The 70917-nt window shown below is 50.5% G+C and overlaps 2 protein-coding genes and 1 pseudogene across 2 annotated transcripts; 1 reads left to right on the top strand and 2 right to left on the bottom strand.

Annotated features, from left to right (window-relative positions):
* Positions 1-19717: 19717 nt before the first annotated feature.
* Positions 19718-25366, top strand: LOC129783454 (olfactory receptor 14C36-like). Its single transcript, XM_055793419.1, has 3 exons — positions 19718-20652; positions 23839-23935; positions 25238-25366. The coding sequence occupies exons 1-3, from the start codon at positions 19733-19735 to the stop codon at positions 25364-25366; spliced, it is 1146 nt and encodes a 381-aa protein (XP_055649394.1). The 5' UTR covers positions 19718-19732.
* Positions 25367-33496: 8130 nt separating this feature from the next.
* LOC129783455 (olfactory receptor 14A16-like) lies at positions 33497-34435 on the bottom strand. Its single transcript, XM_055793420.1, has one exon. It carries the CDS (start codon positions 34433-34435, stop codon positions 33497-33499), a length of 939 nt encoding a protein of 312 aa, XP_055649395.1.
* A 17345-nt stretch (positions 34436-51780) lies between these two features.
* On the bottom strand, positions 51781-52714 carry LOC129783456 (olfactory receptor 14C36-like; annotated as a pseudogene).
* Between the last annotated feature and the right edge of the window lie 18203 nt (positions 52715-70917).

A 70917-nucleotide genomic window follows, 5' to 3' on the forward strand; every position in this document is an offset into this window, starting at 1 on the left:
AGGTATTTTCAGTGTTGCTTCTGACTTACATTCCTTCAGTGGTTGGTTCAGTCTGCTCTCAGTAGCTCAGGTTCATGGCAGGAGCCCCCAAGGCCCTAATGAGGTATTTGCCTTTTCTCATTTCCTTCAAGTCTTGAAGACCTGTGTAACTAATTGAATCTGTTCCATTCATGTAGATAAGAGAGAGGATTTCAAAGTGCACTTCAAAATAATTATTTTTCATTTCATAGGTTGCATTTTGCTACTTTTTAGGCTAGAGGGGAGGTTCTAGCAGCAATCTCCAAGTGATAATGATGCAGAGGGTCTCCTCATCAGGTCTGGACTGGTAGGAAATGCAGTCCCTTGAGGTCTAACACCAGATGGACAACCTTGCTCTGAATGTCCCCAAGACCACCCTTTTTCTCATTGTCCCCTGGGACTCACATCCCTTCTCCTTACGTCAGACTTCTCCCCTCAATTCTGCAGGTGGGTGCTGCAGCTCCTTTGCACCATCCCCACCTGTTTGCCTTAGAGGACTGGCTGCACACTGGTGAAGAAAATTGTTTTCTATCTGCAAGCACTGTGAAGAATGATCAAGTGTCATCAATAGGAAAACACACTCCACAAGCACATGTCAAGTCCAAGCTGTCTCTGATGAGGTGCCTTTCTGCAAGGGACACTCTTATGAGAAATCTTTTAGGTTGGCAGATACGGAAAGATAGATCTAATCACAAGGAAATATCTGGTTATAGGGGACAGATGGGCTGTGGGAAGACATATACTTTTTCTCCTGGAAGCTGAAACGAGCTGCAGAGGTGAGAGGTACCTGTAGGACCAAAGAAAAAAAGGAGGAGAAACCTGAAGGATAATGGAAAAAGACATTGTCGAGACAGTCTGCTGAAAAGACATCCTCTAGAAGTGGTTATTGTCTCCTAGTCAGGTGCAAATATGTAGAAGATGAGAGAAATTAAGGACAGATGGTATAAAGGATTAGTGGTAGTGACATTCTGGAGGAAAATTGGTATTTCTAAGGAATATCCCTTTGGAAACCTCCTTTTATAGGCAGAGGTCTCCTGTGAGAGAGGATGGATGAGCAGGTGTTACAAACATTTATGAAGAGTCCAGAAAAGCCACTCAAATAACCACAGGCTGCACGGACACCCAGTGGTGAGGGGTGTGCCACCAGTTAGAGTCCCCTTGGCTGACATCGCTGGCACCTGAGCGGGTAACTGTCCAGGTGGATTTTCCAAGGGTAACTCCTGCCTCGCCAACCTGACAGCCTGCAGTTGTGCGTGAGGAGCTCCACAGTGGATGTCATTTCCGTCAGCTTTACAAAACTCTTGTCATGGTCTTCATCAGTGTTCTTCTGCCCAAGCGATGCCATGACACTCTGGGTGCAAACAGAAAGAGATGAGTAAAACACCAGCTGGATGGTCAGGCTGAGAGAGCAGTGGGGAAGGGCTCACACCCCACCTGGAGGCCACTGGGACATACTGGGGCAGTGTGGGCACCACAGGGGACTCTCCTGCTTACAGTTTAAGAGCTGGAAAGATAATCCAGTGGAGGCAACTCTCACAGTGTCTGTCGGTGGCACCAAACTGAGAGGACCATCCCTGTGCCCTAGGGATGCCATGGAGGGGAACCCTGGCAGGTGGGGTGGCCGCCCTGTCAGGAGCTGCACAGATGCAGGAAGGACCAAGGGCAGAGCCTGCACCTCCCTCGGGTGGACTAACACCCTGCAGCTGCAGGGCCTGGGACCTGCCTGGCTGGGCAGTGTCTGTGCAGAAAAGGCCCTGGTGGTGCTGGGGGACAGAAGGCAAAACACAATCCCACCCTGTGACCTGGTAGCAGAGGCAGCCAGCCGTGCCCTGGAGCGTATGAAGAGGTGCCTTGACAATACAGTGAGGGAAATTATATTTTTTCCACATTATCATCACTCATAACACCACATGTAGACCGCTGTGTTAATATTTTGGACTTGACTGGGGAGGGAAGGGGGGAGGGAGCGGCTGGGTGGCTGCTGGGCTTTTGGCCAGAGACAAGCCATTACAACAAGGAAGGTGTGCATAATTCGGAGGGAGTTAGAGGAAAGAAGGAAGGCAGCAGAATGTCCCCAGGACTTGGAGGGCCATGGAGTCATTTCATTGGCCACCCCATTCAGAATGAAGCTGGGAAGTGAGCCTGAAATTCAGAACCAACAAGGTCAATAGACAGGCCAGGCTGTTCCTGTGGTTGTGCCTGGAGACCCGCACACCTACAGCACAGGTTGTGCTGGGGCTGAATCTCCTGCCTGGCTTCAATGGCCTCCCGAAGCCATGGACAAAGCTTTGGGTGGAGGCCCCAGGTGAGGCTGGTCAGGGCCAGGAAGGCCTAGGGATGCTCTCAGGGCCCTGCCCCCATGGGATCCCACCTGCCAGTGCCCTCAGCAGGCCAGGTTCTCCTTCCCTCCTGTCCTGGGCTGTGCTCTGCTGCTCTCCTTCCCCATGTGCCTGGGCATCAGGGACACCACAACTGCACACTACTAGAAGCAAGGTGGCCCTGGTCTTCAAATCCCTGAGCAGATTGTCCTCTTTGGGGAGTCCCAGGTGCAGATGAGCATCAGAGTGGGTGGCCTGGTTGGTCTGGGGAACTCTCCCACAAAGACCTGGGCTCCTGGCATCCTTGCTTACCTGTGCAGTGATCACCAAGGAGACTGATTCCCCCAGAAGAGACAGGCTCTGTGATCCACAGGTTTCCTCAGGTCATTTCAAGAAGACGTTGTTCATGCCTCACCCTGACTGTATGACCTGTCGCTCTGTCCTGGCTCGGGCTGGCATGGAGTGCATTTTCTTCACAGCAGCCCTTCTGGTGCTGTGCTTTGCATCTCTTCCTAAGGCAGCGCTGACCACACACCAGTGTTTTGGCCACCGCTGCAGAGTAATCACCAAGGCTTCTCTTTCTCACACTCTGCCTGAGCTACAAGGAGACTGGGGGGATGCAAGGAGCTTGGGCAGCTGACCCCCAGTGACCACAGGGATATTGCATATCCCAGGACGTTGTGCTCATCAATAACAGCTCGGGGAAAGGAGGATGAAAAGAGGACATTTGTGGTCATGGCATTTGTCTTCCCGTGTCACTGACAGATGTGCTGAAGAGCAGCTTTTCTGGGGATGGCTGAACCCCTGCTGCCCATGGCAAGGAGTGAGCGAATTGCTCATGTTGCTCTCCTTGCACACAAAGCTTTTGCTTCTCCTGTTGAACTGTTATTTTCCTGACCTGTGAGTTTTCTTCTGATCCTCTCCCCCATCATGCTGGGCATGTAAGGGGTCAGTGAGCAACAGATGCTGGGCATTTGCGTGCTGGCCAGTGTCAAACCACAACTAATTCCTCCCTCAGTGCCACCCTGGCTGCTCTCCCCTTTGATCCACACTCAAGCTCTCACCCAACCTCATTGCCTGTCCAATACAAGAGCTCCATGTATCTGAGCTGCCCTGAAATCGCACAGAGCATCCCCCTCCCCTCATCTTTCCCGTAGGTCTCCCCCACAGACCTTGTGTCTCCATCCCCTACCAAAGGCGTGGGAGCTGCCCTGCCCCTCCTCAGCGCTTACGCCACTGATGTCACAGCTCTGTAGTGGCACAGGGGGCTCCTGCAGCCCACGCCCCAGGCGGTGGGCTCTGGGGCCCATGTGGGCTGCAGCACCTCAGGGGTGGCACCAGGGCCAAGGGCAGGCTTGTCACACGGACACCGGTACCCAGGGATGGGAGCCCTTGTGTGGGAGGGGTTTGCTGCCCAGCAGAGGATGCTGGAGCGGGTGGCAGGGGGCAGCAGAAGGATGAAGGACGTTCCCACCACGAGAGCAAGGGCTGCAGTCCCCGAGGCCAGAGGGCAACAGGCCTGGGCTGCGCAGCCCTGGCAGGAGAGGGCTTTGCTCTCCCAGGTGACTCTGTAGCACCCTGCGGCCTGTGCCAGAGCTGAAGCTCGTCTCCAAGATGGGCAAGATGCTGCTGCTGGTGCTGAGCGAGCCCCTGGGGGAGGCCAGCCCGTGATCCAGCCCTCCTGGGGCTATCCTGCTGGTGGCAGGCTGGCCAGAGAGCAGCTCTGCAGAGAAGGACCTTTGGGTGCCAGAGGACAAGCAGCTGAGCAGGAGCCATCAATGCACCCTCATGGCAAAGGCCAACAGCCCCCTGGGCTGCATTAGGAAAAGCATCGATGGCCAATGGGGGGAGGTGACCCTTCCCCTCCTCTCAGCACTGCTGAGGCCACATCTGGAGTGCCGTGTCCAGGGCTGGGCTTCCCAGAGCAAGGGAGTTGTTGACCTACTAAAGTTCTGCAAAAGGCCACTAAGCTTCTTGAAGGGACTGGAGCATGTCTCCCAGGAAGACAGGGTGAGAGATCTACAACTGTTCAGTCTGGAGAAGAAAAGGCTCTGAGAGCTCCACGTGAGCCAAGGTAACACTTTTTGAACTGAGGATGTTCAACCACTGCAGGTAGTTGCCAAGAGTGGTTATGGAATGTCCACCCCTTGACATATTCCAAACCTACCGAGCCAAGGCCCTGTACCACCGGCTTGAGCTGGCCGTGCCTCTCCTAGGGGGTTTCACTGGATGATCTCCAGAGGTCCCTTCCAATGTCAACGTTCTCTGTCATTCTCTGAGTTTCAAGGACACAAGCAAGACAGAATGAAACGAACAATGCATACCCTTGACCGCAAAGATAGCAGGGTCTATGGAGAGGACCCACGCTGGAGCAGGGCAGAAGTGTGAGGAGAAAGGAGCAGCAGCGGTTTCCTGTGCCATCAACCCTCTTCAACATCCCCCCTACACCTCTCAGGGTGTGCTTGTGCAGGTGAATTGGGATCAATGGAGTAATTTGGCCCTGGGAGAAACTGGGGAATGGTCTTCAATGTTTTGGTCATTGTTTCTCACAATCAACATCTGTTTTAATTGGCAATGAATGAAATTGATCTTTGGCAAGACAACACATGTTTGGCTATGACAGGGATCGGTAAGTAGTCTCTCTGCCTGTACCTTGACCCAGGAGCATCACTGGTTTATTTTCTCCCTTTGTCCTGTTGAGTCAGGGGAGCAGATGAAGAGCTGAGTGGCTGGCTGGGTGCTGGCCATGGTTAACCCTCCACAGGACCATATCAGGACTGCTGAGCCAACAATGGAGCGCCCCAGCACAAGAAAACCCTGCCAGACTGGAGCAACAGAGATGTTCTGTGCCATCACCCCCTCTTCACTATCGCCCCTGTGTAGGAGGGGCCCTTCGAAATCTGGACCATAAGTAACAATCAGTTAGCTGAAAGGAATGTGCACGAGCTTCTAGGCCACGAACCTTGGGGGGATGGCTACAAACACTGGGAGGATAAGGAGGGTGGATAGATAACAACCAACAGGATGAGTCTGGCCGAGAAAAGGTAAGGAGATGAGGAACAGATGGTGCCAAGTGGAAGTAACAGTTTGCTGTTAATTGATGAGTGTAAAACTTACTTAAAGTGTCCTTTGTTTGTAGTTAACCAAATAGGGATTGCATGGTATGTAATGCTTATCTTAAGGAACTAAACTGTTTAAAGCACGCGACCTCTGATAACATAAATAAACTCGTGCTTCTGTACAATAAGTCGGCATTTGCTAGCATCAAACAGCATTCCGTCTATCCATTGCAGCAACCTGGTGACCCCGACGTGATGGGTTTATGAACCGCCAGGCTGAGTGGCAGGCTGCAAGTCCCACAGAACGTTGAATGAGCTGCTGAAAGGAAGCAGGAACCGGCAACTGAAGTTCCTCTGGAACTGAGAGGTGAGCTGTGGGAAACATGGGAATCAACTGTCTTCCCCTATGAGGGATGTATATGGACTCATAAAGGGTCTTCTAGTCAGATCCGGGAGCCCATGCCTCAGTCTCCTCAAATGGTGACCCCTATGGTGGTGTTCCCAAGCCTTGGAAGAATAAGGACGGAACTGGTCTGTACAAAAAGACAGCTCGTGGAAGAGGGCTGCGGTCCGGAGGAGACGTCTTGGCTGAACGATCGTCTTGCTGGCTGGACCAGGCAGACAACCTAAACCCTGAGGATAACACCTGTATGCATCGAGACAGGTGAGCAGCCAAAAAACTTTAGAGACTTTGAAAGAAATGAAAGTGTTCAGCAGAAAATTGTATGATGCTGCCGCAGAGGGGGACTCTGCATCGGGAATGCATTTAGCACCTTGGTGGCAAATTCCAACTACTCTTTGCCAAGTATGGACTAATTCTACTAATGGAGCCAGACCACAGGAAGCTGTAAATTCCACCGACAGCGAGACTCTTCTCAACACACCGTCAGCGATGGCGATTCTGTCCACACCTCCTCTGCCCCCAAAGCTCCTGTCACTGATTGCAGCGACCCTCACAACACAGGACCAAGCGCAGGAACAGGACAACTCGGACAATGATGCCATTGACACCGATAAACCTTTTGATCCAGGTCCTATAGATCTGGACAAGGAATTAGACCTTCCCCCCTCCACCCCCCCCCCGCCTCTCCCGATTTATTGGCTGTACTTTCGGGGAGGGTGAAAGGGGGTCTGAGGGATTGGTGGCAGGAATGCAAGTGGGAAGTGCTTAAGCGAGGGGTTTTGGAAGTCGCTATGGCATGTTCAGTATTTTGTCAGATAAAGCAACCTCGAGAGTGGCAGCCTGTGCAATACGAGGCTGTTAAAGAGTTAAAGCAGTGGGGGAAGGGAGGATTCATAATACCTTTGCTATGTCCCTTCTTGAAGTGATGGCAGAGCCTTATACGCTCACACTGCATGACTGGAAGTCATTGCTTTGTATGGTACTAACTCTGACACAGTTTATGATGGGGTTATCTGATTTTTGTGAGCTACTTGTAGTGGCCTTGATTGAAAACCTTAATTGGGGAATTGCTGTTAACTGTGAGCAGTTGGCTGGAGAAAATAGTTGTGCTGATTCTGTGACCCAGGCAAGGTATCCCAGGGACAACTATTTGCAGATGAAGGAGATGGCTATTAAGGCAGTCAGGATGGGGGAGTCTGGGCGAGCCTCTAGCGAGTCATTCGCCACAGTCTTGCAGGGTCCTAAAGAGTCATGTACTAACTTTATTGATCGGCTTCAGAATATTTTGCAACAAGTCGAGCATGAGGAAGCTCAAGGGTTGCTTTTTTAAACAACCAGCTATGATAATGCCAATGAAAATTGTAAATGGCAACTTGCACAATCACAACGCCAACATGTGTCAAAATGATTGTAACGCAGAACTCACAGCTGACTGTAACTCTCGGGTTGTGCTCTGCAATGCAGCATAACACATTTTTTTGCTTCTCTAATCTCTTCTGTAGAATAGTACACACTCTTAACTTGCTTAGTAAATTAGGCTGCTAGCTTGCTAAAAAAAGTAATACCACAAATACTATTCTTTTTTTTTCTTTTTTTTTTTTTTTCTGGCTTCTTAACAGATGTTGATTCTGTCCGTCATATCTTGCTACAGAACCGAGTTGCTATTAACTTTTAGTATTAAAACAGGGACACGAGTGTGAAGACTTTGATAGGATGTGCCATGTGAATCTGAGTGACCACTCTGAATCAATCCACAAAAGCATACAAAACTCAAAAGCCTTAAACAAAAATCTGCAGCAGAGCCAGGGGCGGGATGCCATTGGTCTCTTCTCGTGGCTGGGAAACTTTGGGCCATGGATCAAAAGTATTACAGGATTTATTATAATTATCTTTAACCACCTTATTGATGTTTGCCTTATATCTCCCATGCCTTTTTTCCTGTATTCAGTGTTTAATTGATTATAACATAAATCAGGTCATGGTCACCCAGCTACACACAACCTTTGCCTCTTTGGAATTAACAAGCAAAAAAGAGGAGGATAGAGAATGTCTGGAGAGAGATATAGGAGAGGAAAATGAGAATGTTTGACCTAACAAGAGATGAGAGAACAGCTGGGCATTGTGAAGGAGAGTAGGAAAGATAAACACGGTTATCTAGTGATAAATAGGTGTCTGCATGCGTGTAGTGATATACAGCTATGTAACTGCTGAATGATTTCTGCCCTGAGCCTGGTGGTGCATGCAGCTGCGGTTTGTGTCCAGGCTCAGAGATGTAAATAAGGGCTTCTCTGTTATGGGAAAGTCTCTCTGGTTACATAAAAAAAAGAGGGAATGAAGGGAATGACCCCAGAGGCACGTTCAGAGAAAGCATACTACGTTTTGAACGTTTTGACTGAACCAGTCCTTCTTTGGTGTGCCCTTCCTTGAAACTGACTTGCAGACATTGTTGCAAAAAAGTGAATGTATGTGGGGAATGAAGAATCTTACTGAAAGCCTTGATATTTGGGACAATTGATTACCTCTGTGTAATGTTAATCCAAAAGAAGTTGATATTGTTTGCACTTGGAATGTCGATAGTTGTCTTTATGTAGATGCTAGTTCAGTAGGAGGCTATGATGGGAATGTATTGCAGCGGTTCTTCTCTTATCCAGAGTAACAGCAGGGAAAGCATTAAAGAGTTAAATCACCTTGTTTGGTAGGCAGTTAAGAATGTGAGTCAAATTTGCCACTATGACATACAAAACAGAGCAACTATTGGCTTTTGTTGTTGGCTCAAGGACATGGCTGTGAGGATTTTGATGGTACGTGCTGTGTGGATTTTAGGCGCCTCACTGCAGCAACATGTTATCAAAATCTGAGGAAATGTCAGCCTTTTTGGCATCCATTCACTCAATGTGCAGTATTGTTTGTTTGCTGTTGCCTTGGTTACTGTCATGTTTGCAAGGGCCCCGCAGAACACGGCAAACCTGGTACTAGCTGTTCAAAAACAAAAAGGGGGAATTGTAGAATTGTACAGAACAGAGACAGTGGGTTGCTTTAACGTAGATAAAGTGCAGCTTTGGCCTTGCTTTGACAATGTGCAGCTGAAATCCTGCAGCAAAGAGTTAAATAACTTTGAGGGAGTATGAGAAGAAACTAGGATGAGACAGAACAAAGGAGGAATGTGATGTCACCTGTAGAAGATAAGGAATCAGCACGAACAGTAGAGAGTAGCCTGTAGTGAACATCGTTAAGGAATGTGTTGTATGAATTTGTCTGATCACTCAAAAAGCATAGCTCAGAAATTAGCAGCACTACGCAAGAATATGAAGCATGTTACTGAAGGACATGATCCTTTTTCTGACTGGCTTTCAAGCCTTGGGTTAGGGGGCTGGTTACAAACCATAATCAAAGGAGCATTGATGGTATTGACAGTATTGTTGGTTGTAGTATTATGTGTTCCTTGTTTGTTTCAACGCTTACAAGGAGTGATGAGTAACTTGATCGAATGCATGTTTAAAACAAACGGGATTTGGATTGCTCAAAAAAAAGAAGGGGGAGGTGTAGGAGGGGGCCTGGAAACCAGGACCATAAGTAACAATCAGTTAGCTGAAAGGAACGTGCTCCAGCTTGTAGGCTACAAACCCTGGGAGGATAAGGAGGGTGAATAGATGACAACCAACAAGATGAGTCAGGCCGAGAAAAGGTAAGGAGATGAGGAACAGATGGAGCCAGGGAGAAGTAACACTTTGTTGTTAATTGATGAGTGTAAAAACTTACTTAAAGTGTCCTTTGTTTGTAGTTAACCAAACAGGGATTGCCTAGTATGTAATGCTTAGCTTAAGGAACCAATCTGTTTAAAGCACGCGGCCTCCGGTAACATATATAAACTCATGATTGTATACAATAAATCAACATTTGCTTGCATCAAGCAGTGTCCTGTCTTGCGGCGAATGAAGAGACGGGACACAGCTTGATGCAAGGAAGTGTCCATTTATTAGTGATTTTCTTACAATTATATATGTTTCTACCTTCTACATATTACACACTGATTGGTTAAATCTTAAGTGTAAAAAACACTAATTGGTTAATATTTAAGGCACACCGTTAGAACAATAGGTACTTACTAGTTTATCTTGACTTAGCAATAATTTCTATTCCAAGGTTAGGGAGTTTCTTTCTACGCGGCTTTCTTGATTACATATTGGTGCCATCAGTTCCCTTATCTGGCTACTTGTTTCTCTGTCCGTCTGGTTGCCTCCTCAACTGTGACGGCTCAGGGGTCTGCAGTTAGCTTGTTCCTTTGTTCCCAGGGCTTGTGCCCTACAAGTTCTAACAAGTCTCTATTCATCAGGCTATCAGTACCTGGACTCTTGTCCTTGAGGCCTTGTCCTACATCTCCCCTTTCCTGTTGCACAAAAAGAACCCCTGAAATCGAGCAAAAACAAGGCACAAGTAATAGAACAAATAAAAAACCAACTAAGACATATTATCAATGTCAAAATAACCCACTGTCTTTGTTCCGTACAATTTTACACTTTCCCCTTTTTGTTTTTGAACAGCTCGTACCAGGTTTGCCATGTTCTGCAGGGCCCTTGCAAACATGACAGCAACCAAGGTAATAGCAAACAAACAATACTGCCAATTGAGTGAATGGATGCCAAAAAAGGCTGAAATTTTCTCAGATTTTGTTAACATGTTGCTGCAATGGGGCGCCTAAAATCCATGCAGCACATACCATCAAAATCCTCACAGCCATGTCCTTGAACCAACAACAAAAAGCAGTGGCAATTTTGACTCACATTCTGAACTGCCTACCAAACAAGGTGATTTAACTCTTTAATGCTTTCCCTGCTGTTACTCTGGATAAGAGAAGAACCGCTGCGACACGTTCCCATCATAGCCTCCTACTGCATTAGCATCTACAGAAAGACAATTATCGACAAAGTGTAAACAATATCAGCTTCTTTTGGATTAACATTATACATAGGTGGAAGGGCACACCAAGCAAGAACTGGTTCCGTCAAAAAGTTCGAAACATCGCATGCCTTCTCTGAACATAACTCTGGGGTCATTCCCCTCATTCCCTCTCTTTTTTATGCAAAGAGAAACACTTTTACCATAACAGAGAAGCCCCTATTTACATCTCTGAGCCCGGACACAAACCGCAGCTGTATGCGCCACCAGGCTCAGGGCAGGAATCATTCATGCAGTTACATAGCTGTATATCACTACAAGCGTGCAGACACCTATTAAACACTAGATAACAATGTTTATCTTTCCTAGTCACCTTCACAATGCCCAGCTGTTCTCTCACCTCTTGTTAGGTCAAATAATTCTCCAGTTTCCTCTCCTATCTCTCTCTTCAGACATTCTCTGTCCTCCCCTTTTTTGCTTGTTAATTGCGAGGAGGCAAAGGGTGTGTGTAGCTGGGTGACCATGATCTGCTTTAAGTTACAATCAACTAAACACTGAATACAGAAAAAAAAAAGCATGGGAGACATAAGGCAAACATCAATAAGGTGGTTAAAGATAATTATAATAAATCCTGTAATACTTTTGAGTCATGGCCCAAAGTTTCCCAGCCGTGAGAAGAGACCAAAGGCATCCCGCCCCTGGCTCTGCTGCAGATCTTTGTTTTAAGGCTTTTGAGTTTTGTATACTTTTGTAAATTAATTCACAGTGGTCACTCAGATTCATGTAACACATCCTATCAAAGTCTTCACACTTGTGTCCCTTTGCTAATAATAAAAATCAATAGCAACTCGGTTCTGTAGCAACATATGATGGACAGAATCAACATCTGTTAATACGCCAGAAAAAAAAATTAGTATTTTTAGTATTACTTTGTTTAGCAAGCTAGCAGCCTAATTTACTAAGCAAGTTAAGAGCGTGTACTATTCTTACAGAAGAGATTAGAGAAGCAAAAATGTGTTATGCTGCATTCCAGAACTCAGCCTGAGAATTACAGTCTGCTGTGAGTTCTGCGTTACAATCATTTGACACATGTTGGGGTTGCGATTGTGAAAGTTGCCCGTTTACAATTTTCATTGACATTATCACAGCTAGTTGTTTTAAAAGCAACCCTTGAGCTTCCTGAAGTTCGACTTGTTGCAAAATATTCTGAAGCCAATCAATCAAGTTAGTATTAAAGTTAGTGACTCTCTAGGACCCTGCAAGACTGTGGCAAGACTCCCACACCCTGACTGCTTTAATAGCCATCTCATTCATTTGCAAACAGTTGTCCCTGGCATACCTTGCCTGAGTCACAGAATCGGCACAGTTAATTGCTCCAGCCAACTGCTCATAGTTAACAGCAATTCCCCGATTAAGGTTTTCAGTCAAGGCCACTACAGGTAGCTCACAAAAATCAAATAACCACATCATATACGGTATCAGTTAGTACCATACAAAGCAAGAACCTCCAATCATGCAGTGTGAGCGTATAAGGCTCTGCCATCACTTCAAGAAGGGACATAGCAAATGTATTATGAATCCTCCCTTCCCGCACTGCTTTGCTTAACCCTTTAACAGCCTCGTATTGCACAGGCTGCTACTCTGCAGGTTGATTTGTCTGACAAAATACTGAACATGCCATAGCGACTCCCAAAACCATCACTGAACTGATTCCCACTTGCATTCCTGCCACCAATCCCTCACACTCCCTTTCACCCTCCCCAAAAATACAATCAATGCATCAGGAGAGACAAGGGGGTGGGGAAAAGGTCTAGCTCCTTGTCCAGATCTATAGGACCTGGATCAAAAGGTTTATCAGTGCCAATGGAATCATTCTCCGAGTTGTCCTGTTCCCGTGCTTGGTCCTGTGTTGTGAGGGTCGCTGCAATCAGTGACAGGAGCTTTGGGGGCAGAGGAGGTGTGGACAGAATCGCCATCGCTGACGGTGTCTTGAGAAGAGTCACGCTGTCGGTGGAATTTACAGCTTCCTCTGGTTTAGCACCGCTAGTAGAATTAGTCCACACTTGGCAAAGAGTAGTCAGAATTTGCCACCAAGATGTTAAATGCATTCCCGACACGGAGTTCCCCTCTGCGGCAGCATCATACAATTGTCTGCTGACCGCTTTAATTTCTTTCAAATTCTCTAAAGTTTCTTGGCTGCTCACCTGTCTCGATGAATACAGGTGTTATCCTCGGGGTTTAGGTTGTCTGCCTGGTCCAGCCAGCAAGACGATCGTTCAGCCAAGCCTTTTCCTCCGGACCGCAGCCCTCTTCCACGAGCTGTCTTTTTTATCGACCAGTACCGTCCTTATTCTTCCAAGGCTTGGGAACACCGCCATAGGGGTCACCATTTGAGGAGACTGAGGCACGGACTGCCAGATCTGACTAGAAGACCCTTTATGAGTCCATATACGTCTCTTTCTGGGGACGAAGCCTGATTCCCCGTTACGGATTTCCCACAGCTCACCTCTCAACTCCGGAGGGATTTCAGGCCGGCTCCTGCTTCCTTTCAGCAGATCATTCAGAGGTCTGTGGGATTCGCTGCATGTCGCTCAGATAGGCGATTCGAGAGCCCTTCACGTCAGAGCCTTAAACGCATCACGTCGGGGTCACCAATTTGCGGTGAATGAAGAGACAGGACGCAGCTTGATGCAAGCAAATGTCAATTTATTCTACAGAAGCACGAGTTTTATACACTTTCAGAAGCTGCGCGTTTTAAACTAATTGGTTCTTGAAGCTAAGCCTTGCATACTAGGCAATCCCTGACTGGTGGTTAACTACCAGCAATTAACCGCAAGGTGTTACCTTTCCTTGGCGCCATCCTTGGCGCCATCCGTCTCCCACTCCCCTGTGCTCTGCAAACATGCCTCATCATGTTAATTGTTGTCTAGACAAGCTCGAGCACATTCCCCTCAGCTAACTGATTGCCGCGCATGGTCCTAGTTTCCAGACCGCTCCTGCAACTCTGAAAGAGATGAAAGCAGAATGACAAACTACCACATCTGCTTTTGCTGCCCTGTCGGCAGAAGTTGAAGGCGCTAGAGCAAAAGACTCTGCTACTGCTATGACATTCTCGGGAGCCTCGTTCCCAAAAGCCAAAAGAAAGGACAGGGATGCATGGTGTGTAGCAGCAGTGCGGCTAAAGCGCCAAGAGCCAAAGGAAATGAATCTGCCACCGCTTGAATCTCCCGGTCCATGTTGGAGAGAGAAATACCCGGAACGCGTGCATAACGTCTCGACAGAGGACAGCTTCTATCCACCTCTGCCTCTGTCCACGCCTCCATCACCCCAATCGGCATCTGCAGAACGTCACTGTGGTTTGGAGAATGTACAGCTGCAAGATCTCATGAAAAAATTGGAGCAACTTGAGACATGGATGCTAGAATTGGCACAGCCTGCTCCTATAGCACTGCCACTATCTCCCTTCTCTATTAATCCTTTTTCACAGGGTGGAGGAGGGGAGAGTGGCTCTGGGGAGACATTAGCAGCGGGACCGTTACCACCGCTGGTTCCAATGGGAGGCATGGGGGGTAATTGTAATCCAACACGTCGATGGTGGGGAGTCATTTGGGATGCAATTATAGAGGGGCAATTTGGGCCGATGGCCTTTCCTGTGATAGTAACACCACAGGGTAACGAGTGGGAACCTTTAGACTGGAAAGTAATCAAAGAAGCGGAATTAGCAGTAACACAATATGGGTTTAAATCTCCATATACTAACTCAATAATTCAGCATATTTTCACAGCAAATTTATTAACTCCATATGATGTGCGTATGGTTGCACAAGCTTTGTTAACGGCTTGTCAGCAGATACAGTTTTTTCAACGCTGGCAGGCAGCGAGTCATGCTGCTGCGGCCACGCCACGTCAGCAGGGGGATCCGCTGTTTGGAGTGAATGCCCAAATGCTTTACAGGTGCCAGCCCCTTCGCTAACCCTGCGTGGCAAGTGGGATTCCAACCCAAGGTGTTACGATTAATGCAGGAACTAGCTCTGAAAACGATTTTTGCCCTCCATGATGACAAAATAGCACCAGCATTTACGGGGATAGAACAGGGACCTATAGAATCTTACCCAAAATTTATAGACAGACTGCATGCCGCTCTCATGATTAATCCTGATCTGAATGAGGATATGAAAGCAAAGTTTCTTGATATGCTTGCTTATGATAATGCTAATGAGAAAACTAAGAAAGCTTTAAGCCTCCTGCCGTGTGGGTCATCAGCTGTCCAGCTGTTGGAGGTGGCAGAAAGAATGATTGATCAGGAAAAAACTGCCTTTATGGCTGCCGCGGTAGGAGCTGCAGTGAAGCCGCTTGTGCAAGGTAAAAATAATAACGGGAGGCAAGCTAGGAGATGTTTTAATTGTGGCAGGATGGGACATATTAAATCTTTTGGAATCTGTATCTCACAGAGTGTGTGCTGGCTCTATCCCAGAGAGGGACCAAAGTCTGTTTGGGGAAAGCCCTGAGTCACTTGGTCTGGCCTTGCTCTGTGCAGGAGGTTGATCAAGAAACCTGCCCAGTTCCCCACCAGCCTGAATGGTGCTGTCCTTCCTTCCCATTCCTGTTTTTCAGTTAGGCAAAGCCCTCGCATGTTCCCTGAGCACTGAAGGAACTCACACCAGGTGCAGGGCTGCCTCATAGGTGCCCACAATCAGCCCTGAGCCCATCCTTTCCCTGATACAAGTTCTTCTCTGGTACTCTCCTAATATCCTGCAAAAAAACCTCAAAAACACCCTAGCCTGTCAGTCCTTTCCCCCTTGGCCATGCTTTTCTTGTTTTATATCCTGTCCTGGTACTTCGGAGATGTTTACTGTGGGAATTGTCAACCTGAGGTAGAAACTCCATGTAGTGCATCGTGGTCTCCCGTTCCTCTTGTTCTGATGGTGTTTGAAGCACTTGCCCACAGACTAGAAGTGCTGATGTGTTGGGGTTTCAGTCCAGAAGATGGATCACAACTGTGGTCATAACAACGAACTGGAAAACAATACAAGAACATGTCTCCTGGTCTGAAGCTACCCGCCACTGGAGCAAGATAACCTGGCTCGAGAGGGCGGAGACTGGCGGCAGTCCATGGACCAGAGGAGGAGCAAGGTGTGTTGCTTGGCTTAAAAAGATGCCTTCTTAGCAACTGAACTTTGGAGATCTTCCCCACCAAGGATCACGACGACTGGAAGGACCAGCGGGATGCTGCCTGGACCTGGGACCATAGGGACACCTTGGACCCGTGGTGGTAGCTGTAATCCTCTTTCCTTTTCTTTTTACTTTTTCTTTTATTCACTTTCTGTCTTTCTACCTATCGCACGCCGCTTTACGGGCAAGCAATAAAATTGTGCTGTTGGATTGAAGCATAACCCCTTGGCGTGGTCACCTTGATTTTTTGTGCTTTGAGATCATAGTTAGCGAACCATCACGAGTCCACTGAGTGGACCGTGACATTAAACTGGTGTCACGGACAGGATCCTGAGAGACAGAGGGGTGCAGGTTGTGTGTGGTTTGTAACAGGGGAAGGACGTTTCATTCTAGCTGCACCTGGCCCTACACCCACCTGGGTGAGAGGTCTCCAGAAAGCAAGGGGGGTGACTCGAATTTCCCACACACCACACATACCTAGGCCTTAGCACTCCAAACTCCGATTGAGGGCTCTGTCTGTTGGGATCAAGCTAAAAGAACTCGAAGTGCAAAAGGGGGAAAGTGCTATAGAGGGGGGTTGCCCTCGTGTTAAGAGTATTTGTCTGCTCTGCTCGGGAAAGTGAAGGGACAACCTTGTAGTAACTATAAGCTGCTTTCCTGAAGCAGATTTTTGGTCCCTTCAACCATTTGGGAAAGAGAAGGGCGACACAGCAGTGGCTGTGTGTTTGCAACTAAGTCTAGCCTCCCCTAAGTGGGTTTGGTCCCTTCGTAGTAACAATGGCCGAAAAAGCTGATAAACAAAATCCTTTGTTAATGAAAGATCGGGACATGTTTTACACATTTCTGGCAAAGTATGGGGCTCGACCCTCTGTACCCGGAGGAGATTGGGCTCGAGATAATTGGGCAAACTTGCAGAATGTAGTGGACCAAGTGACATCCTTACAGGCTGAAGCTAAGGTTAGATCAGCTAAGGGCAAATCTATAGTCTGTGCCATTTTAGGAGCTAGCCTGGTCACAGCAATTGAAGATCGCCTTAGAAAATGTAGCAATGAAAACAAAATTATAGAATCCCTTGAAAATTTGGTGAAAGTTCTGCAAAAAATGAATTATGACTTAGAACAACAATTAGAGAAAGAAAGGGAAGAAAATTATGACTTAGAACAACAATTAGAGAAAGAAAGGGAAGAAAACCACTTGTTAAAAACCACCCTGAAGGCAGCATGCTCTAAATACACTGAAGTCCTGAGTGAAATGGAGCCGGAAGTAGAGGAAAAGGGTATTCGACTAATTAACCCATTATACTCTCAGAAGGAGTTGGTGGGGGCGAGAAAACGTTTTGTGGACAACCCTCAAGTGAGACCCTTAATTAAAGCAAAATACACTTATCTGAATGAGGATGAGGATGATCCCCACATTACAACCAAAGAGATACCATATACTGCCACGGAGCTAGCCAAACTGAGCAGAGAGTATGGACGTCTTCCTAAAGAGTCCGAAACAGAGTATGTGTGGCACATATCCCTAACTGGGGGAGATGAAATAGAGGATGTGGGAGCAACCCAACAGAACATAATTTCACATTTGGAAAATTTGGGTTTGCAGATCCCTTCAGAAAAGGTCCAAAAGCCCTCGCAGGAAGCGAATTTCTTAGGAATCTGGTGGAAAGGGGGAATGACATGCATCCCACCAGATACCCTTGCTTCCTTAGAACAGATCAAAATGCCTGAGTCGAAAAAGGATCGGCAACATGTCTTCGGATTATTGGTGTTCTGGAGAAAACACATCCCGGACTTTTCTATCATTGCCAGACCTCTTTATGATTTGCTAAGAAAAGGGGTCAAATGGGAATGGACTGCTTCTCAGGAAGAGGCTATGCAATTGTTAATTTTTGAAGCAGCAGCACACCAAGCTCTTGGCCCTATCCACCCTACAGACCCCTTCCAGGTGGAGTGGGGGTTTGCTTTATCAGGACTGTCAGTTCACATATGGCAGCGGGGCCCTGAGGGTCCAACCCGGCCTGTGGGATTTTACTCCCGTGGCTTTAGGGATGCTGAGAAAAGATACACTGTTTGGGAGAAAGGTTTGTTTGTGGTTAGCTTGGCTCTCATAGAAGTAGGAAAAATCGTATGACAGCAACGCATTATATTGAGAGGCCCATTTAAAGTTATAAAAGCAGTCACTACTGGGACCCCTCCCCCTGACGGGGTGGCCCAGAAAGCCTCAGTACGAAAGTGGTATGCTGAGATTGAGCACTACTGTAACACTTTCTCTGTATCTGAAGGAGTTTTTAAAAACCTAGCTACACAAGAAGTAGCGAGCCTGGACGAGGGCCAAGATAAACCTGCCTCAGTCATGCAGGTGGCCCCTCCTTTTCCCTGTGAACAGTCAGTTAGTGCTTGGTTTACTGATGCTTCTGCCAAACGAGAAGGAAAAGTGTGGAAATTCCGAGCAGTAGCGCTCCATACCTCTTCTGATGAGCAAATTATAGCGGAGGGAGAGGGTAGTGCACAAGTTGGTGAATTAATTGCAGTATGGAGCGTTTTTCAACATGAAGCACAAACTGCTTCTCCTGTTTACATTTATACTGATCCTTATGCTGTGTTTAAGGGATGTACCGAATGGCTTCCTTTCTGGGAGCAAAACGAATGGCAGGTTAATAAGATTCCAGTGTGGCAAAAGGAAAAATGGCAAGACATCTCAAGTATTGCTAGCCAAGGGAACTTTGCTGTAGGTTGGGTAGCTTCCCATCAGATAGATGGGGGGTCAGCAGGAGAATGGAATAACCGGGCTGATGAGTTAGCAAGGCTAGCTCCTGTACAGAAGGACCAGACTGTAGAAGACTGGGAACGCCTGTTAGAATGGTTGCATGTAAAACGCAAACACACAGGAGCTAAAGATCTGTATCATGAAGCCCCTTGCCTGAGGCTGGCCCGTCACCAGAGATATGTGTAAAACCTGTATATCAGCCTGCAAACAATGTCGAAGACGACTTGAAAAGCACCCTTTAGAGGATGACCCTCTGCATTTGAGGGAGGGTAAAGGCTTGTGGGATGCCTGGCAGGTGGATTTTATTGGCCCCTTTAAGAGATCGGGAGGAAAACATTTTGTGCTGGTGGGAGTGGAAATAACATCAGGACTAGTCCAAGTAGAAGCCTTTAACAGGGCTACGGGGGAGAACACGGTGAAAGCGCTGCATGAATGGTTTGGAACTTTTCCAGAGCCACAAGAAATACAATCTGATAACGGTTCTCACTTTACTGCCGGAATTGTACAGGATTGGGCACGAAGCAAAGGGATTAAATGGGTATTTCATACCCCGTATTATCCGCAAGCTAATGGAACTGTAGAAAGGACCAATGGTCTCTTAAAACGACTTTTGAAACCTCATGAGGGAAATTGGGATGTCCGCTTGTGGGAAGCTGTTAAAGCTGTAAATGATAGAAGGGGGGTAAACGGATGCCCCAAAATAACCGCTTTTTGCCCAACGGCTCCTTCCTTGATTCCTTCATTAAAGGGACCAAATGATTTAAAGAACCCAGCTCACTTCTCAGGACAACCCATTCTGGTGGCACTTCCTACTGTGGGAAACGTACCACTGGTACTGAAAACCCCACTGCATGCATGTGCTTGGGAAGCCTTTGATGCCCTGGGAAAGGCACATAAGAGAAACACGCGCTGGATAATCCCATCATCTTAACTCTTTTTTGCCTCAGGGAAGGGAGCTCTCCTAGGAAACGGCAGAGGGGGGGACATGGGGCACCGGGGGCGCATCTAGGAGAAACAGCTTTCAATTGGCTCACAGAATTATCCTCTGACATCTTGCTATCTTTCCTCCTTGAGCAGCTCCCCATGCCCAGAGGCAGCAGATGTCCAACAGCAGCTCCATCACCCAGTTCCTCCTCCTGGCATTGGCAGACACGCGGGAGCTGCAGCTCTTGCACTTCTGGCTCTCCCTGGGCATCTACCTGGCTGCCCTCATGGCCAACGGACTCATCATCACTGCCATAGTGTGCGACCACCACCTGCACACCCCCATGTACTTCTTCCTCCTCAGCCTCTCCCTCCTCGACCTGGGCTCCATCTCCACCACTCTCCCCAAAGCCATGGCCAACTCCCTCTGGGACACCAGGGACATCTCCTACTCAGGATGTGCGGCACAGCTCTTCCTGATTGTCTTTTTCCTTTCAGCGGAGTGTTCTCTCCTCACCGTCATGGCCTATGACCGCTACGTGGCCATCTGCCAGCCCCTGCACTACGGGACCCTGCTGGGCAGCAGAGCTTGTGTCCACATGGCAGCAGCTGCCTGGGACAGTGGGTTTCTCTATGCTGCGCTGCACACGGCCAATACACTGTCACTGCCGCTCTGCCAAGGCAATGCCCTGGGACAGGTCTTCTGTGAAATCCCACAGATCCTCAAGCTCTCCTGCTCACACACCTACCTCAGGGAAGTGGGGCTTATTGTGGCTAGTTCCTGTTTAGTCTGTGGATGTTTCGTTTTCATTGTTCCGTCCTACGTTCAGATCTTCAGGGCTGTGCTGAGGATCCCCTCTGAGCAGGGACGGCACAAAGCCTTTTCCACGTGCCTCCCTCACCTGGCCGTGGTCTCCCTCTTTCTCAGCACTGCCATATTTGCCCACCTGAAGCCCCCCTCCATCTCCTCCCCATCCCTGGACCTGGTGGTGGCAGTCCTGTACTCGGTGGTGCCTCCAGCAGTGAACCCCCTCATCTACAGCATGAGGAACCAGGAGCTGAAGGACGCACTGAAGAAGCTGATGCAGTCAGGTGTATCTCAGAAGCAACAAATTATCCATGTCCCTTCACAAGGCATTTCCACTTCATTTCTGGAAACTCCAGTGCGTTTAGCATTCTATTTGTGACAATCCTGTTTTTCTAGAAATGTCTGAATCTGTTGCACGTGGGAACCCAGCCTGTCTGACCTGGTGTTCTTTGTACATGTGCGTGGGTGGACAATTAACCTTGACTCCTGGCTCACATCTCTGTAATAAAAGGAGGATTTCTCAGTTCCAGTGTTTGGACTTTTGGCACTAATTCCAAACCAAGCTGAGGAACAAGCTGCAGGAATTGTTTCCTGAACAACGTCTCTGATCTTGGGTTCTCCATGGCTCAGGGGAGGAGGGCATGGGGCAAGGCGTTAGGGCATGGGCCTGTGTTGAGCCTTGGCGTGTGGGGGCCCAGTGCCCATGGGAATGGTGGGTGACCAAGAGGGATGTGCCTGGGACCATCTCCCTGGGCTTTCAGGCACCGCTGCCCTGCACAGCAGCACCGCCTGCTCAGGGCCATGCCTGAGACCACATCCCTGGGCAAGAGCAGGTGTCTCTGTGGATGCCCCAGCTGGGGCAGGCTGCTGTGTCCCTGGTGCAGCAGGAGGTGCCTGGGGAGCCCCCAGGCCAGCAGCCTGGTGCTGGGGACAGGGACTGGCCCCGAGGGGCTGCCAGGAGTGGGCAATCAGGGTCCCTGTGAGAGAGGAGCAGCAGACAGAGGGAGGCAATGGCCTCTGTGTCCTCATGCCATGGCTGGTGCCAGCCCTGGGGCTGACTGGCAGGAGGAGACCCCTCTCTGCCCACCAGCATCTCCTGTGCCCTTGTGATGGTCTATGGCCATGGGGTGAGTGCCCAGAGCTCTGCAGCCCCCTTTGGGTGGGCAATTGCATGGGGCCAGCCCCGCGTGGGCTGCTGTGTCTGCCTGGGCTGGGGAGAGGGCAGGGGAGGTGGGCAGAGCTGGGGAGGGGCTGGGCTGGGAAGGGCCAGGGAGAGGGAAACACCAGTGAGAGCTCAGCTGTGTGGGTGTGCAGGGTGGGGGCACACAGCAGGGTGGTCCTGGTGCAGACCCAGGGGTCATGGTGAAGCAAGCAAGGCACCAAAGGAGCGGGACTGAGGGGCCAGATCTGTGCCGTGTTCCCTGCACACCCTCAGAAAGCTGCAGAAGGGAAATTTTCCCCACAAATTCCCAAACACTGCTCATTTCCAAGCCTGGTCATATACCCCAGCCCTCATTAGGGACCACTGCTGCATGGTCACCTCTGTCCTCCTCCGTTGCCCAGTGATACCCAACTCCATCACCATTTCTAAATATAAAGGGAGCCACCTTCCTACTGACACTTGTTACACACAAGTCCCATAGCTCTTGCCACAGTTGGTCTCTCAGGGAAGGCCATTGTCAGACACCTCCAACAAGATCATGTTCTCATGGCATGGTGTTCTAACAAATATTGATTGAGATCCCACCAGCTGGCCTGGGTCCAGCGCTCCAGTCTTTCATTCAGAACAATTTCTCAAATAATACTCTTGCTCTCTCAGCCTCCAATTGCCCATAATATGCTCCAGGTCCTAACCATCCTTCTGGCCTCTGCAGGACTTGCTGTGATGTGTCAGGGTCTCTCTTGTGCTGGGGAGCCTTGTTGTGGGCTCAGCAGTCCTGATGTGGTCCTGTGGTGGGTTAACCTTGGCCAGTGGTGAGACAAACATTCAGCTGCTCATTCGCTGCACTGACTCAACAGGACAAAGGAAAAAAATAAACCAGCAATGCTCATGGCAAAGATAAAGAAAAAGAGATCTCTTAATGATTCTTTTCATGTCCAGAGATGTGAGGTCTTGGCAAAGATTAATTTATTGCCAATTAAAAAAATGTTTGGTTTGTGAGATACTATGGCAGGAGAAACAATGGGTGAGATAATCTGGTTTATTCTGGGGGAATCAGTCTCCTTGGTGTTGACAGGACAGGTAAGCAAGGATGCCAAGAGTCCAGGGGCTTGTGGGCAAGTTCCTCAGACCAAACAGGTTGCCCACTCTGATGCTCACCTGCACCTGGGTCTCCCCAAAGACAACAATCTGCTCAGGGATTTGAAGACCAGTGCCACCTTGGTTGTAGTCACTGTGAAGTTGTGGAGTCCCCGATGCCCAGGTAAGTGGGGAAGGAGAGCAGCAGAGCACAGCCCAGGACAGGAGGGAAGGAGAACCTGGCCTGCTGAGGGCACTGGCAGGTGGGATCCCATGGGGGCAGGGCCCTGAGAGCATCCCTAGGCCTTCCTGGCCCTGACCAGCCTCACCTGGGGCCTCCACCCAAAGCTTTGTCCATGGCTTCGGGAGGCCATTGAAGCCAGGCAGGAGATTCAGCCCCAGCACAACCTGTGCTGTAGGTGTGCGGGTCTCCAGGCACAACCACAGGAACAGCCTGGCCTGTCTATGGACCTTGTTGGTTCTGAATTTCAGGCTCACTTCCCAGCTTCATTCTGAATGGGGTGGCCAATGAAATGACTCCATGGCCCTCCAAGTCCTGGGGACATTCTGTTGCCTCCCTTCCTTCCTCAACTCCCTCCCACATACACACCTTCCTTGCTGTAATGGGCTGTCTCTGGCCAAAAGCCCAGCAGCCACCCAGCCGCTCCCTCCCTCCTTCCCTCCCCAGTCAGGGCCCAAAAATGAACACAGTCATGGACAGGGGGTCTAATGAGGGATGAGCACGGAGACACAATCACTTCCCGCACTCCCTTGTCAAGGCACCTCTTCATACGCTCCAGGGCACGGCTGGCTGCCTCTGCTACCAGGTCACGGGCTGGGATTGTGTTTTGCCTTCTGTCCCCCAGCACCACCAGGGCCTTTTCTGCACAGACACTGCCCAGCCAGGCAGGTCCCAGGCCCTGCAGCTGCAGGGTGTTAGTCCACCCGAGGGAGGTGCAGGCTCTGCCCTTGGTCCTTCCTGCATCTGTGCAGCTCCTGACAGGGCGGCCACCCCACCTGCCAGGGTTCCCCTCCATGGCATCCCTAGGGCACAGGGATGGTCCTCTCAGTTTGGTGCCACCGACAGACACTGTGAGAGTTGCCTCCACTGGATTATCTTTACAGCTCTTAAACTGTAAGCAGGAGAGTCCCCTGTGGTGCCCACACTGCCCCAGTATGTCCCAGTGGCCTCCAGGTGGGGTGTGAGCCCTTCCCCACTGCTCTCTCAGCCTGACCATCCAGCTGGTATCTTACCCATCTCTTTCTGTTCACACCCAGAGGTTCATGGCCTCGCTTGGGCAGAACACTGATGAAGACCATGGGAAGACATTTGTAAAGCTGAGGGAAATGACATCCACTGTGGAGCTCCTCACGCACAACTGCAGGCTGTCAGGTTGACGAGGCAGGATTTACCCTTGGAAAATCCACCTGGATAGTTACCCGCTCAGGTGCCAGAAATGTCACCCAAGAGGACTCGAACTGATGGCACACCCCTCACCACTGGGGGTCTGTGCAGCCTGTGGTTCCCCGAGCTAAAGGCTGAAGGTGAAGAAGGAGGACAGCGCTCTTGCTTCAGTCCATTGCTTCCTGTGCTCCTGCCTTGTACCACAGTGAGTTCTTGGAAACCTTGCCATAGGCAACGCAAGGCTCTTACATCCTCCCACAAAAGCCCTCCATTCTCCAGGGTGGACCAGCCCAGCTCCCTCAGCCTGATCTAACAGGGCACGTGCTCCAGCCTTGACCATCTCTGTGATTCTTTACTGAAATGGCTCCAGCGTGCCAATGTCTCTCTGCTATTGTGGAGCACCAAAGCTAGACAAGTACTCTAGATGTGGGGAAACAAGTGGGAAGCAGAGGGGGGGAATGACTTGCCGTGGCTGTGCTCCTGGTCATACAGCCCAGGAGGCTGTTGGTCACCTTTCCTGATGGCTCCTAGTTTGCCGAATGCAAACCAAGGACCCAGCCAGGCAGTCCCTGCCCTGTGTCATCGCAGGGCCTCGGTCCACTTTAGGGGCAGGACTTTCAATTTGTCCTTCTTGGGTATCACGAGATTCATGGGTGCTTCCAGTCAAGAGGAAGTTCCTCCAGTCTCTATGACCTTCCAGTGGGGATGGAGAATGGCCTCACTGGGACATCGGCCTGCTCACACAGCTCCCTGGGATGCCGCCCCTCCACCTCCCTGGAGTGGGAAGCATTGAATTTGGTCAAATGACTCCTGACATGATCCCCATCCACACTTGGCTGGTTCCCTCCAGAGTCCTGCCTTCAGGCACAAAGCTTTGGGACACGATGCTGGGGAAGACTAAGGCAAAGAGGACCTGGAGGATGTTCAGTTTTATCTAGACCTGCTCTTACTAAGCTCAGCAGTGGCCACACAGGGGCTTCGTTTATTTCTTAAACTGTTCTGCAAGTAGTGACAGATCCTCTTGATGCCCTTGAACATCTTGCAAGACCCCATACTAAGCAGGCTTTGGCTTCCCTGAAGACATCCCTATTTCTAAATTCCTCTTTGAGCCCTTGTATCCACCTCCAGGATGCTTCCTTTTCTCTCTGGAGATTCTTGAGGAATTCCTTCTTTAGCCAAGGATCTCTCTAGGCATGTCTGCTTGATTTCCTGCTCCTCGGTATGGACAGTTCCGCTTGGAAAATGCTTTCCTGAATGACCAGCCGTACACAGCTCTGCTGTCCTTGAGTGCTGCTGCCCATGGGACTACCACTACAAGTCCCCTGAAGAGGCTAAAGTCTTCTCCCCCTATTTCATGAGCACTACAGCCGGGGCTGACACTGGTTTTCACATCCCTCAGCAGCACTGCCTGTTTGGCAAGGACCAGATTCAGGTGAGCGTCACCTTTGTTGGCCTGACACCTGTGCAAAGAATTTGTCTCAAGAGACCCCCGACACCAGCTGGACAGGGTGTATCCTGCTGTGCTCCCCTTCCAGAAGGCGTCAGGGTCATGAAGTCCCCAATAAGAGCTGGGATCATGGACCTGCAGACTTCCTTGGCTTGCTTAGATAAGCCTTTCTCCGCTGCCGTACCCTGAGTGCGGGTGCTGTGTCTCCCACCAGGATGGCACACTAACCGGCCTCTCGCTGACACTCTCCTGCAAGGGCTCACCCAACCTGCTGCACACCCCGGAGAGGAGATCCGCACGTGCAACAAGTGCCTGCACACGGAGGGCATCCCCTCCTCAGCTTCCTGGCCTGTCCCTCGTGAAAAGCTCACACCTTTCCCTGCCGCACCACTGTGACCCGTCCCACCACCCGTCATGATTTATTTCATCAATATCATGATTTACTCCGTCAATATCCAGCACAATGACAGCATGTGGAAGTCCAGCTCCTCCTGCCTGAGCCCCAGTCCCAAGCCATCGGTGCGCTTCTGGGCTGCAGCACCTCAGCCGTAGCGCTGGGGCCAAGCTCAGGCTTCTCTCGGGCAAAGCTGGTACCAAGCGCCCCCGAGCCAGCGTGTGCCCGTGCTGTGCTGGAGACCAGAGACCCGCTGGAGTGGGTGGCGGTGGCAATCTAAGTGCACCAGCAGAGGAAGCCCTGCCCTCTGCAAGGCCAGAAAAGCAGTGCTGGGCTCTGCAGCCCTGGCAGAAGAAGGCTTGGCTAGCTGCAGTGCTGCTGAGGCCCCAGAAGGCCTGTGGGGGAGGGCAGGCTGACCTCCAGGAGGACATGGTGCTGCTGAAAATGTGCTTCAGTTTGCATATGCTGTGATCCAGGAACACTGTGAGAACCATGCACTGGTTCTTTGATGGTATCTTCACGGGGCTGAGCAAAGGATTGTTGGAATAAGTACCAGTGGAGTGTGGGAGTAGCCAGGTGATTGGAACCCCCACTGTGATGGGCTTCCTGTTCATGGACCAGCTGGATGAACTTGGGTCAGACCGTGACGCACTGCAGGGCTGGCATTCAGTTGCTGGTTGACAGAAACCAAATCTACCTGAGGTGCCACCTGGGCTTCCTCAAAGGAACCATATTCCTGACTATAAAGATTTGGATGCCCACGTTTTTATGTTGCAGAAGGAAGCCGAGCTACAGCAGATACCAGAAGCAGTTACAAATGCTGCAATACCTCTTGTATGGGCTTCAGGAACACCAGGGCAACCCCAAGCAGGGGAACCAGTAATCGTCCAGTGGAAGCCAAATGGCAGACCAGCAAGTCAAAAGCTGTACCCAGTTAAACTACAAGTCAGGACAGGGTTGCAGTCCTTAATTGAACAAATCACAGATTTGGGGTTACTAAGAGAATGCCAATCAGAACATAACACTCCAGTATTACCTGTCAGGAAGCCAAATTCAGAAGAATACAAACTGGTGCAAGATTCAAGAGCTATAAATCCAACTGTGCAAGATGTCCATGAGGCAGTAGCACACCCGTATGCCCTCCTGACCACCCTGAAGGAGAATGAGGAATGGTTTACTGTATGAGATGGAAGATGCGTTCTTCTGCCTTGTGCTGGCTGCTGCCAGTCACCAGTCGGTTGGTTTCAAATGGGAAAGCCCTGAAACTGGTCGAGAAACCCAGCTGTGCAGGGCTGTATGACTGCAAGGAGTTAAAAATAGTCCTACAGTCTTTGGAAATCAATTAGCCAGTGAGTTGGAAAGCTGGCAAAAGAGGTAGGAAAATGTCGCCTTGCTGCAATAGGTAGGTGACATACTGCTAGCAACCAGTAGTAAAGAAGATTCTATAACAAGGACCTCCTAAACTTTGGGGGCTAGCAGGGTACAAAGTACCCTGGGAAAAGGCAGAGACCACCCCAGAAGAAGCAACCAATTGGGGATTTACAATTTGCCTGGGCCAGCAGAGTCTTGGAGCTGGAGGAAAAGGGCCATTTGTCAAATCCCAGAAGCCAAATGAAAACAAGAGCTCAGAGCATCCCTGGGAATGGCCGGGTGGTGTCACTTACGGATAACGAATTTGGGACTCATTGCCAAGCTTTTATATGAAGGTGTCGGAGGAAAGGGAAACCTCCTTGTCTGGACTCAGGAGTGCAGAGATGCCTTTACGGAATGGAAACGGACTGGAATGAGTGCTCCAGCTCTAGGCCTCCCAAATCTAGAAAACCCATTGGAACTCTTTGTGCATGAAAGGTGACACGTTGCCTTAGGAGTGTTGGCCCAGAGCCTGGAACCATGGAGCAGAGCCGTGGGGAGCTTTTCCAAACAGCTGGACAGTGTCAGTAAAGGACGGCCAACCTGTCCGCGCACGGTGGCAGCTACAGTATTACCGATGCAAGAGGCCCAGGAACTGACACCTGGGCAAAAATGACATGATCTCAGTGGAAAAGAAGAACCAACTCATGATTGTTTAAAGACAATGGCAGAGGTATATTCTAGCCGAGTGGAATTAAAAGGCACGCCAACAGAAAATGGAGACTGGGACTTATTTGTAGGTGGTAGTAGTTTTGTGCGAAATGGGACCCAAAGAGCAGGACATGTGGTGGTAACTATCAGAGAGAGAAGAGAAGCCAAAGCCCTCTCATCTGACACGTGGGCCCAAGAGGCAGAACTCACAGCCTTACTAAGGGCACTGGGATTATTATGAACAGACAAGGCTTTTTTAAGGTATGGACATATTTGAAATTTGCCTTTGGAATAGACCGTGCCGATGGGGCTGTTGGAAAGAAAGAAAGAAAGAGGACTCTGAACCTCTCAAGGATCCCCCGTCAAATTATGAGGCAAAGACCCAACAATCATTTCAGGTGACCAGTTGACCCAGGGTGCTGGCAATTATGCATTGTAAAGTGCAGCACCTTGGAGATAGCGCGGTGCATATAGGACAGCAAGTGGCAGATCAAGCAAGGAAAGAAGCAGCTGAAAGTCAAATATTGCTAGTCCTGCCAGAGAAACGGCAGAAATTAGGACCTAAGAGCCCACAGGATCCACCAGAAAACAATCAGTTGGCTAATATACTGAAGGCAACCCAAATCACGGATGATGGGTGACTCCTTCGCATCAACTAACATTTACAGAGGAAATTATGTGTGAATTGGTTAAAAGGAAGCACCACGAAACTCTCTGGGGAATTGAGAGTTTGGTAGAAGCCTTGAAAGGGCAAGTTCTAAATGTACCATGACTGGGAAAACAAAAAGCAGAGAGAAGAAGCCTGAGTTGTACCTGAAGAATAACCTCACCTAGCCCAATGATTTTCCCAGGGCTGACAAAGCCCAGGGGATTACTGGCAATTAGACTTTTTCCAAGTTACTGCAGCAAAATGGGTATCCGTACCTTTTAGTAATGGCAGATGCTTTTTCAGGCTGGCTGGAAGCTTTCCCTTGTCGCACCAATAAGAAATATCGTAAGTGTAAGTTCAGAGATTATACTGAGATTGGGGTACCCATAGGACTTTCTTTGGGTAGGGGTCGACACTTGGTAGTAGAAGCCCTTCACCTTTTAGCTAAACTAGGAGGGGTAAAATGGGATCTCCACACTCCATGGAGACCTCAATCAAGCGGGAAAGTAGAAAGAATGAAGCAAAGCCTGAAAGGACAGATGAGTAAAATCTGACAAGAACCTCAGAGAGAGCAGTCAGATGCTTTTCCCTCAGCATTGCTACAGATACAGGATCCAGCGTAAACGGAAGGAGAGACTTAGTCCTTTGGAAAGGATACATGGTAAACCTTGCCAGGTGACAGAAATGGGAGTGAATCCCAAAATAATAGAAGGGAAACATGGCTTAAAAGAGTATGTTCAGTCTCTATGAAAGGTCCTGTCCTCTCTCCAGAGGTACGTCACTGTGAGCGCAGATCTGTCCCTGGACGTGCCTGTACATCACTACCGACCCAGAGATTGTGTGTATCTTAGAACGTGGTTGGATGAACCGTTGAAGAGAAGTGAAAGGACCTTTCCAGATTTTGCTCAGCTCCTACGCTGCTGTCAAGCCTGAAGGAGTCACTCCATGGACGTGCCATAGCAGGGTTTAAGCAGCCACATCACCAGAATGGACTGTCAAGCAAGAAAAACCTTTATGCTTGAAACTACCTCCAGAATCATGAAGTTCTAGGTTCGGTATCTTGCATTATTGCCAGACAGCGTATAAGTGAATGACTGAAATGCGACCCCAGATAAGACTGGGCTGTCTACAGGGAAGCTGGAGCCTGCTACTTGTCTCTCCTTTGTAGATATATGTTGAAACATGTTTTACAGATGTATAGAATTTGGCCTGTGATGTGGTATGCTAAATCCTCAGCTTGGGTGGGATCAGGAGGAGTCATGGACATGGAATACTCATTTGAAAATTGTTGAAGAATCGATAAATGCTGTTAGGAGGAGTGATTGTTGGGTAGGTACCCATTTCCCTAAATGTCCTCATGCAGGAATGCCTGTAGCTGGTATCCCCATCCCATTGGGGACTCGTGGGAGTAACTGTGGCTAAGACCAAAATACACTCATTGGAACGAGACTGACCTCCAGACCTGGGCAATACTGAATCCACACTCAGTGTGAAGTGTGTCACTAAAATGAAGCCGAGACACACCAAAATGGAACTCTGGTCTTTGTGGGGCCCTACCCACATTGTGATTGCTCAATGCATTTCATGAAGCTGTCAGAACTACCTAGCAGTAGGTACTGGAACGTTCCACTGGGCACTGGGTGGTGCTGGATATGTGCCCTGTAGCACAAAAAGCATTACCACCAAGGTGGTCGGGTAGATGTACACGGGGAGGGATTTTTCCTGATATGACTGACTGAGACACTGGAGAACAGTCGGTGGGGAACAACTTACCTGCGGAGATACAGGCAGAATCAACCACCCCTTACAGAGAGACCCACTGGGTTTCACTCTTCTGCTGGGTGGTTTATTCCTTGGCGAGGGGCTGCTGAACTGGGGAAGGCAGTGACAAAGAGATCCACAGGAAAGGAAGAGATGGCCAAGGACACTGCAGGTGCCATAAACTGCACTCTGTACGGCACAGGCAATGGCCGTACGCAAGGGGACAACCCTTGGGTTCTCTTGGTGACTTCCAGCCTTGCCCGTGCCCTTTGCCTTCTGTCTCACGTTGTCCTACGCTGTCCCACGGCTGCTGCTTTTCCCCGGCAGGCCACAGGCACCCATCTGGCTTCCCCACCTTGCTCTCACCCTGCCCTTGCCACACATGCACTGATGTCTGCCCACCCTCACACGCTGTTCCTGCAAACACACAGACATGGACTGATCTCATACTCCTTCTGGACGACGTCTCCCCCCACAGCACAAGCCCCTGAGAGACATTTCCTCCTCCTGACCTCCAGTCTCCACTTTCCCAGCTGCACTGGGTGGCAGTGCTTCTCCCTCCTGCTCTTCCCTACCTCCAAGGAAAGCTCCACCACCTGGGAAACCACCCTTCAGGCGGGCATCCCGACCCGTCACCCTCCTTGTGGCCTTTCCCCTGACCATGCCACGGCCTCATCACGCTCTTCCAAGGCTGCGAGCCTTTCAGCTTCTCGCATAGACATGAGCAAGCGGTGTGCCTGCTGCGGTGCTGTCATGTTCTCAGGCAGCAGCGACGTGACAAGCAAGAAAGAAGCCCCTTGGTTCTGCTGGCCTGCCCGAGACACGGGCAGATGGAGCTTAACAGCACGTGTCCCAGCCATGAGTCAGGGGCTGCCCTACGCGCTGTGTCAGGCAGAGGTGACCTCACCGCCCCTTTCCCAGGCACATTGCTGCTGGTGGCCTGTCCCCTCCGCAGGCAGAACTGGCCTCACTGCCCCCGTCACAGCCATTGGCTTCCTGCTGGAATGTGAGTCCCTGGGACACAACTCACCACGAGATACCGTCCTCAGCCGTCACCCTCCCCGTGGCCCAGCACCCAGCAGATAAAGGGAAGCTTCTGTCAGCCAATTTATCTCATGGATTTCCTACCTACCATTTGGCTGAGAGAACATTCCCCAGAGGAACTGCTTTGTTTCTACTGGACCATGTTTTGTCTCTGCTTCTGCGCCTCTGTTTTCCCTTCTTCCCCCTGCTATCCCATCCCAACTGAGCTCTCCAGGGAAGTGAGTCAATGAGTCCTAGAATATCTCAGGTTGGGAGAGGCCCCTGTAAATGCCCTTGTCCAGCCTTCCTGCTCAAGGCAGGGTGAACTGGTTAGCATCGCTCAAGGGCTCTGCCCACTTTGGCATCATCCACAGAAGGGTCTGAAAAGCCACTGTGTCAACTTGTACTGGGAGACAATAAAGACATTCAACACAGTTGGCCCAACTGCTTGCACTGGAAGATGCCACTAGTCAGTGGCCACCAGGAGGACTTGACCACTGGTGACATTTGGTCTTGAGCCCCTGTGGCGTATGATGCACCGACTCTGGGAGAGGATCGAAGGCACAAAGACACCTGAAGACACCTCGAAGACACTTTATTAATCAATAATCAAGCAAGCCTTTTATACCTTTGCAGGGGGCTGACGTGTCAGCCTGTAATTGTGCTCAGCAATTTTCCACTCTGGGCTCTTTTTCTATTACAGACACAGCAGCTCAGCAACTCCCTTTATCTACAAGGCCACAAGCTCTGCAGACCACTCTCTATCTTCAAGTTTCTCCTCTTGCTCCCATGGCTTCCTTCCAACAAGCATAACTGTGTCTCTCTCCCAAGGTCGGGTTTCGCTCCCTGACGCTGTTGAGCTAGCTCGAGACATAGCCACAAGCCCCCAGCCAACTTCCACCCACAGTATCCTCCATTTCTTCACTCCCGAAGTCACCCATCTGCCTATACAGAAAGTGCAGGAGAAAAAGTCAAAACCCTTGCAAAGGTCCAGGTACAAACCATCCCCTTCTTGCCTCAATACGTATGGGTGCAGCAATCCCTTTGATGTCCCACAATTACCTGGAAATGGCTGCAGGAGTATTTCCACCATCATTTCCCCAGACACTAAGGTGAGGATGACCAGCCTGTATTTCTCCCAATTGTCCTTCTTGCTTTTCCTGAACAAAGGCTGGATGTCTGCCGTTTCCCAGGACCCCAGAACCTCCCTGATTGCTCGGACACATTTGAGGGCACCATCCAGAAAGGGTGCCGTGATCAGACCGAGGCACTTGCAATGAGCCTGCCCAAGGCGGGTGAGATGAATCTCCCTGGGACAGTGGCCTTTGTTCCTGCAGTCACACACAGGAACGGCCGGGCCCTGGGAGGTGTCCCCACCTCAGCTGGCCTCATGCACTGCTGGCGTGGTTGTACCCCAGCCTCACGCACACAGGGGTGCTCAGAGGCACGAGCCCGTCCCTGGCACGTGCGGAGGCAGAGCACTGCAGCAGGCACAGTGACTGCCTGGCCTCCTGCTGCCCCTGCCAGAGGCTGGCAGCACCTCAGCCCGGGGGTGTCGCGCCCTGCTCGGCACCTCTCGGAGATGGCCCTCGTCATGAGCAACGGGCACGGGGACCTCGGTTCAAGGAAGCACGTTGCAGTGCTGCATTCAGGTGGTCTCCACAAATCCATAGCATTTTATGGAGGTCAGCACCGTCACAGAGTGCCGGTTGCCTGCCCCTGCCTGCGCTCACAGGACTGCCACGCAGCACGGCGGTGACCAAGCTGCCAGAGCCCTCAGGCCTTACACCAAGGCATGGGGTCAGAAGGAGAGTGTGGAAGTGGAAGAAGGACAGCACTTGAGAGCCAAGGGCTGGTGTTCCCTGGTACTGCTGCCATGCCAGGAACCTTTTCCCCTCCGTCTGTGGACAGAGGAACTGTCCCTGCAGCTCCAGAAAGGCCTTGGAAGGAAGAATCCCAGCCAAAATAAAGTTGCCTAATGGCCCTTTGGCTTTGTTAGATGAGGAGAGAGCAGGGCACCTTCAGAAAAGAAAATCACAGAAGGAATTAGAATGGGGATGACAACTTTATCAGAACTGAAATACCACAAGTAACTACAAAAAATTCAGAAGAGAGTCAGGGTCTGTGATGAACTACATTATAAATGCTATTCATCATTTTAATGCTTTAGAAGAACATCCAGCTATCAGTTTGCACATTGCACCCTTCAGCTCCTGGTTCCTCATGCTGTAGATGAGGGGGTTCACTGCTGGAGGCACCACCGAGTACAGAACTGCCACCACCAGGTCCAGGGATGGGGAGGAGATGGAGCGGGGTTTCAGGTAGGCAAACGTGGCAGTGCTGACAAAGAGGGAGACCACGGCCAGGTGAGGGAGGCACGTGGAAAAGGCTTTGTGCCATCCCTGCTCAGAGGGGATCCTCAGCACAGCCCTGAAGATCTGCATGTAAGACAGAACAATAAAAACAAAACAGCCAAATAATAAAGAAGCACCAGCCACAATTAGCCCCACTTCCCTGAGGTAGGTGTGTGAGCAGGAGAGCTTGAGGATCTGTGGGATTTCACAGAAGACCTGTCCCAGGGCATTGCCTTGGCAGAGCGGCAGTGACAGTGTATTGGCCGTGTGCAGCGCAGCATAGAGAAACCCACTGGCCCAGGCAGCTGCTGCCATGTGGACACAAGCTCTGCTGCCCAGCAGGGTCCCGTAGTGCAGGGGCTGGCAGATGGCCACGTAGCGGTCATAGGCCATGACGGTGAGGAGAGAACACTCCGCTGAAAGGAAAAAGACAATCAGGAAGAGCTGTGCAGCACATCCTGGGTAGGAGATGTCCCTGGTGTCCCAGAAGGAGTTGGCCATGGCTTTGGGGAGAGTGGTGGAGATGGAGCCTAGGTCGAGGAGGGAGAGGTTGAGGAGGAAGAAGTACATGGGGGTTTGCAGGTGGTGGTCGCACACTACTGTGATGATGATGAGGCCATTGGCCATGAGGGCAGCCAGGTAGATGCCCAGGGAGAGCCAGAAGTGCAAGAGCTGCAGCTCCCGCGTGTCTGCCAATGCCAGGAGGAGGAACTGGGTGATGGAGCTGCTGTTGGACATGTGCTGCCTCTGGGCATATGGTCCTGTCACAGGAGAAAAAGACAGTGATAATTTAGGGGAGACTTCTGCAAGCAAAATCAAAGCCATTTCCCACAGACCATCCCCCCGTCACACACAGACATCCCTCTCTTTTCTCGGAGACCTTCCTGCAGCTGTGTGGCTGCAGCCCTGCTTGGTGCTGGCCGTGTGGGTGATGAAGAGCAGGGCATCTGCCCACGGGCTCTTGACCAGCCAGCCCCACTCTGCAGCAGTGGGTGGGGGCAGGGACCAGTCCTGGTGTTTAACTTTGTCCTCTGAAACCAGTGCCAACGCAGAAGGGCTGGTCAGCGTCTGCAGCGCCAGTGCTAAGGAACGGGAAGGGTGAAGGCATTGTAAGAGAGCTTGAGTTTTTTTCACAGCTCCCCCCCATCTCTCCTGTTGCCTATTCTCGGATGACAGAAAAGCAGAGCATTTTTGCTGCCCTCCGGGGGAACACAGTGAGGTCTGTGAGGCAAGAGGATTGCCTGTGGGTGAGTGCACAGTGAGGGGAGGCGGTCTGTCCATCAGGTTCCCAGTTTCTATGGGCTTGCACCTTCCTGAGATGAATGGTGGCCACACTCCCATGTTACCCTGAAATACCACAAGGCACTGCTGAGAACGGACTGACCCACCACAGACCAGTAAAGGTTGTAGACTTTCATCAGAACTCAGCATCCCACCCACAGCAAAGGATACACAGCTCATTTCACCCACCCCAACAGTGTTTTCTCCATCACAGAAACTCTACGCTTCTATGTGGGGCTTTCAGATCACTAATGGGTGCGAGGGGACAGGTTTCCACTCTGGAGGGCAACTCGCTGCTTGGAAGGGAACTTCAAGGAGGTAGCCAAGTGCCCTAACAAGAGCATCAGGTTCAGGGAGAACCAGCCCCTTGCCCAGCCCCACATAGGGCATTGCCCACAGCCCCACAGCTGAGAGGAAAGCTGGGACACTTGTTCCCATGGACACACCTGCAGGAGAGGACCCACAAGGTCAGAGTGTGACTCTGCAGCTGAAACACCCATCCCCAGAGAGCCTGACAGCAAGAGCTAGAGAATAAAACTAACCCAAAACGGCAGAGAAAGAAGTAAAATTGCACTGATGGTCTAGGTAAGAGTGTCCAGGGCGAGCGAGCCAGGCACTGAGGGCAGCGTTGCCCTTGCCCAGCTCTGCTCGCCGCCTCCCACACACCAACACTGCCGGGCAGCTGCTCTCAGCCCCTGTGCTCTGCAGAGGGACCGGGGCACGTGGCTGCAGAGCTGCACCGCGGCTCTGCTGGAGCTCTGGCTGCAGAGGGGGTGGCTCACGCCTCGGGACCCCCAGCCCTGAGGGCAGAGGCTTTGCTGGGGGGAGAGCAGGCCAGGGGGATGCCTCAGAGAAAGGGGTCTGCACTGCACATGGTCAGAGAGAGCTTTCTGATTCTCCCTTCCACAACAATTCTGTCTGAAGTTTCCTATCAGTCCTTGCAATATCCTGGATGTCAGGAGACTTTCCTTGTGGGACGTATCTCCCTGTGCCAGGTCTTTCCCTGTCAGTGCTCACAGACCACATCTCTGCCTCTGTGCACTGGCCCCGCACAAACGTGCCTCTCTGAAGGGCACTGGCTGGGCACAGGGTCCTGTCCGCAGGGGGAGAAGGGCAGCTCAGAACGACCCTGATGGCTCCAGCAAAGGTGCTGCTGCTGCTGTTCATAGGCGGAGGAGTGGCTGAGGGCACTTCAGGAGGCTCCTGGCAGACCTCCTCATCACTCAGAGTTACAGCTGGCAGTCTCAGGGACATCTTCAAACTCGAGATCTCCATTAACATTTCTGCCTCCCCTCTCCTGCCCCCAACAACAGAAAACTGAAAACACAGATTGAGGAGAGCCCTGGATTTATCATAGCAATCCCTGCGCTGACCTTCGATACGAAAAGTCTCATCCAGACATATTCTGAGGGTAACCTATACTTGTAAGCAGCGCTCACCCTTGCGGCACACTCTCAACAGCAGAGAGATCCTTCCCTATCAGGGGTCGGTCCATACGCCCCCAGAGCTGTCGGGAGCCCCCAGCAGGCTGAGAGCTGCCCCTGGCAGGCGGCAGAGCCCCTGCCCCAGCACACAGGCCCCTGGGCTGCAGGGACCCTGCTGGCAAGGACAGCCCTGGGCACCCCTGCCTGCACAGCCACCTTCACAGCCCTGCAGCCGGCCCTGGCACAAGGCAGCCCACATGCCCTGGCCCTCCCACGCTGCAGCAGGGAAGCCCTGCTCTGCAGCACACTCGCCTCCTCCACAGCAAAAGGCTCCCACACGGTCCCACAGGCTGGGGGGGCCCCAGCTGCTGCAGACCCGGCTAGGAACTGCAGAGGCATTGCCCTGCAGCCACACACTTACCGGCTCCAGGGCTCTGCAGATTTCTCCAGCAGGGAGCTCTCAGCAGCCCCCCACCAAGGGCTGCTTTTGAGCTCTCCCTGCCTCCCTCCTCTGCCCCTCTGGGCTCCCTCCAGGTGTCCCTGGGGCTGCAGGGGAACCTGCTGGGCAGCAGGATGAGGCAATCCCTCACGGGCCTTGCCTCTCCTGGGGGGACACACTTATTTCCAGCAGTGGCAATTCCCTTACTAGAAAAAGTTTTCTGCAGGAGTATCAACTTTTGTTAACCCATTACTAGAGAGGACACCAGGAAAACTGCAGCAAAGGATCCAAGTACTCCTAAAAGAGCGTGTGTGCATGTGTGTGTCTGGTGGTTCTGCAGGCAGGGGCAGGGAGGATGTCTTCAGTGCTTCAGTAAGCCCTGCAGAGCCCATTTCAGCACTTCATTGCACAGTCCGAGGGCGCAAGACTCAGCTCTCCTTTGCCCAGGCCATGTCTCTGCTCTGAAGCAAAGCCTTTGCACCCCCGGGCTCGGGGACACTTGGTACCAGGTTGCCTTATGGCCAGGCAGAGCTGGGCTGGTGCCACAGCTGGGGGGCTTCAGCCCAGATGTGCAGCAGTGCTTTCATGTTACGACAAGGGGTTTCCTCAGACTCTTGGTTTTTAATGAGCCTGGCAGTTTCCAAAGACAGACGAGACCCTTGTGTCTGACCAAGCTGCCCACGACCTGTGCTTTGGCAGCCCACTGTATCCGAGGGTGACTCTACCAACCTATCCAGGAACCCCGCTGACAGCATCATTGAGTCAGAGCCCTTAAAACACCTACTCACATCTCCAGAGACTTATAGGAAATGAGCTTCAGCTGAAGATTTTTATTATGCAAGTTTGTGACAGAGCAAGGTTCAAAGAATGCCAGTAATGGTAGGCTGACTGCAAAACACGCTTAAAGCAACACACTGAGCAACAGCTACCGTGAGTTAGTGCTAGCATAAAGTTCTTACCCTATAGGCGTCCCTAGGGGGAACGACAGGTTCAGCCCATCCACTGATCCCAGAAGTTCCCATGGAGTCTCCACTCACTTATCCCCTCATTGTCCACTTTGACACTTCATAGCGCGTTGCTTATTCATTTACCTACATGGGATAGGTTACAAGTTTCTCACTCGTGAGGTACGTTAGTGCTCACCCTCAGGCAGCACCACGGAAGGCTTTCACTGACTGCACACGCTCCCCAAGCGGGGTTTTGCCCGCGTTTGAGGGCTGTTTGACATGGAGGTTGCAATCTGTCACTACCACAGTTACCTTTGTCTTACTATTGGCTGGGGGTTTTTTGGTTTGTGTTTTTAGGTGTTTTTGGTTTTGTTTTTTTTTTTTTTTTTTATATGTATGAGGGTTGAAAGACCTTACCAGCTTGTCTTCGGCTGTGGCCAGAACTTCCTTGCTTGAATGCTCCTTCCTTTGGCAATGGTGTTCTTTCCACCCCTTGTTCTATGTCACTCATCCTTCCCAAGGTGACTCCCTTGGTCAAGAAGTCCCTTCATTCCCAGAGAGTGGGTCCTCACTTGACCTCACTTTGTTCACAGAGGTGTTTATCAGATAGTGAACCACTGAATCACTGTGGTAATTGAGTGGTTTAGAACACCCGCCACCTCCGGACTTATTTCAGTCCTGGCCCAGTTCATTGTATTGACATTTTGGTGGAGCTTGAGTGACTCCAGTCATTCATATTGTTGTTACTGTTTGGTATCCTGTGCCCAGGGAGGTGTAGTAGGACCTTGGAGGTGGGTAACTTTGGCATGGAGGTGTGCATTGGTATTACAGGGAGATTATTTCATCTGAGGAAAGTCCTATCACCTCAATGGTTGGCTCAGCAGTGGACAGCCTCTCGTAGCTTCTTATGTGACATCAGCTGTGTGGTACCATCAAGTTTCCCTTCCTGCAGGGAGCACAGCAGAGCTTGACTGTGGGGTCTCCACTTGCTCCACCCTCCACTACTCCCATCAGCAGGTGCTGAGATGGCAGGGTGTGTCGCTTAGGGAGCTGTGGTAGAGTAGATTCCGTCCATGACAACCATCCTAAAAGCGATGCAGTTACTTTAGCCTAGAAATCTTTCTATACTGCTAGGCTTCTGTTGGGTCCCAGTTTTCCCTAATTCCAAAGTAAAGAGTAAATTTCCCAGGGACAATTGAAACAGGAGACACAGAAAAAAGTCCCCTCAACCCCACTCTGTAGTGGGGTGAACTGGGAGTGACAATGCTGGAAAGCCCTTTGATGCCATGAGAACGTTTAATCTTTGATCACCCCAAGTTCCTCTTTCCCCCTTGCCATAAGGCAGGACAGACACCTGCAGAGCCCACAGCATAGTCCCTTGCTCCTTGGAACAGCCTCAGCCAGACCAACCACAGCTCATGAGAGGGACATCCAAAGGTCTTCCAAAAATCAGAAAGGCCTTTTCAGTGTGGTTTTGATGAGGAAAGCTTGAGGGTTTGTTCAGAGAAATCTCCCCTAACTTGTCACAGTCTTTTCCCTATTGGATAGGTCCCCATTCCCAGAGGCAGCAAATGCCCAGTGGCACCTTCATCGCCCAGTTCCTCCTCCTGGCATATGGAGACCCATGGGAGCTGCAGCTCTTGCACTTCTGGCTCTTCCTGAGCACCTGTCCTGGTTTCAACCGGGACAGAGTTAATTTTCTTCTTCAGTATATGATCTGTTTGGGCTATGATGTGAGAACAATGCTGAGAGCACACTCATGTTTTTAGTTGTTGCTGGGCGATGTTTATACTAAGTCAAGGACTTTTTGGTTCCTTGGGCACTGCCAGCGAGAGGGCTGGAGGGGCACGGGATATTGGGAGGGGACACAGCCAGGACAGGTGACCCAGGGTAGCCAAAGAGGTATTCCATACCATATGACGTCATGCTGAGTATATAAACTGGGGGAAGAGAAGGAAGTTGGGAACATCTGGCATTATGGCGTTTGTCTTCCCGAGTAACCATGGCACGTGATGGAGCCCTGCTGCCCTGGGGATGGCCGAACACCTGCCTGCCCATGGGAAGTGGGGAATGAATTCCTTGCTTTGTTTGCTTGTGCCCGCGGCTTTTTGCTTTGCCTATTAAGTTGTACTTGTCTCAATCCTTGCGTTTTACATTCCTTCCCGATTTTCATCCCGATCCCTCTGGGTGAGGGAGGGGTGAGCAAGTGACTGCGTGGTGCTTGGTTGCCGGCAAGGGTTAAACCACGACAGCACCGACCTGGCTGCCCTCATAACCAACGGCCTCGTCATCACTGCCGTCATCAGCTCAACACCCGGATGTATTTCTTCCTCCTCAACCTCTCCCTTCTCGACCCGTGTTCCATCTCCACCACTCTCCCCAAAGCCCCAGAGGACCTTTGGTGCAGCTGAACCTCATGTCCAGGAAGGACAAAGTGCTTTGGAATGTGTCCTTGGCAATGCTACCTGTGATCCAGGAACACTGTGAAAATCATTGGTCTGTTCCTCAACTGCCTCAGCACAGGGATGATAATCAACGGTGCTGGCTAACTGGGGAGGCCCCAGAAGACTGGGGGTTAGTCAAAGTGGTGCCCACCTGCAAGATGGGCAGGAAGGAGGATCTGGAGAACTACAAGCCTGTAAACCCAATCCTTGTGTCAGAGAAGGTCATGGACGACAACTAGGTTGCTCAGGCAAGACTTGCCCTTGTTGAAGCCATGCTGGCTGTGCTGAATTACCTCCCTGCTCACCGTCGGCCTTAGCACAGCTTCTAGGAGGATCTTTTCCATGATCTTCCCAGGCACGGAGCTGATGCTGACAGGTGGCCAGTTCCCAGGGTTCCTCTTTCTACCCTTTTGGAGGATGCGTGCAATGTCTCTCTTTTTCCAGTCACCAAGAACTTCACCTGAGTGACTTGACATTTCCAATAGCATGGAGGGTGGCTTGGCGACTCCATCAGCCAGCTCCCTCAGGACTCAGGCATTCATCTAGTCAGGTCCCACAGACTTACTCATGTTCAGGTTCCCCATGTCTGTTGTTACTGGTTTGCCAGTTGTGTTTGTTGGGGGTGCACATTTAATTTGTCCTTCATTCTCTAAGTGACATGCCTAGACCAGTCCTTCTTCTCCTTCTTCTTTGAGTCCCGTGCCATGTTCAGATCCAGCCACACTTTGTCCCTCCTGACACATCCCTACGTAACTGGGCAGCATCCCTATACCCTTTGCAGGATCCATGGCCCTCCTTCCACATCCTCTGCAATTCCTGGATGGACCTCTTCAATCGGGTACATCTGACAGTTGACGGGATGTGTCAGGAAGACTCTCAGAGTTTCTGTAATGCAGAGGAGAAGGAGATGCTCCAGAGGAGGGCTTCCTTGCCACACCATCAGGGGAGAAGGCATGGCGGCTCTCTGCTCCCAGGCACAGCTGCAGGGGTGTGAAGTTGCTGTGTGTGGAACAAGGGGTGCCCAAGGCCGGCTGGGCTGAGTGGGTGGTGGGAGACTAGAATTCATGTTGCTGGTTTGGAGCAGGCACTGAGAACCCAGCTCTCGTTAGCACTTTTCTGAGCTGCTCCTTTGGCCCTGCACACACCAGGATGGCCCTGGGCAGTGCCGTGCTGCCAGGAGGGTGCAGAAGGGCAGAGCTGAGCACAGAGCGGGTGGGATGGCTATGTGAGCCCTGAGTAGCTCGGAGGCATGGGGCCAGAGAAGCAGCTCCAGGCAGGGACAGCTCCAGGCAGCAGAGACCTGGGCAGGCAGCAAGAGGGAGCTGCTCCCAGAAACACTGTGGGAGGGGGGATTCAGGCATCTCCCTGCCATCCCCTGCAGGGCAGGCACCTTCCCTGGAGAAAGCCCCTGCTCTTCTTTACCATCAGCATAGCCTCTGCACTTAGAGCCAGGGGCTCGGTCGCCTTCTCCGTGGCCTCACCCCAGAAGGGGAGAAATCACCAAATACCCTCCCAGCTGCCCCATCCTGCCTCCACTGGTAGCAGCGCTGCAGCGTTTGTCCATCTTCCCCCCTTCTGTCTCTGCTCCTCGTGCTCTTATCACTCAACTTGGATGCGGCGTGGGACTCAGAAGCACTTGAGAGACCAGCCTGAGGGGTCTTGCCATACAGGTTAGCCTATGGCAGTAAGGTCTCCCAATCGCCTCCTGATACCTAAGCTCCCAGAAGTCCAAAAGAGACACCTCTCACTTCAGGACACCCCACCTTCAGGAGCTGGGTGGCTGCAGGCTGCGCTCCGGAAGGGCACAACTCTCCGGTGGCATCGCTGTGTGATCAGGGAGCCCCATGGAGAAGACACCCCAGGAATGCTGCTGGGTAGCTGTGCACAGGCAGCTGCAATGTGCCCTCTGTGTCCCTGGCTGCAGGGGCAGAGCGGAGATCCTTCTCAGGTATGATGAGGCAGCATGAGGAGTTTGCAGATCGGTACTTGGAAACTGGCTGCCTCTGCTCTCAGCAGCGTCCAGTTCCTTCTCTGGGAAGCACTGGGGGTGATAGTCCTGCAGGTCAAGGAGCTGCCAGCACAGGGCAGCTGAAACCAGGGCGGGTGGACAGACTGGCTGTCCTCAGTCCGCACAAAGGGACTGTCTCTTTGCCTCTCAGGGCCCACCTGATGGCACCTGCAGTGCAGCAGGAATGGCAGTGCCAAAACCACTCCTCAGCTGTGGTGGGGCAACCGGAACAAAATACACAGAGAAAAATCCCCTCAACTCCGCTCCATAGTTGGGTGAACACGGGGTGGCAATGCTGTGAAGCCCTTTGATGCCCTGAGTGTATTTAATCCTAGATCACGCCACGTTCCTATTTTGCTACTGCTGTAGGGAAGGACTGACTCCTGCAGAGCCCACAGCAGAGTATCCTACTCCCTGGAGCACCCTCAGCAAAAACCAACTCATGAGAGATCTAGTAAAGGTCTTCGGGAAAGCAGAGAGGCCTTTTCAGTGGAGTTCCTCTGAGAAATATGTTAGGTTTTGCTCAGCAAAGTCTTGCCTAACCCTTTTCCCTCTCAGACAATCTCTATGCCAGGAAGCACCAGATGCCAAGTGGCAACTCCTTAACCCAGTTCCTCCTCCTGGCATTGGCAGACACGCGGGAGCTGCAGGTCTTGCACTTCTGGCTCTCCTGGGCATCTCCCTGGCTGCCCGCATGGCCAACAGCCTCATCGTCACCACTGTACTGTGCAATCACCTCCTCCACACCCCCATGTCTTTCATCCTCATAACCTCTACCTCCTCGACCTGGGCTCCATCCCCACCATTCTCCCCAAAGCCATGCTCAGATTCCTGTACGACCAGAGCCATCTCTTACTGAGGATTTGCTGCCCAGCACTTACTGATTCTCTTTTTCATTTCAGCAGAGTATTTTCTTCTCACTGTGATGGCTTATGACTGCTTATGAGATTTGCCAACTACCTCGCAAACCTGACAGCCTGCAGTTGTGCGTGAGGAGCTCCACAGTGGATGTCATTTCCCTCAGCTTTACAAAACTCTTGTCATGGTCTTCATCAGTGTTCTTCTGCCCAAGCGATGCCATGACACTCTGGGTGCAAACAGAAAGAGATGAGTAAAACACCAGCTGGATGGTCAGGCTGAGAGAGCAGTGGGGAAGGGCTCACACCCCACCTGGAGGCCACTGGGACATACTGGGGCAGTGTGGGCAGCACAGGGGACTCTCCTGCTTACAGTTTAAGAGCTGTAAAGATAATCCAGTGGAGGCAACTCTCACAGTGTCTGTCGGTGGCACCAAACTGAGAGGACCATCCCTGTGCCCTAGGGATGCCATGGAGGGGAACCCTGGCAGGTGGGGTGGCCGCCCTGTCAGGAGCTGCACAGATGCAGGAAGGACCAAGGGCAGAGCCTGCACCTCCCTCGGGTGGACTAACACCCTGCAGCTGCAGGGCCTGGGACCTGCCTGGCTGGGCAGTGTCTGTGCAGAAAAGGCCCTGGTGGTGCTGGGGGACAGAAGGCAAAACACAATCCCAGCCCGTGACCTGGTAGCAGAGGCAGCCAGCCGTGCCCTGGAGCGTATGAAGAGGTGCCTTGACAAGGGAGTGCGGGAAGTGATTGTGTCTCCGTGCTCATCCCTCGTTAGACCCCCTGTCCATGACTGTGTTCATTTTTGGGCCCTGACTGGGGAGGGAAGGAGGGAGGGAGCGGCTGGGTGGCTGCTGGGCATTTGGCCAGTGACAAGCCGTTACAGCAAGGAAGGTGTGTATGTGGGAGGGAGTTCAGGAAGGAAGGGAGGCAGCAGAATGTCCCCAGGACTTGGAGGGCCATGGAGTCATTTCATTGGCCACCCCATTCAGAATGAAGCTGGGAAGTGAGCCTGAAATTCAGAACCAACAAGGTCAATAGACAGGCCAGGCTGTTCCTGTGGTTGTGCCTGGAGACCCGCACACCTACAGCACAGGTTGTGCTGGGGCTGAATCTCCTGCCTGGCTTCAATGGCCTCCCGAAGCCATGGACAAAGCTTTGGGTGGAGGCCCCAGGTGAGGCTGGTCAGGGCCAGGAAGGCCTAGGGATGCTCTCAGGGCCCTGCCCCCATGGGATCCCACCTGCCAGTGCCCTCAGCAGGCCAGGTTCTCCTTCCCTCCTGTCCTGGGCTGTGCTCTGCTGCTCTCCTTCCCCATGTGCCTGGGCATCAGGGACACCACAACTGCACACTACTAGAAGCAAGGTGGCCCTGGTCTTCAAATCCCTGAGCAGATTGTCCTCTTTGGGGAGTCCCAGGTGCAGATGAGCATCAGAGTGGGTGGCCTGGTTGGTCTGGGGAACTCTCCCACAAAGACCTGGGCTCCTGGCATCCTTGCTTACCTGTGCAGTGATCACCAAGGAGACTGATTCCCCCAGAAGAGACAGGCTCTGTGATCCACAGGTTTCCTCAGGTCATTTCAAGAAGACGTTGTTCATGCCTCACCCTGACTGTATGACCTGTCGCTCTGTCCTGGCTCGGGCTGGCATGGAGTGCATTTTCTTCACAGCAGCCCTTCTGGTGCTGTGCTTTGCATCTCTTCCTAAGGCAGCGCTGACCACACACCAGTGTTTTGGCCACCGCTGCAGAGTAATCACCAAGGCTTCTCTTTCTCACACTCTGCCTGCGCTACAAGGAGACTGGGGGGATGCAAGGAGCTTGGGCAGCTGACCCCCAGTGACCACAGGGATATTGCATATCCCAGGACGTTGTGCTCATCAATAACAGCTCGGGGAAAGGAGGATGAAAAGAGGACATTTGTGGTCATGGCATTTGTCTTCCCGTGTCACTGACAGATTGCTGAAGAGCAGCTTTTCTGGAGATGGCTGAACCCCTGCTGCCCATGGCAAGGAGTGAGCGAATTGCTCATGTTGCTCTCCTTGCACACAAAGCTTTTGCTTCTCCTGTTGAACTGTTATTTTCCTGACCTGTGAGTTTTCTTCTGATCCTCTCCCCCATCACGCTGGGCATGTAAGGGGTCAGTGAGCAACAGATGCTGGGCATTTGCGTGCTGGCCAGTGTCAAACCACAACTAATTCCTCCCTCAGTGCCACCCTGGCTGCTCTCCCCTTTGATCCACACTCAAGCTCTCACCCAACCTCATTGCCTGTCCAATACAAGAGCTCCATGTATCTGAGCTGCCCTGAAATCGCACAGAGCGTCCCCCTCCCCTCATCTTTCCCGTAGGTCTCCCCCACAGACCTTGTGTCTCCATCCCCTACCAAAGGCGTGGGAGCTGCCCTGCCCCTCCTCAGCGCTTACGGCACTGATGTCACAGCTCTGTGGTGGCACAGGGGGCTCCTGCTGCCCGCGCCCCAGGCAGTGGGCTCTGGGGCCCATGTGGGCTGCAGCACCTCAGGGGTGGCACCAGGGCCAAGGGCAGGCTTGTCACACGGACACCGGTACCCAGGGATGGGAGCCCTTGTGTGGGAGGGGTTTGCTGCCCAGCAGAGGATGCTGGAGCGGGTGGCAGGGGGCAGCAGAAGGATGAAGGACGTTCCCACCACGAGAGCAAGGGCTGCAGTCCCCGAGGCCAGAGGGCAACAGGCCTGGGCTGCGCAGCCCTGGCAGGAGAGGGCTTTGCTCTCCCAGGTGACTCTGTAGCACCCTGCGGCCTGTGCCAGAGCTGAAGCTCGTCTCCAAGATGGGCAAGATGCTGCTGCTGGTGCAGAGAGAGCCCCTGGAGGAGGCCAGCCCGTGATCCAGCCCTCCTGGGGCTATCCTGCTGGTGGCAGGCCGGCCAGAGAGCAGCTCTGCAGAGAAGGACCTTTGGGTGCCGGAGGACAAGCAGCTGAGCAGGAGCCATCGATGCACCCTCATGGCAAAGGCCAATGGCCCCCTGGGCTGCATTAGGAAAAGCATCGCTGGCTGATGGGGGGAGGTGACCCTTCCCCTCCTCTCAGCACTGCTGAGGCCACATCTGGAGTGCCGTGTCCAGGGCTGGGCTTCCCAGAGCAAGGGAGTTGTTGACCTACTAAAGTCCTGCAAAAGGCCACCAAGCTTCTTGAAGGGACTGGAACATGTCTCCCAGGAAGACAGGGTGAGAGATCTACAACTGTTCAGTCTGGAGAAGAAAAGGCTCTGAGAGTCTTATTAATGTATGCAGCATTCCATGCGAGCCAAGGTTACACTTTTTGAACTGAGGATGTTCAACCACTGCAGGTAGTTGCCAAGAGTGGTTATGGAAAGTCCACCCCTTGACATATTCCAAACCTACCGAGCCAAGGCCTTGTACAACCGGCTTGAGCTGGCTGCACGTTTTAAACTAATTGGTTCTTGAAGCTAAGCCTTGCATACTAGGCAATCCCTGATTGGTGGTTAACTACCATCAATTAACCGCAAGGTGTTACCTTTCCTTGGCGCCAAGCTTGGTGCCATCCGTCTCCCACTCCCCTGTGCTCTGTAAACATGCCTCATCATGTTAATTGTTGTCTAGATAAGCTCGAGCACATTCCCCTCAGCTAACTGATTGCCGCGCATGGTCCTAGTTTCCAGACCGCTCCTGCATCTCCCCCTTCCTGTTGCACAAAAGAACCCCTGAAACGGAGCAAAAACATGGCACAAGTAATAGAACAAATAAAAAACCAACTAAGACATATTATCAATGTCAAAATAACCCACTGTCTTTGTTCCATACAGTTTTACACTTTCCCCTTTTTGTTTTTGAACAGCTAGTACCAGGTTTGCCATGTTCTGCAGGGCCCTTGCAAACATGACAGCAACCAAGGCAATAGCAAACAAACAATACTGCCAATTGAGTGAATGGATGCCAAAAAAGGCTGAAATTTTCTCAGATTTTGTTAACATGTTGCTGCAATGGGGCGCCTAAAATCCACACAGCGCATACCATCAAAATCCTCACAGCCATGTCCCTGAACAAACAACAAAAAGCAGCGGCAATTTTGACTCACATTCTTAACTGACTACCAAACAAGGTGATTTAACTCTTTAATGCTTTCCCTGCTGTTACTCTGGATAAGAGAAGAACCGCTGCGACACGTTCCCATCATAGCCTCCTACTGCATTAGCATCTACAGAAAGACAATTATCGACATTCAAAGTGTAAACAATATCAGCTTCTTTTGGATTAACATTATACATAGATGGACGGGCACACCATACAAGAACTGGTTCAGTCAAAAAGTTCGAAACATCGCATGCCTTCTCTGAACATACCTCTGGGGTCATTCCCCTCATTCCCTCTCTTTTTTTATGCAAAGAGAAACACTTTTACCATAACAGAGAAGCCCCTATTTACATCTCTGAGCCCGGACACAAACCACAGCTGTATGCTCCACCAGGCTCAGGGCAGAAATTGTTCATGTAGTTACTTAGCTCTATATCACTACAAGTATGCAGACACCTATTAAACACTAAATAACCATGTTTATCTTTCCTATTCTCCTTCACAATACCCAGCTGTTCTCTCATCTCTTGTTAGGTCAAATATTCTCATTTTCCTCTCCTACATCTCTCTTCAGACATTCTCTATCCTCCTTTTTTTTGCTTGTTAATTGCGACAAGGCAAAGGTTGTGTGTAGCTGGGTGACCATGACCTGATTTATGTTAGAATCAACTAAACACTGAATACAGGAAAAAAAGGTATGGGAGACGTAAGGCAAACATCAATAAGGTGGTTAAAGATAATTATAATAAATCCTGTAATACTTTTGATCCATGGCCCAAAGTTTCCCAGCCGTGAGAAGAGACCAACGGCATCCCGCCCCTGGCTCTGCTGCAGATCCTTGTTTTAAGGCTTTTGAGTTTTGTATACTTTTGTAAATTAATTCACAGTGGTCACTCAGATTCACGTAACACATCCTACCAAAGTCTTCACACTTGTGTCCCTGTGCTAATAATAAAAATCAATAGCAACTCGGTTCTGTAGCAACATATGATGGACAGAATCAACATCTGTTAATACGCCAGAAAAAAAAAATTAGTATTTTTAGTATTACTTTGTTTAGCAAGCTAGCAGCCTAATTTACTAAGCAAGTTAAGAGCGTGTACTATTCTTACAGAAGAGATTAGAGAAGCAAAAATGTGTTATGCCGCATTCCAGAACTCAGCCTGAGAATTACAGTCTGCTGTGAGTTCTGCGTTACAATCATTTGACACATGTTGGGGTTGCGATTGTGAAAGTTGCCCGTTTACAATTTTCATTGACATTATCACAGCTAGTTGTTTTAAAAGCAACCCTTGAGCTTCCTGAAGTTCGACTTGTTGCAAAATATTCTGAAGCCAATCAATCAAGTTAGTATTAAAGTTAGTGACTCTCTAGGACCCTGCAAGACTGTGGCAAGACTCCCGCACCCTGACTGCTTTAATAGCCATCTCATTCATTTGCAAACAGTTGTCCCTGGCATACCTTGCCTGAGTCACAGAATCGGCACAGTTAATTGCTCCAGCTATCTGCTCATAGTTAACAGCAATTCCCCGATTAAGGTTTTCAGTCAAGGCCACTACAGGTAGCTCACAAAAATCAAATAACCACATCATATACTGTATCAGTTAGTACCATACAAAGCAGTAACTTCCAATCATGCAGTGTGAGTGTATAAGGCTCTGCCATCACTTCAAGAAGGGACATAGCAAATGCATTATAAATCCTCCCTTCCCCCACTGCTTTGCTTAACCCTTTAACAGCCTCGTATTGCACAGGCTGCCACTCTGCAGGTTGATTTGTCTGACAAAATACTGAACATCACTGAACTGATTCCCACTTGCATTCCTGCCACCAATCCCTCACACTCCCTTTCACCCTCCCCAAAAATACAATCAATGCATCAGGAGAGACAAGGGGATGGGGGAAAGGTCTAGCTCTTTTCCAGATCTATAGGACCTGGATCAAAAGGTTTATCAGTGTCAATGGAATCATTCTCCGAGTTGTCCTGTTCCCGTGCTTGGTCCTGTGTTGTGAGGGTCGCTGCAGTCAGTGACAGAAGCTTTGGGGGCAGAGGAGGTGTGGACAGAATCGCCATCGCTGACGGTGTCTTGAGAAGAGTCGCGCTGTCGGTGGAATTTACAGCTTCCTCTGGTTTAGCACCGCTAGTAGAATTAGTCCACACTTGGCAAAGAGTAGTCAGAATTTGCCACCAAGATGTTAAATGCATTCCCGACACGGAGTTCCCCTCCGCGGCAGCATCATACAATTGGCTGCTGTATGTACACACTTTCATTCTTTCAAAGTCTCTAAAGTTTCTTGGCTGCTCACCTGTCTCGATGAATACAGGTGTTATCCTCGGGGTTTAGGTTGTCCGCCTGGTCCAGCCAGCAAGACGATCGTTCAGCCAAGCCTTTTCCTCCGGAACGCAGCCCTCTTCCACGAGCTGTCTTTTTGTACAGACCAGTTCCGTCCTTATTCTTCCAAGGCTTGGGAACACCGCCATAGGGGTCACCATTTGAGGAGACTGAGGCACGGGCTCCCGGATCTGACTAGAAGACCCTTTATGAGTCCATATACGTCTCTTTCTGGGGACGAAGCCTGATTCCCCGTTACGGATTTCCCACAGCTCACCTCTCAACTCCGGAGGGATTTCAGGCCGGCTCCTGCTTCCTTTCAGCAGATCATTCAGAGGTCTGTGGGATTCGCTGCATGTCGCTCAGATAGGCGATTCGAGAGCCCTTCACGTTAGATCCTTAAACGCATCACGTCGGGGTCACCAATTTGCGGCGAATGAAGAGACGGGACGCAGCTTGATGCAAGCAAATGTCAATTTATTGTACAGAAGCACGCGTTTTTATACACTTTCAGAAGCTGCGCGTTTTAAACTAATTGGTTCTTGAAGCTAAGCCTTGCATACTAGGCAATCCCTGATTGGTGGTTAACTACCATCAATTAACCGCAAGGTGTTACCTTTCCTTGGCACCAAGCTTGGCGCCATCCGTCTCCCACTCCCCTGTGCTCTGCAAACATGCCTCATCATGTTAATTGTTGTCTAGACAAGCTCGAGCACATCCCCCTCAGCTAACTGATTGCCGCGCATGGTCCTAGTTTCCAGACCACTCCTGCAGCTGGCCGTGCCTCTCCTAGCGGGTTTCCCTGGGTAATCTCCAGAGGTCCCTTCCAATGTCAACGTTCTCTGTCATTCTCTGAGTTTCAAGGACACAAGCAAGACAGAATGAAATGAACAATGCATACCCTTGACCGCAAAGATAGCAGGGTCTATGGAGAGGACCCACGCTGGAGCAGGGCAGAAGTGTGACGAGGAAGGAGCAGCAGCGGTTTCCTGTGCCATCAACCCTCTTCAACATCCCCCCTACACCTCTCAGGGTGTGCTTGTGTAGGTGAATTGGGATCAATGGAGTAATTTGGCCCTGGGAGAAACTGGGGAATGGTCTTCAATGTTTTGGTCATTGTTTCTCACAATCAACATCTTGTTTTAATTGGCAATGAATGAAATTGATCTTTGGCAAGACAACACATCTTTGGCTATGACAGGGATCGGTAAGTAGTCTCTCTGCCTGTACCTTGACCCAGGAGCATCACTGGTTTATTTTCTCCCTTTGTCCTGTTGAGTCAGGGGAGCAGATGAAGAGCTGGGTGGCTGGCTGGGTGCTGGCCATGGTTAACCCTCCACAGGACCACATCAGGACTGCTGAGCCCACAGTGGGGCTCCCCCGCACAAGAAAGACCCTGCCAGACTGGAGCAAGTCCTGCAGAAGCCAGAAGGATGGTTGGGACCTGGAGCATGTTATGGACAAGGAGAGGCTGAGAAACTGGGGTTTATTTGAGATAACATCGAGAGTGAAAGACTGGACCCAGGCCAGTTGGTGGGATCTCCGTCAGTGGTTTACTTCACTATTTCTCAAAGCAAAGCCGTGAGGACATGATCTATTTGGAGATGTCTGACCACAGCCTTGGCTGAGTGGCCAACTGTGGCAAGAGCTATGGGACTTGTGTGTAACCAGTGACAGTAGGAAAGTGGCTCCATTTACATTTAGAGTTGCAATGGAGTTGGGTATCACTGAGCCACTAAGGATGACAGAGCTGACCATGCAGCAAATGTTCCTCGTAGCGACTGGGGTGTACAACAAGCAAAGGAAACGACTGATGCTTAGGACATCTTGGGGCACCTGGGGCAGCTTCCCCTGGGTATCCAGGGAACATGGCACTGAGCAGAGCCCTGTGTCCCACCCGATCACTGCCTTGCTTCCTTCACCATGACCCAAGGATTTGCACCAGGACACCCTGCCGTGTGCCCCCACCCTGTTATTTGCCCCAACTTTGCACACTCACACAGCTGAGCTCTACACTGGTGCTTTACTCTCTGGGGAACTTGATAGATATCTTCACTACACAAGCCCCTTAAATTACAGAGATGTGACACAGGAGTCCAGCTGCACCATCCTGGATGCAAACGTACAAAAGCCTCTGGGTCAGGCAGGCTGGGTTCATTCCTTTGAGGAAGTGGAGTGCATGCAAACACTCTAGGAGAAACACAATCGTGACATTAAAAGTGCTAAATGCACAGGATGTTCCAGAGATGACCAGGAGACAACTTGTGAAGAGATTCAGGCAGTCAGTTCTGCTGAGAGACACCTGACTGCATCAGCTTCTTCAGTGCGTCCTTCAGCTCCTGGTTCCTCATGCTGTAGATGAGGGGGTTCACTGCTGGAGGCACCACCGAGTAGAGAACTGCCACCACCAGGTCCAGGGATGGGGAGGAGATGGAGGGGGGTTTCAGGTGGGCAAACATGCCAGTGCTGAGAAAGGGAGATCACGGCCAGGTGAGGGAGGCACGTGGAAAAGGCTTTGTGCCGTCCCTGCTCAGAGGGGATCCTCAGCACAGCCCTGAAGATCTGCACATAGGACAGAACAATAAAAACAAAACAGCCAAAGAATAAAGAGGCACCAGACACAATAAGCCCCACTTCCCTGAGGTAGGTGTGTGAGCAGGAGAGCTTGAGGATCTGTGGGATTTCACAGAAGACCTGTCCCAGGGCATTGCCTTGGCAGAGCGGCAGTGACAGTGTATTGGCCGTGTGCAGCGCAGCATAGAGAAACCCACTGGCCCAGGCAGCTGCTGCCATGTGGACACAAGCTCTGCTGCCCAGCAGGGTCCCGTAGTGCAGGGGCTGGCAGATGGCCACGTAGCGGTCATAGGCCATGACGGTGAGGAGAGAACACTCCGCTGAAAGGAAAAAGACAATCAGGAAGAGCTGTGCAGCACATCCTGAGTAGGAGATGTCCCTGGTGTCCCAGAGGGAGTTGGCCATGGCTTTGGGGAGAGTGGTGGAGATGGAGCCCAGGTCGATGAGAGAGAGGTTGAGTAGGAAGAAGTACATGGGGGTGTGCAGGTGGTGGTCGCACACTATGGCAGTGATGATGAGGCCATTGGCCATGAGGGCAGCCAGGTAGATGCCCAGGGAGAGCCAGAAGTGCAAGAGCTGCAGCTCCCGCGTGTCTGCAAATGCCAGGAGGAGGAACTGGGAGATGGAGCTGCTGTTGGACATCTGCTGCCTCTGGGCATGGGAACCTGCTCAAGGAGGAAAAGTAGTGACAAGTCAGGCAATTCTTCTGTTAAGGCAAGTGAAAGCCGTTTCTCCTAGATGCACCCCCCGTGCCCCATGCCCCCCCTCTGCCGTTCCTAGGAGAGCTCCCTTCCGAGCCGTGGCTGGAGCTGTGCTGAGTGCTGGCCGAGTGTGCTGTGAGGAGCAGGGGCTGTGCCCGCTGGCTGCCCAGCAGTGAGCCCTGCTCTGCAGCAGGGGCTTCATGGGAACCGTGGGGGCAGGGGCCAGTCCTGGCCTTGCACTGGCTCAGCCCAAACTGCTCCCAGCGCAGAAGGGCCTGTCAGCATCGGCTCTGCCCGTGCTGAGCAACGGCCATGGCCAGAGTCAGGTCAGGAGGGGTTTGTGCTGTGCTCAGGGAGAGCAGGGTGAGTGCTGAGAGGCAAGGGGACTGTCTGTGCCGTAGGGCAGAGGCAGGGACTCTGCTCTCTCCATCCCTCTCCTTCCCAGCTGCCCGGAAATTGCTCCTTTCTTAGATGGAGAGTGATCACACTGCCATGTTACCCTGACAAGCAGCCAGGCACTGCTGAGAGCAGAGGGATCCACTGCAGAGAACAGAATGCCTCATCCCTTACCGAAGGCTCAGCACCACACTGCTATCCAAGGACACCCAGGGCTCACTGTGTGCCCTGGCAGGCACATACATCTTGGGTGGACACCCGAAGTAGGTGGTCAAGTGTCTTGACCATGGCAAGTTCTTGCAGGAGAGTCAGCTCCTTCCCTGGCCTCACAGACTGCATTGCCCACAGCATCATCGGTTAGGGGAAAGCTGGGACACCTCCTTGCCGAGGACATGTCTGCACAGGAGGACCCACAAGGTCTGCGCCTGAGCCGGCAGCTGAAACCCCTATTGCCAGAGAGCCTGTCTGCAATGCCAATAGCATCTGAGCAAGGCCAGGAGAGAGACAAAGGGACACTCGGGAACTCCTTCCCCTTCCCCAGCCCGGCACACCACCTCCCACACAGCAGCAGTGCAGGGCAGTCACCCTCAGGCTGTGCTCAGCGAGAAATGGCACCGTGGCAGCAGGAGAGATGCACTTCATCCCTCCTGCTGCTCTGCTGGACCAGGAGCTGTTGAAACACATGAAACCCACGGTCTAAAGGCTGTGCTGGGTGGGAGAGGAGAGCAGAGGTGTGTTGCTCAGGGAAGGCACCTGCACGGCAGACCATGGCCAGGAGGTGCCCCCATCTGCCCTGCATCAGGGTCCCCCTCAGCATCTCCCCCCCTCCCTGCCCAGGGCTCTGCTGCCTGCAGCTGTCCCTGCCAGCAGCTCTTTCTCTGGCCCCAGGGCTCTTCCCTGCCAGCGCTCACAGAGCCCAGCTCAGCCCCTCTGTGCTTTTGATTGTGTCCTTGACAATGGACATCCCGTGATGCAGGGACACTTTGAAAATCATTGGTCTGTTTCTCTATTGCCTCACCACAGGGGTGACTTTCAACAGTGCTGGCTAACTGGGGAGGTCCAAGAAGGCTGAATGTTAGTCAAGTGCTGCCCACCTACAAGAAGGGTAGGAGGGAGGTTCGGGATAACCAGGAGGTCAGGACCAGCCAGCATGGATGTATGAAAGGCAGGTCCTGCCTGAGGAATCTGATCTCCTGCTGGGACAAAATGACCTGCCTAGTGGATGAGGGAAAGGCTGTGGATGCTGTCTACCTGGACCTTAGGAAAGCCTTTTGGCTGCATCTCCCACTGCATTCTCCTGGAGAAACTGGCTGCTCATGGCTTTGGTGGGTGTTCTCCACGCTGGTTTTGAGCTGGCTGGACAGCCAGGCCCCAAGAGGGGGAGTAAATGGAGTGAATTCAGGTGACAACAGCCCATAAGGAGTGGTGTTCCCCAGGGCTCAGTGTTGGGGCCAGTCCTGCTTCAGAACTTTATTAATGATCTGGCTTGAGTGCACCCTCAGTGAGTTTGCATACAACACCAAATTGAGTGGCAGTGTTGATCTCCATGAGGGCAGTAAACCTCTGCAGAGGGATCTGCACTGGTTGGATCATTTGGATGAGTCCACTTGTATGAAGTTTAACCAGGAGAAGTGCCAGTTCTGTACGTGGGTCACAACAGCCCCCCACAACGCTACAGGCTTGGGCCAGAGTAGCTGGAAGGCAGCCTGGTGGGGAAGTACCCTGAGGGTGCAGGTTGGCAGATGGTTGAGCAAGAGCCAGCAGTGTGCCCGGGTGGCCAAGAAGGCCCATATCATCGTGTCTGCTATCAGAAACAGTGTGGCCAGCAGGACCAGGGCAGTGATGGACCCCCCTGTACTCGGCACTGCTGAAGCCACACCTTGAACACTGTGTTTCCATTTTGGGCCGCTCACTTCAACAGTAATGTTGAGGTGGTTTAGTATGTCCAGAGAAGGGCAACAAAGGTGGTGAAGGGTCTGGAGCCCTGCACTGTTGAAGAGCACCTGAGGGGACTTAGGTTGTACAGTGTGGAGAAGAGGAACCACAGGGGGGATCTTTCTGCCTGAAAGGATGTTGTAGACTTGAAAGGTTGGGTTGTAGACCTGAAAGGTGGGGTAGGTCTCTTCTCCCAGGTAAGAAGTGACAGAACAAGAGGAATATGCCTCAATTTACACCAAGAGAGCTTTAGATTGGATATGAGGAAAAACATCTTCACTGCAAGGATGGTCAGGCATTGGAACAGGCTGCCCAGGGAGCTGGTGGAATCACCAGCCCTGGAGGTGTTTCAAAAGTACATAGATGCAGTGCTTCGGGACATGATTTAGTGATGGGATTGGCCGTCCTGTGGTAACGGTTGGATTTGATTCTCTTTAAGGTCTTTTTCAACCTAAATGATTCTCTGTTCCTATGCCTCTATGATATTGCAAGCCTAGCTAGACCAGTTACTGAGCAAGTTGCTCTAGCTGACCCTGCCTCAGTTGGAGGGCTGGATTCGATGATCTCCAGTGGTCAGTCCAACCTGGAAAAAAAAGCCATATATATGAAAGATCATATATCATGTGTATGTCAACAGAACTATGGAAGTTCATGTGAAGAATATTTCTCCATAGAAATGGCCTGTGGGAAATGCATTTGAGAAATCTGAACGAAACAAGGCTGCTTTTCTGTGGCCAGGTCATGGGTTAGAATGAGGGTGACAGAGGGGTGTGTTATGAGGAGGACAGCTGATTCTCAGGAACTCCTCATGCAGGAGGACATGCCTGGCTGTGAAGGGGCCTGTGAGGTCAGTTCTGTCTCTGGAGGTGACAGGCCGGCAACAGGAACATGGCTGGGAAAGTCCTTCTGCCAAGCTACAGCATAGGACCTCTCCAGGAAAAGGGCTGGGGTACAGGCTGTCATGTCCATTTTGCCTGTGGACATGAGAGGACAGCAGCAGGCATGTGGCTTGGTCACGTCTCTGGGAGAAGCTGAAAGGCCAGCAGCAGCCATGTGGTTTAGAAGACCATGTGGAGGTGACTTCACTTTTTTGAGGGGAAAGACCACCAAAAATAGCTATTGAGTTAGGTTCCCTACTTGGAGGGCAGTTCCTGAGGTGGTAAAGCTTTTCTGGATAGTGGGAAAAAAGAGGAGAGGGGAAAAGATTTCACAAAGTGTAATGTTGCAAATGGAGAGTGGCTATCGGGAGGAAGAACTTTCACTCTAGGGGTCCTGCTGCGGTGCAAGAGCTCAGCCAGAGGGAGCCTGGATCAGCCCATGGCTTTGTGTTTCACGGAACAGCCGGTGAGAGTGGAGGTACCTCAGTGAAGGTATGGCAATGTTGGGGTGAGAGCAAGGCAGGGCAGCGAGATGGTGCCTACAGCCTGCAGGGCAACAGGGGCAGGGCTCCAACCATGTAGGACAGCCTGTGGTGAAGAGGGCAGAGGGCACTGTCAAGGCTGGAAGGCACCAGTAGAACCCAGGTCTGTGTCCCCTTGGCTGTGGCAGCTGTCTCTGCCTCTGAGGGTCATGTCAAGACATGATGTCCTCACGGCACGGGGGCATCGTTGCCTCCTTGCGGCCCCATGGGGAAGCTGGAAGTTGCTGTGCCATTGCTGTCCTTCACTGGGCATTGGATGCCCACCTTCCATGGTCCCCAGGAAGAGCCCTGAGCCCTCTGTGAGGGACAGCACCCACCTCCCCACAGGCTGCAGGTCACGCCTTGGCCTTTCTGCTTCATCAAGCAAGCCAAGGCTTTGCTCAGCAGCAGAGCTGCCTGCACAGCGCCTTTGCCTTCCTGCACTCACAGCCTCCAAGGATGGGCTCTAACAAGGCCATGGGGAGGCTTTCTCGGGCATGGCCCTCAGTGGGGCCCATTAACGCTTCCAGGGACTGTGGGCTTTGCTCCGGACTTGGTGTTCTTGAGAGGTTTCTTCAGGCTCCTCTGAACACCTGAAGTCCACAGCACCACAGACACCCTGGGCTCATGACGAGGGAGAACGCCCTGACGAGCCCTGTCTCCTCCATCAGGGACATCTGGTCTTCAAGTTTGGCTCCTACGCTTAATGAGATAAGTTTCAGCCGTACAGTGAAAGAGAAAGGCAGGTAATGAGCACTTTGGGGAAATGATAGAAGGCTTTTCCAATTACTATTGATGCACAGTGTCTCCTGAGGAGGTGCGGACAAGTAGGAAAAGCAGTCCCTGGAGCTAATAACTGCGTGGACAGCCTTGCTCCCCAGCTCTCCAGCCTCAATATTTTTGTCTTCAGCCCCATGAGACTTACATCACTTTACATCAGATCTTCAACCAACTCTGCAGCTGAATATAGCAAATTCTTGGCTATAATTATTGCCTGCTTTCCTTAGAGAACAGGGTGTAAGCAGGAATAAAAGAGGGATTAATTATCATGTGTGTGTGGGGGGGGGGGGAGTGGGATAGAAATTAATAAATAAAAAATACATTTCTCAGCTGTATAATTGTTAGTTCAAGCAAATCCCCATGAAGTCTATTGCCACTACTGAAGAGTTGCCCATAGGGAATATTAGAGACACTACTGAAAGACAGTCCAAATTTTCCTCTCTGAACCTTAAAGCACAAGCTACATAGGTAAAATGGATTGGAGCGATCAAAGAGAAAGAGGAGAAAGGCATCTGGAGATGAACTTCTTAATCCATAGCTGTAAATCAGGAAACCAGGATGCCAGGCTATTCCAAATGTCTTCAATTTCATAGAAGGTGCAAACGTTCTGGAACTCACGACAAATAATAGGATGTGTTCAAATTTTTTTTACACATATATCTGTAGAATTTCTCCCACTTTGATCTACGTAGATGCAACAACTGGTATTAAGAAGAGCACAGACTCTGCCTTCAGACGCCACCTTCATATCTAACGCCATTCCATTTTGCACAGCTATAGGGGCTATTTCTCACACTTCTTCCTGCAAAGCCTTCATGGCACCTGCAGGGTCCTTGGCCATCTCTTCCATTGCTGTGCATCTCTTTATCACTGCCTTCTCCAATTCAGGAACCGCTAACCAAGGAGTAACCAAGGCCACAAGCAGGCTGATGATCTGGGCTATCATTATGACACCCATTACATCTGAGAAGCTCATAGGCCACTAGGAGGCACGTGGCCATGAAGGCGAGCTTGAGGTCCCTGGAGTGTCCAGTTCCCTTGTGGGATTGGCCATCAGCAGCCCAGCTGGTTATGGCTGCAGTAAGAAAGGCACTTGGACTCTGAGACAAAGTGTCATTTCAATTGGCCTTGGCTAGAGCCAACTCTCTACACACAGAGACAATCGTGTCAGCTGTATGCCGTCCCTTCCGAGGCCGGGAACACGGAGTTTCCAGCGTTGGGAGAGCGGTGCAGCAAGTTGTGCAGATCCTGCCTGCAGAAGGGTTATCCCACACTGCTCCCGTCAGCTCTTGAAGTGTTTTCTGCCAGGGAAACCCATTCTAGTCATCACTTCTCGTGTTCTAAGAGGAGATGTTCACTTGGGAGTTGGTAACTGCAGCCTCAGACAAAGGTAAGGGCGTGCGGTTGGCCATTCACCAGCAGCTTCCTGCAGATTTCTTCTTCCAGTATGGCTTATTCTGCAACCCAGGGGCACACTCAGCACAGCTCAGCCTGAAGGCCAAGAGGTACGTGGAGCACAGCACAGGCCTGCTCAGGTTTTCTGTGACACTCATCACTAACTCCTCCATGTGCAAAGGGCTTCTGCTCAGATTCTCTCAACCTCCTGATGAAGGTTAGAAGGAGAACGACATCTCCTTTAGACCGCTAGAGAAAGGGAACTTTACTTGAAGGCCTTGGTTGAAGGGAAAGTGGAAGATGATCTGCAGGAGCGGGCTGGAAATTAGGACCATGCGTGGCAATCAGTTAGCTGAAGGGAATGTGCTAGAGCTTGTAGGTCACTAACCCTGGGAAGACAAGGAGTGTGAATAGACACAACAATTAACATGATGAGCCATGCTGAGAGAGCATAGGGGAGTGGGGGACGGATGCCGTGAAGGAAGGGTAACACCCTGCTGTTAATTGCTGGTAGTTAACCATCAATCGGGGACTGCCTAGTATGCAAGGCTTAGCTTCAGGAACCAATCTGTTTAAAACGCGCAGCTTCAGGAACCAACTGTTTAAAACGTGCAGCTTCAAGAACCAATCTTTTTAAAACGCGCAGCTTCTGAAAGTGTATATAAACTCGTGCTTCTGTACAATAAATTGACATTTGCTTGTATCACCCTGCATCCCGTCTCTCCATCGCAGCAATGATCCCTGACCAACACGGCACAAATGCTTTGCTGGACTTGTTTTGAACAGAAAGACAAGGCAGGAATGGTGAAAAATGTGGACAGCACCTTTCTGTCAAGTATGGGTGACGCTGGTAAAGTAGAAATCAAGGGCAAGTCAACAAGACAAACTGTAGCAGGGCTGAGTAGAGAGGAGAGATCACCTCCACCAACCCTTGGGCAGTGCTCTTCCTAATGCAGCCCTGGATGCCATGGGCCTTATTTGAAAGGTGCAAAGCCCGGAGAAGAGGAGGCTTTGGGGACACCTAATAACAGCCTTCCCATATCTTCTTGGGCCATATCAGCAAGAAAAGGCAGCCAGGTTCTTGCCTGTTGTGCGTGATGGGAGGATGAGAGCCAATGGGCATCAGCTGAAACAAGGGAAGACAATGTCCTTCCCCATGAAGACGGTCAAGCAGTGGAGCAGATGTCCCACAGAGCTTGTGCCATGTCCATCCTTGGAGCTTTTCAAGCCCCACTTGAAGGAAAGCGTGAGCTACTTGCTTCAACCCCATAACTGATCGTTCTCTAAGCAGCATGTAGGCCTGGACACCTCCTGAGGTCCCTTCCAGCATGAATGATTCTGGATCTCCATCCACCATGGATCTTGCCTTCGTGATGGCAGGGAAATCACTCAGGTTTCCAGCGGCTGTTGAAGCCAATCAGAAAGTTGGTCAGATGACCTGCGATGTTCTTTTCCCACTCCAAGCTTTGCTGCTCAGATGCAGGGCTGCTTGGCTGGTTCCTATGGATTCCTATTCTTCACCCTTTCCTAACTTTTCCCTCCTTTCCCACGCACAATTGCTTCTCGTTGACCACCCCTGTATCCTCCCATGCAAGCAGCTCACCTCTCCTTTCCCTTTCCTCCCTGGCCATTGGCTGTCCTCCTTTGGTGATTCTTTGGAGGTTTTCACCATAGGTGGCCACCCAGACAAGGGATTCATCATCCCCCTTGACTCAGCATCATCCCCCTTGACACAGCACCGTTGTGGCCACATCCAGGTTATCTGTGCCTGGGCTTTGAGGTTTCTCATTCTGGAGGAATGGGGGAAAAGTGGAGAGGCTGTGGAGGATACCTGCCTCGATTGAGTTTGGTGCCTGTGGAGAGAGACTGAAGGTCCTGGGCTTCTTGATACTGGCAAAGTGGAGCCTCAGGGCACCACAGTAACAGCATGCACCTGCTTGAAGGGGGGTGTCAGAGATAAGGGAGTGATTCCTGATAGTGACAGGAAGAGAAAACCTCCGCAAAGTGCTGCTTGGAAGGGTAAGATTGGATGTGAGGAAAAAGAAATGTCCCTCTGAGGGTTGCCCTCTGATGCCAGAGTTCACCCAGAGGGAGCCTGGATCGTCCCATGGCTTTGAGTTTCAAGGAGCAAGCAGGGATGAGGGGAGAAACTGCAGAAAAGGCAGATAAATGCAGGTGTGAGGGCTGGGTGGGAAAGCAAGGAAGATGCCAACCCCCAGAGTGGAAAGAGGTGCCACATGGACAGTGTAGGGCAACTTGCAGTGGAGATGGCCCAGGGCTGCAGCGAGGCTGAATGGCCCCACAGCGGGATGAGGCCTCTGTCCCCCTGGCAATGGCAGCTGCCTCTCCCACCAAGGCCTGTGACATAGAACTTGATTTGGAGGGTCTTATGTTCTGCCCTCCAAGAGCCTGGGGGTCAGGGCTTGGTCTTTCTGCTTCATAAAAAAATCCAAATGTGTTTTGCAGCATTACAGCCACTGACACAGTACCTTTGCCTGCCTGCAGGTCTGGCCTCTAATTAGCTACTCTAACGAGTCCATGGGGACGCTTTGTCAGCAATGGCCCTCAGCGGGACCCATCAATGTTTGAAGGTATTTTCAGTGTTGCTTCTGACTTACATTCCTTCAGTGGTTGGTTCAGTCTGCTCTCAGTAGCTCAGGTTCATGGCAGGAGCCCCCAAGGCCCTAATGAGGTATTTGCCTTTTCTCATTTCCTTCAAGTCTTGAAGACCTGTGCAGCTAATTGAATCTGTTCCATTCATGTAGATAAGAGAGAGGATTTCAAAGTGCACTTCAAAATAATTATTTTTCATTTCATAGGTTGTATTTTGCTACTTTTTAGGCTAGAGGGGAGGTTCTAGCAGCAATCTCCAAGTGATAATGATGCAGAGGGTCTCCTCATCAGGTCTGGACTGGTAGGAAATGCAGTCGCTTGAGGTCTAACACCAGATGGACAACCTTGCTCTGAATGTCCCCAAGACCACCCTTTTTCTCATTGTCCCCTGGGACTCACATCCCTTCTCCTTACGTCAGACTTCTCCCCTCAATTCTGCAGGTGGGTGCTGCAGCTCCTTTGCACCATCCCCACCAATTTGCCTTAGAGGACAGGCTGCACACAGGTGCAGAAGAATTATTCAAATCTGCAAGCAATGTGAAGAATGATCAAATGTCATAAATAAGCCAACACCCTCCACAAGCAGGTGCCATGTCCAAGCTGTCTCTGATGAGGTGCCTTTCTGCAAGGGACACTCTCATGAGAAATCTTTTAGGTGCTAGATACAGAAATATAGATCTAAAGACAAGGGAAGAGTTGGGTAAGGAGACAGTTTGGCTGTGGGGAGACATGCAAGCTTTTCCTTCCTGAAGTAAAAACAGCAGCACAGGTGAGACGTACCTAAAAGACCAAAGAATAAAGGGAGGAGAAAACAGGTGAATAACTGAAAGAGCCTTTGCTGAGACAGTCTGCTGAAAAGATGACTTCAGAAGTCGTCACTGTCTCCTGCTCAGGTACAAATATGTTAAAGATGAGAGAAAATAGGGGCGTGGTATAACTAATAACAATGGTGAAGTTCTGGTATAAAATCAGTATTTCCTTGAAGTATCGCTTTTGAAAGCTCCTTGAATTGGCAGAGGTCACTTGTGAGAAAGGACAAGTAAGTGTTGCAACTGTCTTGGAAGGAGTCCGTAAGTGCAGCTCGGGGAACCACAGGCTGCACGGACCCCCAGTGGTGAGGGGTGTGCCACCAGTTAGAGTCCTCTTGGGTGACATTTCTGGCACCTGAGCGGGTAACTGTCCAGGTGGATTTTCCAAGGGTAAATCCTGCCTCGCCAACCTGACAGCCTGCAGTTGTGCATGAGGAGCTCCACAGTGGATGTCATTTCCCTCAGCTTCAGCAAAACTCTTGTCATGGTCTTCATCAGCGTTCTTCTGCCCAAGCGAGGCCATGACACTCTGGGTGGGAACAGAAAGAGATGAGTAAAACACCAGCTGGATGGTCAGGCTGAGAGAGCAGTGGGGAAGGGCTCACACCCCACCTGGAGGCCACTGGGACATACTGGGGCAGTGTGGGCTGAAGAGGGTCCCAATCAGAAAGTCAGCCAAGTAACGACAATCACACCAATGTGGCTACATATCGTCCTACTTTATTTAGCAACTTTGTCATATTTATACTTCTAATACACTGTTCACGCGGCAGCTGCCTGACAGTCATTGGTTGTCGGTTACGTATTCATGTTACTTGTTGATTGGTTGTCATGCTGCAAGCGCCTAATAAGGATGTGCTAACTTAGCGGTTTTCATATCTTGCTTGGCATCCGGCCTTGTTCTTGTACAATGCTCATTATTCTTTATTCTGCCTATTCAAGGACAGTACAAGATCTTCAAAGGAACTTTGTAATCTGCAGGCCAGGGTTGTCCAACTCCTGCAAGGGGACAGTATGCCCTTGTTCTGCCAAGAATTCCCCTACACATCCCCCTTTTTCTTTCTGGATAACCCAGGCTCTATCAACGATTGATTCTAAATCTTTCTTCAAACAGGACAAAATACAACAAAAGATAACAAGCACAGCAAAGATAATAACAAAAATTTAATCCCTTCCATCAATAAGGTTTTCGACCAGCCAGTGATTCCCCATCCTGTAAGCCAATCGTCATAAGGATTTTCAGTAAAACTGAGTTTCTTCATATTATCTTGTAGTTGGGAAAGCTTTCTGTGAATGGACTCAGAATGATCAGCAAGATTCATACAGCACATTCCCTCAAAACCCTCACAGCCGTGTCCTTGTGCTAATAACAGAAAATCAATGGCAGCTCGATTTTGTATTAAAGCATGTCGTATACTGTCGACATCAGTGGTGAGTCATCTAATACTCTGGAGGTAATGTTAACTTGTTCTCTGTCCAACAAGCCAACTGTCTCAACTGAGTGAGAGCCTTGGCAGAAGCAACTTGTGGTGTAAAGAGTGATGCTAAAATGACAGATGGACGTTCCCACAACTCAACATCATCTGCACATTCAGGTCCCAATTGGTATACACTACGTCTGATGCGTTTAAACTTGTTACTTATGTTAAGCATTTGATGGATACCAGGGGCAAATAATGTTAGTTTGCCAAAGCAGCATGGTCCTCCCGGTGCCCTTGCAGGTACGGCGGGCCAGGCACCATCTCCACAAACGAGGAATACTCCCCGAGGCAACATCTTTGCTTTTTCATTTGTCTCACCAGACCATGAAACAGGCCAAGTCCAATCGTTACAGTAACCGGTGATGTTATAATGCCAGGGGGACCCAGGGGCAATTCAAGGATTATCATTTCTTGTTTTGTGGATCCTAAAATTACCTGAGTCAATGTCTTTCTTGTAAAACCCCCAAAATAAACAGTAGTTTCCCAGCATAGATCCTAAGATGTCAAGCTCCTGAGGTTCCATGCCGGTAACATTCCGGCCCTGAGCAATTTGGAACGCTTGAGCCCCCGAGGGGTTTCTTGGAATACCAAGTGATTGGCACCAATCGGCTTGCACAGACCCACTGTTGATGGTGCAAAAGTCATTTGCTGCTTGGTCGAGGTAGTCGGAGTATATTTTACCTGTTGTCCAGTGCCCAAACTCCTTCATATGGTTTAAAGGGACCCCAATCAAACAGGTATGAAATGGGTCAGATGGGGTAGCTAACGGTAAGCAAAATGAATCTTGCCCTGTCTTGTTGGCCCAGGTAACCCACATGTGCATTTGTGGTTGGACAGGAACCCATGCTGTTCCTTGTGAGGGCATGCTGATGACTCCTATCAGCCCTACAATCAGGTCAAACAATTCCATTATCTCACAATCTTGTTCCCAACTGACAAAACAAGCACCACAAGCCAAGAGCTTGTGTTTTCTTTGTAGCTAAAACAACAGTTAAGTTTTTTGTCAAGGCCCACCAAGAGATAGCTTCTATTCTGCTGTCAATACTTTCTGGCATCCATATTTCTGGAAAATGTTGACTTGGCTTAGGGTTCAAAAATTCCCTACAAGTATTTTCAAAAGTAATATTAGCAAAGCTCTTTTGACAATCTAAGTACAAAGCATAATCATTTCGCAAGCGGCTACAACCTATAACAAAATTCTGTCTACAGTTACCACAACTTAATATTATTGCTGCTCGTTCCCTATAGTTTTCACAAACAGCATTCTTCGTATTACAAGTTTTTTTCAACGCAGCATTACAAGCTCGTGACCCAAATGATTGTCTTCTCGCTGCTGTCAACAGCACGTCTTCTATGGTGGATGGGACTGGCCCAAGCTCTGCACAGAGTTTGTTAAAGACTGGCTGGAGATAAAGCTGTCACCTATATTTTCTCCATTCTTCTGGAGTTGACATGCAGGGCGGACAAATCTGCTAGGGACCCATAGAGGTCCTTTATCTGTGGAAACACAAAAACACCCTCTACCGATGAACAACACTGGACTGGGTCCTTCCCAGTTGCCTGTAGTCATGTTCTTAGAATGAACCTGTAACCCAGGCATGGCCTGTGTTTGACTTCCCTGAATAGCCTGATGATGTATAACAACGGGGGCCCTTCTCTTCCTTCTGTCAGGGACAAATAATTCAATGTAAACAACACCTTGTTTAATCGCTTGGTTACATCAGTCTTTTCTGGCGTCTTTCATGTCACTTAGCTGTTGTCCATGCGGCATCACACTCCATTTGATTGGTCCCAGAGTGGCGCCCACACACTGCTCCCCCCTTGTGCGGGCATCCTGCTTTCTCTCATCTTTCTGTCCAACTCTCTTATCTCTCTGTGAATACAGTTCTTTATCTCTCTTGGCCTTGCATATGTCCTTCACAACACCTGCAGCTTGTTACGGCTTCGGCCTGCTCGGCCTGCTATTACAACAGTTACTTGGTCTGGATTGCTCATTATATGTCTGTTGTCTTCCAGCCACTCCACAAATCCCCTTTTTGTTTTTGAGTGATCCAGACCCCTTTTATCATTCAGTCCATCATTCTCATAAAGCAATTCCACACACAACCCAATATCATTAAAAAGATTACAATGGCAATTAATACCGTTATCCCGTGCAGAAACAAATCTTTTAACCCTCCAGTAATTCCTAAACTCTGTAGCCAGTCCGTTAACCCGTTCTCAATCTTTATGGCTTGTACTTTTTTTTTAATTCAGCAAGCTGCTTATGAATAGAGTTCGAGTGATCAGTCAAATTCATACAACACTTCCCTTAGCGCTGTCCACTATAGGCTATTGTCTACTGTTCATGCTGTTTCCTTATCTTCTACAGGTGACATCACATTCCTCCTTTGTTCTGTCTCATCCTAGTTTCTTATCATACTCCCTCAAAGTTATTTAACTCTTTGCTGCAGGATCAAAGCTGCACATCGTCAAAGCAAGGCCAAAGCTGCACTTTATCTACGTTAAAGCAACCCACTGTCTCTGTTCTGTACAATTCTACAATTCCCCCTTTCTGTTTTTGAACAGCTAGTACCAGGTTTGTCATGCTCTGCCGGGCCCTTGCAAACAGGACGGCAACCAAGGCAACAGCAAACAAACAATACTGCCAACTGTGTGAATGGATGCCAAAAAGGCTGACGTTTTCTCAGACTTTGATAGCATGTTGCTGCAGTGGGGCACCTAAAATCCATTCAGCACATACCATCAAAATCCTTAGAGCCATGCCCTTGAGCCAACAAGAAAAAGCCAGTAGTTGCTCTGTTTTGTATGTCATAGCGGCAAATTTGACTCAGATTCTTAACTGCCTACCAAACAAGGTGATTTAACTCTTTAATGCTTTCCCTGCTGTTACTTCGGGTAAGAGAAGAACCGCTGCAATACATTCCCATCAATTCCAATAATCAACTGCATCATTACATGATTCATCCAAAGTTATATTGTGTTTGAGTGCATTATGCTTATCAACATGTTCACGTGTTGATTTATGTGGGTGTCATGGTCCCGTCATAGCCTCCTACTGCACTAGCATCTACATAAAGACAACTATCGACATTCCAAGTGCAAACAATATCAACTTCTTTTGGATTAACTTTATACAGAGGTAATCAATTATCCCAAATATCAAGGCTTTCAGTAAGATTCTTCATTCCCTACATACATTCACTTTTTGCAACAATGTCTGCAAAGTCAGTTTCAAGGAAGGGCACACCAAACAAGGACTGGTTCTGTAAGGAGACCCACACATCAGTTGTTGGGTTGACTGGCGGCAGCAGTGCTCCCACGATCCGGCACGCTAATCTCAGGCCGCACACAGCGAGCAGGTATCCATGGCGGACCTTCATCTGTAGAGACACAAGCATAACCTCTCCCCCAAGTTAACATCCATGCGGTCCTGACCACTGCGCGGTACAAGGGTCTTTTGTGCCTACTAAGACGCCTTTGTGCTTTGGTTGCTTATTACCAACTGACACAAAGTCAAAATGGGAGACACCGCATGGTCGGCAGAGATTTTCAAAAAGTTCAAAACATCAGCATGCTTTCTCTGAACGTGCCTCTGGGGTCATTCCCTTCATTCCCTCTTTTTTTTTATGTAACCAGAGAGACTTTCCCATAACAGAGAAGCCCTTATTTACATCTCTGAGCCTGGACACAAACCGCAGCTGCATGCACCACCAGGCTCAGGGCAGAAATCATTCAGCAGTTACATAGCTGTATATCACTACACGCATGCAGACACCTATTTATCACTAGATAACCGTGTTTATCTTTCCTACTCTCCTTCACAATACCCAGCTGTTCTCTCATCTCTTGTTAGGTCAAACATTCTCATTTTCCTCTCCTATATCTCTCTCCAGACATTCTCTATCCTCCTCTTTTTTGCTTGTTAATTCCAAAGAGGCAAAGGTTGTGTGTAGCTGGGTGACCATGACCTGATTTATGTTACAATCAACTAAACACTGAATACAGGAAAAAAGGCACGGGAGTTATAAGGCAAACATCAATAAGGTGGTTAAAGATAATTATAATAAATCCTGTAATACTTTTGATCCATGGCCTAAAGTTTCCCAGCCGTGAGAAGACACCAAAGGCATCCCACCACTGGCTCTGCTGCAGATATTTGTTTAAGGCTTTTTAGTTTTGTTTGCTTTTGTGGATTGATTCAGAGTGGTCGCTCAGATTCACATAACATATCCTATCAAAGTCTTCACACTCTTGTCCCCATGCTAATAATAAAAATCAATAGCAACTCGGTTCTGTAGCAACATATGACGGGCAGAACTGACATCTGTTAATAAGCCAGAAAAAATAATATACTTGTAGTATTACTTTCTTTAGCAAGCTAGCAATCAGTGACAGGAGCTTTCGGGGCAGAGGAGGTGTGGACGGAATCGCCATCGTTGGTGGTGTGTTGAGAAGAGTCTCGCTGTTGGTGGAATTTACAGCCTCCTCTGGTTTAGCACTCGTGCTGTTGGTGGAATTTACAGCTTCCTCTGGTTTGGCACCGTTAGTAGAATTAGTCCACACTTGGTGAAGAGTAGTCAGAATTTGCCACCAAGGTGCTAAATGGATTCCTGTCTCGGAGTCCCCTTCCGTGGCAGCATCATACAATCGTCTGCTGACCACTTTCATTTCTTTTAAAGTCTCTAAAATCAACCTCCACATTGTGGAGAATATTGCACTTTCTTCAGAGCCTGACCTAATGTCCTCCCACAGTGCCGCGCTGGTCTTATACCAAGCTGTTAACGCAAAAGCCGCGCTCACTGAGGGGATCAGCCCTCGCTGCCGAGCCCGTGACAGCAACTTCCTCAGGCTTCCCTCATCACAAGATAACCCTCTCTGAGAGAGGATATGTTGGAGGAGCTTCACCACTGCCGCTTCTTCTTTGCTCAGCATGGCCCCCATCTCCTCCCCGACCGCTCCCCTGATCGGGGCAAGATTCCAACGGCTGTGCACGCATCTTCCCAGGCACTGAGGCAGCGCCTGCTATGGCCAGCTTCTTCTGCCCCCTCTGAGCCGCCTCTGCACTCCTGGAAGCATGGACAAGAGGGTCCCTGTTCGGGCGCCACTTGTTGATGCAGTAGGCTCAGACACAACTTATATGACCAATGTGATCAAGTTAGTGCCACGTTATTAATAGACTCACACCAATTTATACTCTACAGCTAAAAATGCACACACTACGCACGCTTTGTTATGTAAAAGGTGATCGGTTAAAACTGCTCGTTCACACGCTCCCACCTCCCAAGTTGTTGGTCCCAGTGCGGTGCCAACACGCTGCTCCCACCTTGTGCAGGCATCCTGTTTTTATCATCTTTCTGTCCAACTCTCTTACCTCTCTGTGAATACAGTTTCTTTGTCTCCCTTGGCCTTGCACATGTCCTTCACAACACCTGCAGCTTGTTAGAGCTGCGGCCTGTTATTACAATCAAGTTACTTGGTCTGGATTGCTCATAATATGCCCGTTTTCTTCCAGCCACTCCACATTTTTGAGTCTGTTTTGACTTGCATCACCACAACTGGTGACCCCAACGTGCTGATGTGACCCAATAAGGGGTATCATAAGGAGACCCTGAGACGGTGCCGACATGACCCCGGTAAGGGGTGTCAGGAGCAGATCCTGAGATTGTGACCAGCGGGTTGCTGGGAAGATGGAGCCTGGTGAAGCAGAATAGCGCAGTGGAGCGGCTGCAAGATCCCAGGAGAACGTGACACCAGAAATGTGAGCCAACAGGGACAGCATGGGGACTAATTTAAGGAAGATACCATGGTGCTGTCAGTGTTGAAGTTAGTGTTACAGCAGCGTGGAACTACTTTAGATGGGCTCTGGTTAAGATGTATGTTATTGTGGGCCAAGAGACAAGGAGTAGAAGCATCCACCATGACTGCTTTTAGTGTGTCGACCTGGGAGAATTTAGGATCGACACTGTTAGAAGCTGCGGCGAAAGGGGACAAAGAGGTGTCGTGGCTTTTGGCTACATGGGCACTGCTTAGTGATGCTGTGGGGGGCTTGAAAAGTCAGCAAGACGTCAGTGGGGGTGTATCAGCCAGACCTCCCCTGGATCACCCTTCAGTCAACAGACAAGAGGGTGAGGTCGTGGGGGAGGGGGAGAATCCGTGCCCCTTACCAGTCACCACGCCTCATTGTCCCAAAGCCCCCAGATCTGCCCAATGGCATCGACCTATGTTCGGTAGTGATTCCGAGGATGAGGACGGCAAGCAGAAACCTCGGCGGACTGATCCCTGCCCCCCTGAGTCCCACCAACATTTATGGCAGCCCACACTCCCTCCTCCCACAGCTGCTTCTCCCCTCCCGCCTGCCCCCTCTGCTCCTCCCCTGCCTACGCAGGGTGGAAATGCCAAAAATCGGGAATCATGTCCAGCTACGACAAGGTTATCAGTCAGAGGCAGTGATGAATGTGGTGGTGGTAGAAATCCAGTATCCAGTGTAATGGTAATGCCACGCGGCCCTCGGCAATTTTGGCAGGCTGTAAAAGATGGGGTACTGAAAGAGGGAAACTGGAATTTAGTAGGACATACAGGTAGACCGCTCCTTGATGTTACTACTCCTTCCACTGTTGCACTGCATGCATGTCCTGTTATAACAGGAGACGTGGCTGCTGGTAATCCCAAGGTTCATACAGCACCTGCTTGGAAAATAGTGCAGGACTTGCAAAAACCTGTTTCTCAGTACGGGGTGAATTCGTCGGTTACAAAGCAATTGTTACATTTGCTTACCATGGACACTTGGACTCCTTTCGATATTTCTCAGGTGGCGCAGATCATTTTCCAACCTGTGCCACTGTCAGTCTCCCACGGCACATGGCGGGCAGCGGTGGAACAGCAAGGGCTGCAGAATATGAACCTTGCACAGGATGATCCCCGGGTTGGTAATGGGCCTGACGTGTTGATGGGTACTGGGCAGTATGCCAGCCCTCAACATCAGGCTCAGTGGTCCACCCTAGTGTTAGATCAAGTCCAAAATAACCAAGTCCATGTTAGTGTTTTTGATGCAGACTGTACAGGTCAAATATGTGCCTGAGTTTCTGCAACTGTGCCTCCTGGGAACATTCCAAATAATACACGCCTTGCTCAGCTTGTGCTTTTTAGGAGTTTTGTTCCCCAAACAGAGCCTAGACAGCAGGGTGATGAGGGATTCACCTCCACTGGAATACCTCAAGTGTCTTGGACACAAGAACCATCTCCACAAGGACCCAACATGACCTGCACTCTGGCGTTGTCGGGAGGCACTCCGGCACAAGTGAAGTTGAGCGGTCTTCTGGATACCGGAGCAGAC

The sequence above is a fragment of the Falco peregrinus genome, unplaced genomic scaffold (assembly GCF_023634155.1).
Source record: "Falco peregrinus isolate bFalPer1 unplaced genomic scaffold, bFalPer1.pri scaffold_42, whole genome shotgun sequence".
NCBI classification, from domain to species: Eukaryota; Metazoa; Chordata; class Aves; order Falconiformes; family Falconidae; genus Falco; species Falco peregrinus.

What these genes read in the sequence shown, in the direction of transcription:
- LOC129783454 (XM_055793419.1), top strand. Translation starts at nt 19,733, where the DNA reads ATGTCCAACAGCAGCTCCATCACCCAGTTCCTCCTCCTGGCATTGGCA. An exon ending in AAGCTGATGCAGTCAGGTGT is followed by an intron (nt 20,653 to 23,838) that starts ATCTCAGAAGCA and finishes TCTCAGCCTGAC; the next exon opens with CATCCAGCTGGTATCTTACC. An exon ending in AAGACCATGGGAAGACATTT is followed by an intron (nt 23,936 to 25,237) that starts GTAAAGCTGAGG and finishes CGGTATGGACAG; the next exon opens with TTCCGCTTGGAAAATGCTTT.
- LOC129783455 (XM_055793420.1), bottom strand. Translation starts at nt 34,435, where the DNA reads ATGTCCAACAGCAGCTCCATCACCCAGTTCCTCCTCCTGGCATTGGCA.